The sequence below is a fragment of the Pelodiscus sinensis genome, chromosome 13 (genome assembly GCF_052426305.1).
Source record: "Pelodiscus sinensis isolate ZL-2025 chromosome 13, ASM5242630v1, whole genome shotgun sequence".
NCBI lineage: Eukaryota > Metazoa > Chordata > Testudines > Trionychidae > Pelodiscus > Pelodiscus sinensis.
In genome coordinates, this window is record NC_143064.1 from 15296291 (window position 1) to 15349681 (window position 53391).

Here is a 53391-nt window from a genome sequence, read left to right on the forward strand (position 1 = left end):
GGTTAGGGAAATGGCAGCAAAGAAAGAGGAAGAAGCATAGGGACCAGATTTTTAAAAACATTTGGGTTCTTAAAGATATAGATAGACAACTAGTAGAATTTTCAAAAGAACCTTGGCACATAACTTCTGTTGCTTTCAGTGAGTTCGGCCTCTGGGCACACTTGAAACTCCCATGTGATGTCTTATCTCCATCTTTAGGTGCTTAAATGCCATTAAAAATCTGGGATGAAGTCTAAACTAGGAGATTGGGGGAAGGACAAGGCCACGGGTGGGAAAGGCTTCGATCCTGAGAGGCTGTGGATCTGGGACCTGGAACTACTTGTTCTGAAGATGTAATGTAATGTATGTATGCTTAGAATTACTATCATATTAAGCAGGGCTGCTCAACATGCAGCTGGTTTTTTTGCGGCCTGCAGTGCAGTTTGGGTTTATGCAGGGCTCAACACGCAGCCCGCGGGGGGAGCTAAAGCAAAAAAGTAGTCAATATAATAGTCTCCTGTTGATATGCATTTTAGTAATTAAATTCCTGGACTGTCATTGGTCATTAAAAGTGCTATCTTATGGGTGGAAATCGGGTAAATATTGCTTTTTATTAATATCAGCAGAACTGACTTAAATGAGGCCTGTGTGTTGTGTAGTTTTGCCTTAATCTTCGTATTCATGCCCGTCAATGTGAATTAAGCTATTTGCATATAGGTGCATGTATATGCAACCACACTCAAGTTGCGGCCCTCCGCATGTGCTGTGAGTATCACTGTGACTCCCTGGCTTCCAAAGTTGAGTAGCCCTGATTAAGTTAAAATGATAATTCAGAATTATGAGTCGATCCTCCCTGATATTGTGTATACTACACCGAGCACCCAAGTTCCATCTTCCTGATTGTTCATGTTGTCAGAATGCCTATTCTATATTTAAAAACAATTTTGTTTAATTTTGAAAGCACTGTGAAATTAGTACTACCTGACCATGCAGCAAAATATTAATGGCATAATTAATAATGGCCTATAAAGAATACCATTGGAAACCTGGAAAATTTGAGGTGATCCTTACTGTAAATTTGGCTCTAGCACTTTATATGTACTTGTGGATTGGCTTAGACTTCCTTGCCAAATATATGTTGATTTTGCTTCTTAGTGATTATGTGTTGAAAGCAGAACACCTGAAACAGTTTTATTTCTAGAAGCAATTGAATGTTGAAATTAATACTGCCACCCTCTGGTTAGAGGCACTGACAGATTTTCAGGCAATTTTCAGGCAATTCAGATTTTTAGTGCAATTAAAAATACTCAGTGTAGGACTCAGATACTTAATTTTAGTACATAAACTAACCACTTGGAAGGGTGAGGGCTTTCTATGCAGAGTGTCCCATAAAGGGTTAGGGTTGCATCTATACAAGATCGCCTCATATCTTGATATAAGGGTAGATGAGATTTGCTAAGGGAAAAGCTTTCTCTCTTGATCCAACTCTTTATTAAGCGTTGAAAGTAGAAAGATAGTTGTTGTAGAAAGATAGACAGATTAGCTTTGTAAAGGTCAAACACAGACAAACATGATTATTTGCATTTAAACTCCAGAATGGTACAAGCTATAACAACATAATTCCTGAGCTAAACTGAGAATTTGTATCAATAATGTAAATTCTAGCATTAGTTAGAGTTGTTAGAGACACTTGTCTAAGAACATTCTTATTTTTTTAAAGTCTGTTTTGCAATGACAGCACCAAAGAAGACACCCTGACTTTCTTCGCTTATTTTAAGGGGGATAAGGGATCTTTTGGAAAAGGCTTAATTTTCCAAAAGATCCGCGTTTAGACTGGCGCTTTTTTCCGGCAAAGCTCCGTGCCGAAAAAAAGCGGCAGCCATTTTTATGCTAATGAAGCGGGGGAGATTTAAATCCCCGCTTCATTAGCAATTGCGATACGTCTAATTTGCATCCCTTTTACGAAAAAGGGATGCAATCTAGACGTAGCCCATGATAAGTAAAGGTTGTTCTGATTTGAATCCTACAAGTAGGTGTGTACTGTTCTTTTGGGAACAGCAGGCCTGATTAATCTAGGAGAGTTCAGTGTGTTGGATAAGGAACTGAATACTACAGAAAATGCTTGGATTGTGCCACTGGTATGTGCCTATGTCTGTACAAAGGAAACAAGGCCTGCAGAGACCTCAGAGATAGTGGTTTTGGTACTAAAGGCTGGTGGTTTCAGGGACGTGACCCGCAGAAGGTACAGATAAGAATTCTGTGACCCTGGATGTTTGGGGCAGACATTAGTGGCAATGCCAAGGTCAGGGCAGGCTGCAAAAGGGAAAGCTGATATTCCCAATGTTGGTGGGTAACACTGAAATTAGACTCCCCAACCAGTCACAAACTGTGTGTCTGATCTTCCACCCTGGTTATCAAGAAGCCAAAAAGAGAGATCACACAGCCGTCTTTATTGCATTCCACTTCTGTGACTCAGTCAGCACCTAGGTCCATACAGTGAAAAGTTATTTTTAAAAACTCTGCTCATATATACAAAATGTTCTTCTGATCCCAAAGGATCAGCCATGTCACCAGGTGAGTACAGGTTTGGACCTTACCCAAAATACCATGCTCCCAGCCAATCCTTAAATGTCTAAAACTAAAGGTTTATTATAAAGAAAAAAAAAAGGTGAGATGTTGTGGTCAGTCACATACATACAATAACTTCAAAGTCCATCAGGTTCCTAGTAGTACAGGTGAGTTTGCTGGCTTTAAAGTCCCTATGGAACACATTCACTGCTTGGATAGCTCATTTAGTCCTTTGTAGAAAGGTAACTCCAGAGATGAGAAGCAAAAGCTGCCTTTTATATTCCTTTTGCCATGTGGCTTGTATGTCCTTTGTCCCAAACACAAGCTGTCCAACACATTCTAGAATAGTGGAGTGATATCCCTTTACTATAGGAGCCTCTGACTTTTACTGGGAGGATCCTTTGTGCTGCAATCTAGCCTAGAGACTACAACTCCCAAGAGGCCTTGGGGGGAAAAAGGAGGGAAACTGTTGCTCTCTTTCAGACAGTGCAGGGAGCAAGTTGGTGGGCTCGAATTTGGAAAGAGGAGCCATATTGTGCAGGAGCTGCTGCTGAAAGCTAGAGCCTGCTGGGGCTTTGATTTAGCAGGCTGCTTCAGAAGCTGTTGGTGTGATTGTCCCTGGAGAAGAGAGACTGGCTGTGCCTGTGACTAAGAAGAGCCTGCATAGAAATAATTGAGAGTAACTGTGGCTGTTTGAGACAGTGCTGCCTGGGATGAAGCACAGAAGACAGACTTACTCTGGGTCTCAAGAGAGGCAGAATGAACTGCCCAGTGAACCAGAGCTGCTGAACTGCTTTCCCTGGACTGGCTGCCTAGCTTGGACTCATATACACATACACACTTACAACCTGCACAGTACTGTCTCCATCCCAGCTACAGATCTTCAAGTACACCCACACAAGCAAGTGTCTGAGTCTAGGTCTAGACTACAGGATTTTATCGGAAAAAGCTACGCAAATTGCGCTCCACAATTTACATAGCTTTTTCCGATTGCTTTCCGAAAGAGGCTTTTCCGCCATTTGGCCCAGTCTAGATGGGGCCCAATGGCGGAAAAGCCTCCTTTTTTGGCGAGGCCCTTATCACTCGTGGAATGAAGTATACAGGGTTCTCCGAAAGAGCATGTTTGCTCTTCTACTTTTTTTCGCAGAAGAGCAAACGCGTGCTCCCTGGAAAAACAGGAGGTATCCTGGAAAAACCCCATAGTCTAGACATAGCCTGAGACTCTAAGATCCAGAGGCGTGCACACTCTGGAGTGGGATAAGTGGTGGCAGTGTAAATGCCAATTAGATAAGTTTCATTTATTTCTGTTTACTTTGTTAATTGATTTTATTCAATCTCCGTCTGTTAAACCCTGTTTCTTTAAGTGGTTAAGTACAGGTGTGTTAATTCTAATTTAATCAGTTAGGTGCATATTATTTAAAATTGTTGGAGTTAAATCCAGATTATTTCTGGAATAAGTTTATTCCTGGAAGCTCCTAAGGCGCACCATTAAGTGTGTACCGGGGCCAGCCAGGTAGAGGCACCACCATTTTATGTTCCTTTAGAAGCAAGGGACTACAGCAAAGCAGTGGATTGGGGATACTCAGGATTTCCTTTAATGTTAAAAACATCAGGTGCCCAGGCACACAGGTGAGCATTGCCTGCTCCCAAGTAACCCAGGGAGGAAAGAGAGGGTTACAGTTGATATTCATAACATTCTACAGTGTCCCCCAAATTCCATAGAGCATCATAACTTCCTCATGCTAAGAACAGGTAGTGGTTCTGTACTTCACAACCCTGCATACTCTTGGGAAGTTTCACAAGAGATACACTTAATGAGGGAGGCCAACAGACTTGCCAGCCCCCTGGGCAAAGCAGAAGGAGCAGGGCCTCAGGTAGAGGGGGCAGTGCTGCCTAAAGTGCACTGTGGCCCTGGCCCTCCAGCCCTCAGAGCCACCTGGAGCATGCCACACAGCACTCCAACAGTGATTTAAAGGGCCCAAGGGGCTTTTGAGGTAGCATCAGCAACTGTGAGCCCCAGAGCAACTGTCCACTTTGCCCCCAGCCCTGTCAGTGGACTGCATTTAATAAATAACGCACATGGTCCTATATAACGCAAAAAGTAAAGAGAAAAATGCAGGCTTCAGTGCTACAACATGGAAAACATACTGTCAATATAATATTTACTCAATGCTCAATTGATTATTTCTGTTAAAGATAAAATTATTACGGAGGTTAGGCTCCCACCATTATTTTCTTAGAGTTCTGATATGAATATTAGTATTTCATAATGTCATAAAATAGAAAGAATCCAGTCCCTTCTGGTTGTAAAGATCACTATAGTGTTGAAACTACAGCCATCACAGTACTAGTCTAACCTGTGAGACACAGAATGTCAAAATGGAATTAGACTGAACATGAAATAGCTTCATTGTTCAAGTTGAAACTAGATTCAATTTTTAAAACTCACTCAAGTTCAGTAACCTCAGATATTATTAGACACACCCAGGTGAGGCCATTTAAAATATTTTTATTCCTATGGTTCCTCTATATCGGGGTGGGCAATAATTTTTGAAGGGGGGGCCACTTCACACATTTCTGAAGTAGTTGTGGGGTGCCCCGAAAGAGGTGGGGCTTCAGGCAGAACGGGTGGGGCCAGTAGACTTCCTGTGCTCCCCTGCCCACAGACCCCAATTGGCCTGGAGGTGGGGGAACACATGAAATCTTTGCCCCCTGCCCTGCCAGGGGCAGGCACATGATGCCTAGAGAGAACCACCAGCTGTTTTGAACAGCTGGAGCTTCCCTCTGGTGTTGTACGCCCCTGGTTGGGGGAGGAGACTTTGTGCTCGTCCCCAGGTCTCGATTGGCCTGGGAGTGGCAGGGAGGCTGCAGGCTGCATCAACTGGCTTGGTGGGCCAGATCTGGCCTACAGAGGTTGTCTTGCCCATCTCTGCTCTCTATGCATACAAGAGAAAAAAGACCAGATGAATTCCCTTTTACCACATCCTCCTTACAGGGGTAGACAGATGTCTTAAAGTGTCTTATTTTTTCTCTTCAAGAGTGATCCCACTAGAATGAATATATAACTATTTACCCAGTAAAAAACAACAACAACAAATAGTCTAGTAGCACTTTAAAGACTAAGTCGGCTACCCTCTGAAGCTTTTTTACTTACCCACTGTTATCATACCAGGGGCCCTGCAAAGCTCTGACTAGTATTTCTATATGTCAGTGTGTATGTGATGATTATAATGATACTCCACTCTACATTTGCTTACATCTAATCCAAGTTTCATAGTTTCTCTAATTTCCCAAAGAATGATTCAGATTGAATTTTAGCTACTTGCTTTCAGGCAATTTAGACAAGATTGAATTATTGCTAGTTGGGTTGGGATTAAATTTGTATGGATGGTGTTGCATCTGCCCTTTCCAACTACTTTCCTTTCTGATGTGGTCTTTGACAATTTTTCATACCTTGACTGGATGATTGCAGGTCTCATGTAACAGGTTAAAAGGTGCTAACAAGCTTCATAAAAAGACAGAGTGATTTTTATCTTACCAGCACCAGTGATTATCAGGTATAAGCATGCTCCATAAGGTGTTTTTGCTTATGCAGAGTAATTGATTTTTTTAGTGTCAGTGAAGAGATATCACTTGGGCTAACAATGTAGCCAGTGGGCATCTGCCTACTGTATGTGGAAGATTTAATTGTAGAAACATTTGAAGAAAGTCAGATGTCCAGATGCAATGGAGATGAGTGCTAAATATAGCTATGTAAGTGAATAAACAAATTTAACAACTAACATGGAGATGTTTTGAGGCTTAATTAACAAATATTTGTAAAGTGTTTTATAAGTGCAAATACATTAACATTACATAACATTAAATACTAGTACTAACAGACTATGGACAGATTGAGTGGATAGGCTGATCCAGCCCAGCATTCCAGCTTCACTTCTGGAAGTACATGGGTAAATTTGGGACCATGTTTTTTAGAGCAATCCAGTCCTTAGCCTGAATCTGTTCCCTAACACAATTTTCCACCGCTTTTGCAAATTATTTTTATACAGTGGCAGATTTTTAGATTAAGAATAATCTGATTTATATAAGAAACTCCTGTGTCTGACTCATCAGATAAAGGATTAATCCAGGGATTAAATGGTGATGGAAACCCAGTTTCAGCTGTGCTCCTTATCACAGTCATAGCAATGACCATGCCTGCTTCTTTACTCCCTGCTATCTCATGCAAAATAAGCCTAAAGGGACAAAATGGAACAACAGCAGGAAATCTCTGTACTAAGGCACAAGCGAGATCCATCCAAAACAGCAATTTATTGCCCAGATAGAGGCAATCCTCATAAAGCTGCAGGATAGGCAAATCCCCAGAGCAGGGGAGCAGACATCTCAACAGGGATGAGAAATAATTGTATATTCCACAGCAAAAGAACTGGAAAGTTCATAAGAGTGGTTCCCCTGCCTGTGCCCTACTGGGAACTATAAGCTGAGGGAGGTATGCTTCTGCTGAAAATAAAGGCAGTGGGGCAGAGCAAGAATAGTTTTGAAGGACTGGAACCACCATTTTCCTTCAGTAGTCCAGTACCACTGCATGCCCACTTCCATCCTTCCCTGTCTGCAGAAGAAATCCTTATGGGAGGTGGTATTTGACAGACTGGATACAGCACAAAATAGAGGCATTACATAAAGTCCTATTAATAATGGAGGCAATACGCTGAATTTGAGGGGATGGTTGGGTGAGTTCAGATACCAGCTAACTCTCCCCTAGATTTAAGGTCTGGCCTTGAACTCTAAATCCCCATGTGCATAGGCAGTGAGTTATACGAGCCCGTGGTACCTGGGCACCAGGAATATTCCTGGCCCAAGGCCGGGCTCCACCAAAGTCTGGGGCTGGGTCTCTCCCTCAGCCCCACTTGCTGCTCTTTTGCGGCTCACCTGCCATGCATCCTCTGGCCCCTCCTGCTGCCCAGGCAATCTAAACAATTTGGGGGGGCTACCATCAGCAGCAGCAAAGAACAACTACACACATGCCCGTGGCAGTAGGGGCCTCGGGCCATTCTAAATTGCCTGGGGATGGCAGACAGGGCTGGGGGACGCACATGGGGACAGCAGGTGAACAGCAGCGCATAGAGACCTCTGCTTCCCCACAGAAGCCACTGCTAGAGGAGGGTTTCTTAGGTAAGTGCAGCACACGCCATCTCCTCCCTCCACGCCATTGAACAAACCCTTTTCCTCCCAGAGCCTACACCCTTTTTCATATCCTCCTGCTCCACACTGCACCACAGAGCCTGCATCCCTCACTCCCCTCCTGTATTCACATTCCCTCCCAGAGACTGACCTCTTCATCCCGGTCTGCACTTTGCATTTCCTCCCGTGCTCCAATCTCCATCCCAGCCCAGAACCTGCACCCAGCCTCCCTCCCAAAACCCACATCCTTCCCCCACCCAAACTCAGAGTAGGCAGGGAGAGAGGGCGAGCTCTGGACGTTTTGGACACCAACATTTCTGCAAACCTGCCACCCCTGGCCCACGCGATTGTCTCTTCCTATGTCTGCGTTCCAGGGCCCTTCCCTGGATCCGTTGCGGGTCCAGCCCAACGGAGAAGGTGGCTGGGGACTGCAGCTCGCCGCACCGGCCCCTGGCTAACCACACCGCTCAGCTGCGGGGCCGGGGCCAGACAGATGTCTCAGCAGCTGGCGCCTGACCCCGCCCACTCAGGGGGCTGGCCTGGCCTGCCCCGCAGCGAGGCGCCGCCTCGGGCCGGCCTAGCGCCGCTCTGGCTCCAGCTCCCAGTCGCTGCCCCTGCGGGAGGCGGTGGGAGCCCGCTGCCCGGCCTGAGCACCATGCAGCCGGGGAGGCGGTAGCGCAGCCCGGGCCATGGCCACCTGGAGGCGGGACGGCAGGGTGACCGGCTGCCAGCGGCTGGGCTGCGCCGGGCTGGCCGGGGCGCTGAGCCTCAGCCTGACCGCCCCGCTGGAGCTGCTCACCGTGCTGGCCCAGGTGGGCGCCTCCCACCCGCGGCGGGGGCTCTGGCAGACGGGCCGCAGCGTCTGCCAGGCCGAGGGCCTCGGGGCCCTGTGGAAGGGAAACTTCACCGCCTGCCTGCGCCTCTTCCCCTACAGCGTCCTGCAGCTCGCCTCCTACCGCAGGTAACCGCGGGGCGCTGCCAGGCTCGGCCCAGCTGCTGCACAGGCCTTTCGGGGCATTGGGGGATGGAGCCCTGGGCACGGCCGGGATGCGCCCAGTCGCTGCGAAGAGGTTTGGGGGCCACTGGGATGGGCAGTGCCGCAGGATCCGCTCTGCTCCTGCAAAGGGGTTTCCAGACTCCCATGGTGCAGGGCGTGGCAGATTTGCTCTTCTGTCTCCGATTAACCATGCTGTGGAGGCTGAGGACTGGAACCTCATGCCCTGTCTACGCTGCTGACCGCTTTGAGATTCAAATGCAAATCCTCTGGAGCTTAACCCACCCAGATTTTTCCCACCCTTTGCCGTGAAGTTTGATCACCAGTATTTGTCAAAAGAAACCTCACCTCTCCCAAATCAGCAAGGGGAATTTTTCCAAGTCGGACTTCATAGGAAACCTGTTTCCTTATGTTTTTCTACAATTTAGCAAGTGCAAACCTGTCAGATCTCATTTGGGAATGAGACTTACTCGTTTTAGGCTAGCGTCTGAGATGCATCATGTTATTAAAACTCCCACTTTTGCTTGAAAATATGTCATTTCTATTGGCTAAGTGCAGTGAGTAACATCTAAGGATCCTGTAATTGGAAGAGATTAGGGGAAAAAATTGCTCAATTTTTTTCCAGTTTATTTAGTTGGACAGTATTTTAGATGTGTGATGGTTCTATCACAATGTGTTGTCAATTTCTCTGTTTCCCCTGTATAGTCAGTATGTAGGCCTCAGCGTGGTAGTCATTTCCCCCTGTTTGTTAATGTCTCTAGTACAGCAGCATGGGAAAGAAAGAAATATTTTAAAAAGGGAAATTGTGACTATAAAACTCAAACCATTGGGTTTTAATTAATTTGTAATTGGCTAGATTTCAAAATGGCTGTGTCCCTTTAAGGAAGTTCAGTTTCTCCTTCTTGTGAAAATTAGGCTGTTACAATTATTATGTTTCAGTTATTTCAGTAGCTTTAGTGTTCCCATTGTACTCAATGCTATACAAACATGTACAGTCGTATCTTTCAAATAATCAGTTTGACAATCCTGCAGGTGTTCCATTCAGTATATGATTTATTTTCTGGGATTTTTTTTTAAATCAAGGTTGCAGTTACCTCTTCATTAAGTATTGTTTGCTGTATTTATGTTTATGTTTTCCACAAAATGAGCCTATATACAAAATGAATAAGAACATTATTTTTAATTTGACCAAACTCATAACTAAGAGCTTTCATTTTGTATATCTGTATGCTAACCTAGTGGTGGTCTCTAATCTTTATCCACATGTTAAAAACTTCCCTTTAAAAAAAAAAAAAAAGAAATGACCTCTAGAGGAAATAATGCTGCAGAGGGAGGGAAGAGTCTTTGTCAATATGTAGTAATTCTGTTAACATTACTCAGCAAAAATGCATCATTTTTTTTTAGGATTTCCTTTTCCATCAGGCAGTTTGCAGTCGTTGGTTGCAAAGCCTCCAGTGGACTCTGAAACAGTAGTCCTGTTTGTTTGAAGGTGGGAGGGGATGAGTTGCCAGTTGGTTTATTTAGGTCATCTGAGTGCATAATGTAATGCATGATATTTCTGTGTTATTGGGAGGATGGGGTTATTCCAGTTCAGTGATTTTCCAAATGAGATGGGAGGGGAAGGGGAAGGGAAAGGAGTGGGCTCACCCTCTGCTGTCCAATCAGGCATGCTACAGGGGACTCAACCCATGCTGATGCCATCCACTGCTTGTAATGAGCTTCCCCTTCACCTGGCAGAGAGTGAATCACCATAGCTCTGGGTGTGCCGTTCATGAGATGGGTTAGTGGGTCTTTATGCTTTGTAACAATTCTGTAAATCTTAGCTGGGCTGATTAAATGTTCCTTGAAACAATGCACCCGCTGTTCACTGGGTCAGCAAGCTGCTCAGAAGAGGGGATGGAGTTTTCTTTCTCTTTCGCTACAAATGGAAAGTAGCTGCTAGGCAAAACAAAGTACAGGTGGGACCTCCCCGGTAGGACACTCTCAGGACCTGACCGGTCCTGAACAAGGGAGTTGGCCAGACCAGGACAGTCAATTCTGGCCCCCTAGCCAGGATCCGCTCTTGGCCCAGCTGGGCTCCCTGCGAGCACCAACCAGGCTGGACTCCTGGCACCAGCAGGGCTACTGGTCCTGCTCCTGCCAGTCTGGCACAGCTCCCAACCAACAGCCCCCCTTGCCACTGGTCTTGTGCTGGGGCTCTGGACCAGAGAGTCCCAGTTTAGAGAAGTTCATCCTGTACAGTTATGCATGCACTCCCTCTCTTTAATGCATAAAGCAGCTTGTGGTTTATTTGTTGGGATTCCCATGAGGGAATACCATGCGCAGACAGGAAACAGCAGACAGAGGTAAATTGTAATATATTTAGTAAATGATAATGCAAACCTCCTAAAGGACATGTTTGGCTTAGACAGTTATTGAATGCCAGAGAACAGGGAGTTTAGAAGAAGCAAGGGGTGGCTTCATGGGAAAGGGTGGAATTGAATTACACAAACCCACACCTCACTCCCAAATCACAGTGTGCTAAATTCCTTGGTTGTGTGCCCTTTGGGCACCACAGCAATATACACAACCTTAAGAACTGCAAAGACCTCAGTCGGACTTGGGATGTCAAAAGTTGTTTTTAAAAGGTAACCGCTAAATATCCTAGCGGTTACACGTGCTGTGGGCTCTGCAGTATAAAGCTTAAATAAGCTGTAGAATCCATAGCAAAGGGCTGCTGGTCCTGCTCCTGAGGAGTCAGAGTGTTACCTGTGGCACACGATCCGGGCTGGGCCTGCCAAGGACAGGAGTTGCTCTGGTGGGTCCCGTGGGGCTGAAGCAGCCCCTTGCCCAGGATGGGCGGGCAGCTGCACCAGCCCTTACCAGTTAACCATTTATATCCCTGGTTGGAATCAGTGCCCCATTGCCTTATATGCTGTACAAACACATCATGCCCTTGCCCAAAGTCTTTATAGTCTGAACATTTCTATTTCTGTTGGGTTGGTCTTTCTGTCTTTGTCCACTTCTAGACTTTTTAAATAATCTGAATTGTAAGCAAGCTGTTTAGGTTGTGTAGGCTACACTGGGTTTTTTTTCCCTAAACACGAAGTCTATAATTCGCCTTCCTGATCTGCTCCCTAGACTCTGATTCCCCTTGGACTTCTCTTTTGCTCACTTCCTGCTGCTTGCGTCATGCCCATTGTGCTCATTCCTAATTGGACCTGAGCACTGTGTGCACTGAAGTAAGGAAGTGAAGAGTGGTTATTTAGCTAATCTTGTAGTCAGTGCAATTTGTATCGACTTCACAATTAGTCAGTATGGGTGCTGCTCTGCAGAGCGGCAGTGAGACTACCTCCTAGAGACAGCTCAAGCCAGGACTGAACAGTCCTAGCTAGTGCTGGCTCTGGACCTGTGGATCTGCATTTTAAATGTAGTAAGATCTGTTGAGCTCTTAATACATTTAAAATGCAGAGGCACAGCTAGTCCCGGCTCATACTGGTCCGGGACGCTTGGTCCCAGCTTGCGTTGGGTCCAGAAGCCCCTGTTCGCAGCGGCCAGGGCTGGCTGCAGACAGGGGCTGCTTGGTGGCAGCAGCCTCTCCTATTCCCCCCTCTCCTCCCGCTGCCTCTGATAGAAGCAGCAGCACCGGGGGGCAGGGGAAGACAGGGCAGAACTGTGGAGACAGTTCTGGGGGGGAAACCAGCATTTAAGCTGCTCCCCCCATCACTGGCTTCTGTTCTTCCCCCCCTTCCCCCCGCCCGCCTTCCCTCCCAGCTGCCTCTCATACAGTTCTCATACAGAGGCAGCGGGAGGGAGGGAGCGAGTAGTTGAGTATTCCACTGGACTACCCAATAAGCTTATGCTTAGTTGAGTAGTCAACTATTCACTTACATCCCTACACTGCAGGCTCTTATGCTGCCCTCTGAATCACAAGTGCCTGAATCAGAGACGACACTTGAAGATTCCAGGATGCTAGAAGTAAGTTAGGGAAAAATAGAAAACTCGCCAATGTTGCTGTTTTAATAGCAAACTCAAACCTAGACTTAATGCTTGACACAATATAGTGTCTGAGCTTGAGTCTTCCCCTGAAGCAACAATGAAACACAGAATGTTCTGCTGTTCTCAGAAGGACTGTGATGAAGATTGCTGAATATTTTCCAAACTCCTACTGGATTTTCGAGTCCAGGTTTTACCTCCCTTAACTGGGACTCCCTGGTCCGGCAACATGCATGGTCTGGTGTGGACCATGGATGTTCCTGGACTGTGGAGCCCAGGAAGAGGGAGGGCTGGTGGCAGGGGATGGAGTGCCATTAGGGGTATCGGCAACTCAGCTGGGAGGTCAGAGTGTGTCGGGGGGGAGGGAGGGGATGGCATGGTGGGGAGTTCTGTCCCCCACGGCTGGGGAGTTCTAGCCTGGCCATGGTTATGGACCGCTGTCCCCAGCCAGGGAATTCTGACCTGGGCCATGGATCCTCTGCTGCAGAGCCAGGCGGCTGTGGTGGATCTCTGGCAGTGGTGCTCTAGCCCCAGGAGTAATGAGACCAGGGAGAGGCAGCAGCGGGGACAGGCAGGCAGGAGCCCTAGCCCAGTGGCAGCATGGCCATGAGGGGAGGGACCTTCCCTGGTCTGGCAAATCCCCTTATTCAGGACCACTCAGGTCCCAAGAGTGCCAGACCAGCGATGTCCAACCTGCATGTTGGAGACGCTGTTAGGAAGAATTAGTCCTACCCTTGATCTCCTGGTGATAACCGAAACCATGAATCAACAGCTTGAGCTTATTATGTCTGTACAGTCATGTTTTGTGTTATGGTGACTCATCTTGGTAGATGTAAAGACAGTCATAGAGTTTAAGGCCAGAAGGAACCACCAGATCATTGTGTAGTTGGATGTCTTGTATATCACAAGCTGCTAAAACCACCCAGCACCTGCACACTAAACCCAACAACCAAAATTAGATCATAGTATTGCAGCCCACAGGAGACTACACTGTTATTGCTACAGGCAGAGAATAGATGGGACTGAAGTGCTGCCTCTCATTAGAGTTCCCATTTATTGAGCTGTGAAAACCAAACCAGTGGCCCTTTGAAATACCACAGTGACAAAAGCCTTAACATTGTTTTTCTTGCACTGGTGCGTCACATCCAAGAAAACTGAGCAAGTATTGCATAGTGGTTGTATCTGGCAGGCTGGGAGTCAGTCACTGAATTGATTTGAGGCTTTGGGTGAGTTATTCTGACTTCAGTCTGTGCCCGGGTTTACCCCTCCCCCCCCCCCCCCCCCCCCCCCCCCGGTTTACAATTATCACTTGCCTCATGGAGGTTTTGAGGCTTGCTCAGGATTTGTCATGTGTATCATTGAAATTCTAAGTATTATTTATGATCAGATAAGCAGATGGGATGAAGAACTATTACATCAAGGACTATCTTCATTTTTATACCAGATTTTTGAGTCATAATTAATAGTTCCTCTTTTATCTGTCTCTTCTAGGTTTGTCATGCTCTTCATGGATGACATGGGCCACATTTCCCACTGGAGTGCCATTATGGCCGGAAGCCTGGCTGGCATGGTTGCAACTGTAGTGACTTACCCTACCGATGTGGTAAAAACACGACTCATAGTGCAGAACCGGTTGGAACCATCTTACAAAGGGATTCTCCATGCGTTTTGCACAATTTCTCATCAAGAAGGATTCCTTGCACTTTATCGCGGTGTTTCGCTGACAGTACTAGGTAAACTAATAATAGGAAAGAATATCTCTGAGCTTTACTGTACATTATGTATTGAAACATCAGTACCTCGCTCATGTGTGTTTGCCCAGTTCATTTTAAATGTGCAAACAATAAAATGCCTCTCTTTAGAGGACATCTAGATGTACAAAGCAGGTCACAACGGGTTTCACGTATTTGTTATTTCTGTTGTAGCCGAGTTGTCTCTAAACTGGCAGCTCTTGCTCATAATTTAATCTCTACTAAGAGTGTGAACATGTACCCAGTAAGCATCATTTTTATTGGGTGATGCTTACTGGGGAACAGTTAACTGGTTCCCTGGGGGCAGCCCCTCTCAGCTGGGGCCGAGAGCAGGCCCTAGCAGCCAGCCCAGCCCCCGCATGACAGCCCCAGTCCCAGTACAGGGACAGAGAATGGGAGCCCCGCAGGCTGGGGAGCTGGAACCATGAGATCCCACTATTTAGTTAACCAGTTAAACATTACGTCAACTTGACTGATTAACTGGGATTTTACATCCCTAATCTTTACTGGTTGTGGCTAAAAGAATTTGAGACGATGCACTTGCTTGTCTTCTCTGGATTACCTGGCTACATTTAAAGGCAACATACTCCTCCTTCACTTAAGAAAAATCCTGTGTACACACAGTGCACTGTGAGTGGAGTAAAAATAAACACCAGGACTTACTGGGGTGCTCTGCACCTTGGGCGTGAGGAGATCGACTTGAGGCAGACCCTCCTCCCCACCATTCCTCCATGGCCTCCGCTGCTGCAGTGCTATTTGAAAGGCCCAGAGCTCACAGCTGCTGCCGTGATGGCCGGAAGTCCCAGGCCCTTTTAAATCACCGATCCCTGGAGCAGCTGCCCCTTTACCCTCCTCCCTCCCATCAGCAGCCCTGTTGGTATTGATCAGCAGCACTTGTTAGACCCTACAGCAGGGCCCCCAATGGGGGACAGCAAAAGAGGCAGCGACAGTGCTTTAACATTGTCCGTGTATGAGCTGGTTCTCACAGGAGTACTAAGGATGTTAAGTAGCAAGAAAATGACTAATTGTGTACTCGATATAATTTGTATCAAGTACATGATTAGCCTATAAGGGGCCGCTGCGGTTCTGCAGTTTAAATGTAGTAGGGGCTGGCTCCCCCCAACTCCAGATCCTGTTTCTGATATAGGAGTATCAAGGGGGTGGGAAATGTGAGTAGTGGACTCAACTACCTGATAAGCCTAGGCTTAGGGTAGTTGACTAATCAGCTACTCTTTTACATCCCAGTGGCGTTACCATACTGGCCTGTTGTGTCCCACTTTCCCCTGTGACTGTGGACGCTATGTAATAATAATATGGTGCTCCTGAAAAGTGAGCCAAAGCAGTGGTGTTTCTCCTTACTTGAGATAGATGAGGCATTTTTATTTATTTTATATTTATTTTTTATTCTTATAAAAAAGTTGACACTGTAGCTTTGCAGGATACCACATTTTAATATAAATGCTTGCAGAAATTGATTCTGATAACTTACAAGCAAAACTTAGAATTGGTGACAGCAGAAAACAAATGATATACAAGGCAAGAGAAAAGAATGTTGGACTAAAGGGCATCCCGGTTGTGTCAGGAATGGAGTGAAAGATTAATCTTTCAGAAGCCCAAAGCAATAAGAGGCACCAACACAATATACGGACCCTCTTGTAAATGTAAATGTAAATGCCTCATGCCATATTTGTAACCTGAAACCTGAGGCTTAAATAAGTAGGTCATTCCCTTGACAAATGAATATCTAACAAGTAAAGGTTTTTCCAAGTGGAAAAAAGCAAGATTTACACTAGCTGACAGTCCCCGACATTTAGACAAGGCTAGGAGGAAGCATGTAGCTCTCTTTATACTGTACTGTGCACTCACACGAATCTTTTCTGTCTGGTTTGCTTTACAGGTGCTATCCCATTTTCTGCTGGCTCGTTCTTTGTTTACATCAATCTGAATAAAATGTGGCAAGAGCCCAGCTTTCATTTCTCTCCCCTTCAGAACTTCATCAATGGCTGCCTTGTAGCTGGGGTAGCACAAACACTCTCCTTTCCCTTTGAGACCGTAAAGAGGAAAATGCAGGTATGGAGCATCATTGCTGTTAGCATTTTGGTGGCTTGCAGTATTGTATGTGCTGGAGGCAAGGTAGTAACTGACTGTGACTGCCACCTTCTTCCTTTTACCAAGAGTGAATCATTAGAATGGTTAATTATTCCCAGCAGTAATGGCTGAGATATTTTTTTTTTTGGCATAGGTTTTAAGACCAGTGTAATTGGTATCATGCAGTCAGCAATGTTTTGAAGTTGTTTTATTTTTATCACCATCAGAGTAGCAAATAGATATCATCATCTGGTGGCTGCTTGGTCTATATCAAATCAGCTGATCTCCTGCTCTTGGTGTGCAGGTATCCACACCATAAATGCTCCCATGAGCATTAGCAGTCTTGCTGACCATTTCAGCAAGGAAGTCAAACGAAAGGCCTGGGAGACTTATCTGGGGAGGTCCCTTTGAGTCAGGGTTCAGGTCTACTGAAGGGGAAGTGTTCACTGCTTCTGTATTCAACAAGCAAATGTGGGACTTCGTTTTAAGGCTCTTAGGGTATTTGTACACTGCAAAGAAGATCCACAGTGCTTAATGTGGGAGACCAGGTCAATTGACTCAGGCTCACGCTATGGGGCTAAGAATTCCTGGCTGGGCTGGGGCTCAGTCTCTGAGACCCTATCCCGTAGCACAAGCTCCATTAGCCAATTCAGTTAATCTCTGCTGGGACTTGCAGCTGCAGGATTTTTGACTATGTAGGTGCAGCCTGTGACTGATACCCTACATGAGCACAAACTTTGGGACTACTATGATGAACTTCGGGAGTGGAGATCATTCTCTCTTCAGATCTATTAAACACCTGCTTCTGCCAGAGAGTTTAATAAAGGAAACCAGTTCTCCTTCAGTTCAAACTGGGATTTAAATTCCCGTCTTGATTTTAGGGTAGCTGCACGGTCCCCCTGCGAAACAGTGTGAAATCTAATTTTCCTGGCAATCTGTCCTGAATTCAGAGCTTTGCCTTTCCCCATACTCACCTGAAAAAAATGGCTTGTGTCCCCCATTTGAGATGCTTTTATTGCTCCTTGTGTTGAAGCTCCTACATACAGTCTATATATGTTCATGCCATCTATAGAGAGAGAGCCAAGGACAGGTCATAGTCTCATGCTGTTCTTTTTAGCTTTAACTGCAGTTTTCATAGTTGGTAAGAAGGAAAATATACAGCATTCTGGTCTAGTGTTAAAAAGGCCTGTATATGGATGCTCCTCTGAAGCAGAAAACATCATTTCTTCCAGCCACTAGGTTGTGCTGTCTCACTACTTTTTTAGATACGTGCCAGCTGCTCTCTGTTGGGTATTTTGGAATCTCATGTTGAGAAATTGTGTTTATGGCCCTGTCTCTTTAGAGAACTGTCCTATGCTTCCAGAAAATGTCATTTTTTTTAAAAAAGAAAATAACGGTGAAGGAAAAACTGATAAAAAATATAAATATTTTCTCGGCTCTATGATGATTTGTTTTCATCTATGCTGCAGTTTATATACTTGTCAAGTGCCTCACAGTTTTAAGGTGGCACCCAACTCTCCATAACACTATGCTGACAAGCTATAGAGAAGACAGTAGGATACATATAAATTCAGTCGATCCTGATTTGGTAGGAGTGGTTGAACTTGCTCAAATTGCCAAGCAAAAAGCCATTGAAAATCATAGCCGGGCTGGCCCTGGGGGCTGGCTGAACCAGTCTAGGAAGTTGTTTCTAAAAGTTACCACAAGCATGTTGCTCAGCCTTGTTGGGGATCAATTGCGCATTGATCTCAGCTGCTGCGGGACTGAATCTTCTCCTGCTGAAATAAATGGAAAGGCTCCCGTTGCCTCAGTGGATGTTGATTGAGTCATGGGAGTGCTCAGAAGGAGGAATGCTCTGGCCCCAGTACAGAGGGGAGGCAGTGTGTGAGGCAGTCCAGGGGAGCCCTGATAGTGGGCACACTGGAAGGGTAGTGACAAGTTGGCACCTGGGAAGGGGAGTGAGAAAATGGAACATCCAGCCCTGGGGAAAACAATAGGAAAAAAAAGAGAAGGAACTAATATCTTTTGTCATCATGATTCCATCAAAACTGTCTCTTCTGAGCTGTTCTCATGGGCTGAGCCAACTCACTGGCAAATAAAAACATGTGATGTGCTGAAATGTTTCACTATCCCAGTTGGCTAGCACGAGTGCTCTGGCACATGGGAAAATCTGGTTCAGTTCACAGATTTGAACTTTTGCTTGCTGGGTGAGGGGGAGCTTATGGGGAAGACTAAGGCCAGGTCTGCACTAAGGATGTTAAATTCAGATTAATCAACTAATTGAATAGTCAATATAATTTGCATCGACTGTTCGATTAGTCAATGAGCGCACCTCCGCCTTAGAAATGTAGCAAGAGTCGGCAGGGCTCTTGCTACATTTCAAAGGTAGAAGCACTCCGGGGAGCATGGGACCAGTGAGGGACTCAAGCAGTCCCTGCGACTCTGCGCTCCCTGATTTTGAAATGTTCAAGAGTCCCCATGGAGTTCTAATCCCGGTTTGTAACTGACTTGCTAGAGAGTCTTAGACAAATCATTTTAACTCCATCTGTTTCTGTGTTTGAATAGTACTTACTTAGTTCACTTAGGAGTAGTATGCACAGTGCTTTGAAGATGCATACTTCTATGTAAGGACCAAGTACTACAGGTTGAATGTCTCTAATCCGGCACCCTCAGGACCTGACTGATGCTGAACCAGAGCATTTGCCAGACCACGGGAGGTCAATATTGTCTAGCAGAATTACCAACGTTTCTACTGCTTACTGGGCTCTTGGAAGACATTTGGGGTAAATCAGAGCTAAAGAACAGCACAGAACACTGAGAGCCGGGACTGGAAACAGACTTTATGGGACCACAGGAAACTTGGTCGCACCCATGATAAGAGGCTATCCAGCTAACTAAAATCGTGCCAGACCATGGAAGTTACTGGATCAGAGTGTACCAGGCTAGAGAAATTCAACCTTTATTAACATTTGTCACCATCACTTTGATCCACCCATTACAGGGTTGCATATCTACAACCAGGCCCTGCCCCCCAGATGTTGGCAGGAGTTTCGTCACTGACATCAGTGGAATAGGCTCCGAACCTCCATTATTTTATATTTTGGTGGCAGTTTACGCTGCCAGTTTGTTCCTGTAACATGGCTCTCCCCTACCCCTCTTTACCACCCTCAGTGTTATAATTACAATCTTTCACTTTTTTTTGTTTGCTGTTTGCTGCTAAATATAGTTGAATGCTTTTTTATTTTTTTAATTAAAAACTAATTCTGATCAGTCATTTTGAATATGTGAGCCCTATCTCGCTATTGTGACTATCCTAATTTTATCCCTTTGTTTTCCTTTTTCATTTGCTCCTGGTTGGCATGTTAGAGAATTGAGAGGTACAGTATGCATGTTTTGGCATGGAACATACGGCATATATTGTCAGTCTAGTGGATGGGGAGGGTTTGGTCAGAGGGTAATTTCTCAGTAACACTTTCTATGTTATCAACCTTTAGAAAGAATAAGTAAATTATTGCTTAGGTGAAAGAGAACCTAAGACTAGCTACATCCTTCCCTCCAAGTACGAGATGGCCTTTATCAAAGCCCATCATTCCTAACAATCCTTTTTTGAAGCAATCAGGCTACAATTCTTCACTTTCTGTCCTAAACGGTTGTGCAGGGTTGTTGTGAGCTGTTGTCACTCTCCTTCCTTCCCTCCCCCCCCACCCCAAAGTGGCTGCTTTTCAGTGCGGAAATGCATTACTATTGACTATAATTTATATAATCATTCATAGGCACTGGAACAAGGGATGCAGGGTGTGGCAGCACCCCTGACTTGAAGTGGTTTCCATCATATACAGAGTTTACAGTTTGATTCAATGACTCGCAGCATCCACACTATAAAAATAGCTCCAGAACCCCCATATCAGTTTGTAAAGTGTTTAAGATCCTTTGGGATAAAAAGGTGCTATGCAAACATAACTTATAATTAATAAAGAGGGATTAATTATTGTGAATTTGCAGTAGCAGATTTTGAAACCTTTAGTAAGGGCTAGGGATGTTAGTGATTAATTGAATAGTTGTGAGCCCTCTGCCACTCTGTGCTGCTACCGCTGTATCAGAGACAGCAGCATGGGGACACAGGCAGGAGCCAGTCTGTGCGGGGAGCTGGTTTTTAAACTGGCTCCCCTCACAGATCGGTTCCTGCATGCTGCCCCACCCTGCTGCCTCTGATACAGAGGCAGCAATGCAGGTCGGCAGCAGCCCCTGTCTGCAGGGGGGTCCGAGCTCCCCGCAGACAAAGGCTGTAACGGCATCCCATGGAGCAGCCTCCCTTGTCCATACAATATGCACAGGGAACTGGCTTACTGCGTGTACTGGCTCCCGCGTTCTTCCCCCACCCCCGCTTTGTTGCCCCTGATTCAGAGTTAGCAAGGTAGGGTGAATGCTTAAGCCCAGGTTTATCAGTTAGTCAGGTATTCTGCTACACTATGACATCTCTAATAAGGGCCATATTGCATTACAGGATTGGCTGACCGGTCATTAAACTCAGTTTAGAACCCATGGAGCACATAGTCAATCTAAAGTCAATAAAGAGCTAATATATAATTTTTTAAAAATAGCTCCCTCATTAGGGCTTTGTGTGTTAAATATCAGTCTAACACAACTCTTATAGGCAAACCCTGGAAAAGGAAATAAGATCCAATAGTCTTTTATTTTAAAAAGCATTTTCCACATGAGTCATGGAAACCAGGGTTTTGCAGATAGGCAGCACTGGAATGTAACTAGGTATGAGTAATCACTGTACAGAGAGAGCTTAGGTGGTGGAATGTTTCCCTGTGCTTTAAGGTCAGTCTTTGAGTGCACTTATACTACAGCATCCCTGCTCTTTACAAGATTTTATTATCTTGACAGCTGGAAATATGAAAGTAGTGAGTGAATTTAGTTAAAAAAAAAAAAAAAAAAACCCTTCTCAGTCATGTGGTTCATATGATATCTGAGAAGCATATACAGTTTAGGACCTTTTTCACAGAAGCTGTTTATTTAACTCCTTATGTGCCTAGCTAGATCTTGGAACCTTTTAAAGACCCTATTTGAATGAGTAGAGAAATACATTACACACTATAGATAATAATGAGCAATACTGTTTTTAAAAATTGTAGATACTTTGTATAATAGGCATGTATTATTAATTTTAAATACTTTGGGTTTTCTTGCAGGCAGGATAATGTGTCCATTTGTCCTGTTAACCCCAGTTCTATTTATTTGCATAATCCACCTGATTTGGCATAGTTTATTCTGTCTACGTAATTTCTAATTGGCATCATCAAAGTGTGTAGCTCTGCTTCTGCATGTCTCTTTTCCTTACACTTGTATGTTTGCAAAGCAATGGAACCAATCACTAATTTGTATTTTCCATCTCTAACTTCTGATTCATCCCAAATTCCCTCTCTCTTCATAGTACAGTAGTGTGGGCATTGGGCATGAGCCCAAGTCCTGGAGTAGAACCTGAACTTGTGACTAGCCTGATGAAGAGCTAAGTGTTGCCAAATGGGTTGCATCAGAGTTGGTTTGCTTTCTAGCGGGCTTTTTTCTTTTGCATCACTTCCAGCTACTGACCATGTCAATTTTTTTTATTTGTTTGGCTATTAACATACTTAATAAAGCTCAGTCTTTGAGGTTATTACAGAGCAAGATATGCGAGCCCTATTGCTTTAGAAACTACAGTCCTGACCCACCCTGGGAACACAGTTGGACAGCTGGAGCACAATTCTTGGCAAAAGCTGCTTTTGTGAAATGGGACTTTCCTTCTGCCAAAGTGCTAGTTGGCTTTTCTCTGGCCCAGTCACTTAGAAGCATTTCTCTCAGACACCCAACGCTGGAGAGAAGCATGGATACTGACTACCCATATAGTTGTCATCATAAAACGATGGTGTTAAAATGTTGTAGTAGAATTGATTTTGCTGTTGATTTAAGGTTCTTTTCCTTACATGAAAAGGCAATACAAATAATTAGCAGTAGAATTGGTCAGAGTTGACCCTTCCTCAGTCCTGTAAAGCCTCCAATGGAACTGAACAGATTTCATAGTCCTGTTACCGCAGCAGGTTCTTTGCACATGTCTGAATGCCTGGTGTGGGCTGACTTGGGGTTCTGGTCCATGCTTAATCTGTCAGTGATACTGTAGATAGTTATTTGGTCAGAGCTATGTAAAATTGCTCACATGATCCTAATACTGGATCTTTATTTTTATTTTGAAATTTGCCATCTACAGGTAACAAAATATTCTTTCAGGCCCTAACCCTTCAGTCCTCATTCAATGATAATTTCCATTGACTTCACCCTTAAATTCTGTAGTCCCCTGGTTTTAGACTATCAAATTTAGAGTAGTCTAGTTATGTGTATGTGCTTCAGTGACTGATTCAAAGCCCACTAAAACTAAAAGATAGTGAGTAGCCAGTCTTGTACTTAATAAACTTAATCACTGAAAGTACCTACTGCATCCATCACAAACCTAAGGAATGCAGATTAGTAGCCTGAATTTCTTTCTCTGTCAGCACAGCCCCTTCCATATAACACCCCTTTCACCTTTGTACAGAAATTGCACAATAGAATGTTACCTGGTAGGAAAGTCTTGGCCCTTTGGTCTGTAATGAATGGGTATCGACCCAAAAGAAAGGAGTAAATCTGTGTAATAGTATCCCTGCCACTTTGGAAAGCAGAAGCACACATCAAATCCATCACAGGTTTTTATTGACTAGGGTAGGATTTTTCAAAAGTGCCGAAATGATTTGTGCTCCTAATTCTCTTGGGTGCTTTCAAAAGTCCCACTCATTTCCCATGCACTGATTGCACTTTGACCTAAGGAATCTGGACCCAAATCCACAAAGGGGATTAGTCATTGCAATGATGACTGTCAAAGCACCTAACTTTTTAAGTGCCCAGAAAATCACAGGATCATCACTGCAATTCCCCAAAGGCAGGTTAGACACTTAGGCCACATCTACACTGCAGAGCTATTTCGGGATACCAGAAGTACCCAAAATAGCTATTCCGCATCTTTTGAGCAAGCCTGTTATTTTGAAATATAACAGGCTTCCTATTCCGACGTCCCTGTAAACATCATTCCATGAGGATTCAGGGACTTTCGGAATAGCAGTCTATTTTGAAATGTGGTCCTATCTCGAAATAAGCTTGAAATAAGGTATGTAATTTGCGTAGCTCAAATTGCATAGCTTATTTCGAGCTAGCGCCGCAGTGTAGATGCATCCTTAGGCCCCTGAACAATGAATGGGAAGAGACTGGAGCCTTAGAATTTGATCCACAAAAGCCAGTGCATCGAGCAGGGAGCCACCTAGACTAGCCAAAGAAGTTATCAACCATAAGTGAGGGAGGTGCTAAACTCTGCCCTGTCATGGAGATCAGTGTTTCCCTGCACCTATCTTGCTTAGCAAGTCACAGATGGGAATTGGCTTTCTAGAGTCACTGGTTTAGGCACCTGCCTCATTCTGCACCAAATGTCCAGAGAAAGAGCTGCTGCTGCCACCCCTGCCCTTTTTATAACTTTTGGACTAATGGTTATAACATTCACCTGAGGTCTAGGAGACCAGAGTTTAATCCCCCTGCCCTGCTGGGGTGACGGGGACACATTAAAGATAAACATATATTGATAAGTATTCTTGTGTGTCCTAAAATGTTAGGGTCAAATTCACCTATGGCATAAGGGGTCACAACTCTGTTAAAACCAGTTTAGCTGCACCCACTTATATCAGGAATGATTTCAAACTTTGGTGTGTTTCCATTTTTCACCAGCTAGACTGGAGCTGCCAAGTGATTAAAATTCTAGAGCAGATGCATCTAGAAAACATCATGAGTTGTCAGTTTGGTAGAGAAGTTTTGTTAGACTTATCAGTAGGGCCCTACCAAATTCACAGCCATTGCAAAGCATCATAGATGGTGAAATCTGGCCTTTTGTGTGCTTTTACCTTATACAGATTTTATGGGGGAGACCAGCATTTCTCAAATTAGGGGTACTGACCCAAAAGGGAGGTGCCGGGGAGTCACAAGGTTATTTTAGGAGGGTCACGGTATTACCACCCTTATTTCTTCACTGCCTTCAGATCTGGGCAGCTGGAGAGTGGTGGTTGTAATGTGGTAGGATGCCTAGCTCTGAAAGCAGCATCCTGCCAGCAGCAGCACAGATTAAGAGTGGCAATACCATATTCATGTTGCCCTTCTGCACTGCTGCGTTCAGAGTTTGGTGGACAGAGAGTGACAGCTGCTAACGGTCTAACTCTGCAGGCAGCAGGGCAGAAATAAGGGTGGCAATATCATAAAAAGCCATTCTTTCTTCTATTCAGCTGCTGGCAGTAGCTCTGCCTTCAGAGCTGGATTCCTGGCCAGCAGCCACCCGCTCTCCAGCAACCCAGCTCTGAAGGTAATGCTGCTGCCAGTAGCTGGACAGAAGTAAGGATAGAAATACTGCAATCCCCATAAATAAACTTGCAATCCCCCACATAAGTCCTTTTTGGGTCAGGACCCCTACAATCATAACATTGTAAAATTTCAGATTTAAATATCTGAAATTGTCAAATTTACCATTTTTAAAATCCAGTGATGTTGACCAAAATGAACTGTATATTTGGTAGGGCCCTTACATATTGTCTTGAGGAAGCTGTGGTTTTTCAGGCAAACTAAGAAGGAATATTATACCACTTGCTGTTCTAGATTACTGGAAAAATGAAAGAGAATTAGATCAATATTCACCAGTAAATTAACAGTTAAACTCCAGCTAATATAAGATCACTGCCACCAATATAAAATTACCAGTCTTCAGTGATCGGACCTGCATGTTCAATCACATGCCTAAATCACTTGTCTGGAAAGGAATGTGTCTTGTCATATGTATGAATAAAGCACTGATTTGCACATGCAAAGTAGACTGAAAACTCTGTGCATAGAGATGGATAAGGATCAGATTACTGGAGATCAGGCAACCTAACTGTTCTTGCACAGCGAGAGATTAATGGTGAACGGATTTTGCTGTCGAGAATGACCCATTGAACTTTTGTTCCATGTGAACTAAGTGGTAATTGCACACTGGTCTGATAGATTGACATAATACCATGTGTTAATGTGACTGCATTTTGGTGGTTTAAATCTTTACCGTGTTGGGGGAGGGGCTTGAATGTGTTGTTCAAGCGATGCCATGTGTAGTGCCGCATAGAATTAAGAGTAGACTTCTCCTATACTCTACATTTCAAATATTTCCCCCCCGAACTAGTTGTCTTTCAGTAAGACCTTGGGCAGAACTGTTGGTTCTTTGAAATATAATTGACTAAAGCATGGTAAATAGACAAAGACTTCTTGTTTCAGTATTTAAATGTTGTGCTAAGTGTTGAATGCTTATAGAAATGAAGGAATTAAACAAATTCATTTCATAATTAACACCTGGTGTGTTTTTGGTTTGAACAGGCTCAGAGTCCTTGCCTTCCTCACTGGGGAGGGGTTGATGTCCATTTTACTGGCATGGTGGACTGTTTTAGGCAAACGGTGAAGACTAAGGGCGTGCTTGGACTCTGGTGTGGACTCTCAGCCAATCTGCTCAAGGTAGAGATTCGCTCCATTCTGATCAGTCTGTACTTAATTACAATCTGAGACACGCCTCTAGCTAATTGGTAGTTGGGACTGTAATGTGCATGATATCCCTCTTCTCCTTGCCTTGTGAACAGCTTGTTGATTAGATCGCTGATGACCGCAAAGATAGAGATTCGCCTTTACTCAGGTTACAGTGTAGCTGTTTGAGAGTAGGATTGGTCTCACAGACCATCTGCAAGTTGCTGCCTTTCATGTGACACCATCCTCATCAAAAGCGTTCCAAGAAGTGACAGAGTCTTTTGGTGAAAGTTGATTCAAACACACTTGGGAAATAACAGAGAGGCACAGCAGGGAAAATGACTAAACATAAAGGCTATATCTAGACGACATGGCTCCATCGACGGAGCCATGTAAAATAGTTTATTCGGCATAGTCAAAGAAGCGGGGATTTAAATAATCCCCGCTTCATTAGAATAAAAATGGTCGCCGCACTGTGCCGACAATCAGCTGATCCCGCACAGCGCGGCAGTCTAGACATGGCGCGGTCGACAAGGGAAGCTTTTGTCAACTGCTCCGGTATGCCTCGTGAAACAAGGTTAACCGGAACGGTCAACAAAGGCTTCCCCTGTCGACTGCGCCACGTCTAGACTGCCGCGCTGTGCCGGATCAGCTGATTGTCGGCACAGTGCAGCGACCATTTTTATTTTAATGAAGCGGGGATTATTTAAATCCCCGCTTCTTTGACTATGCTGAATAAACTATTTTACATGGCTCCGTCGATGGAGTCATGTACTCTAGACATAGCCAAAGAGTGGGAATACATCAGCATAGCTTCATTGACTCTGCTTAGGACAGAAAAATATGCATTTCTGCCACATACCAAATGCATCCCAAATTTCCCGTTAAAACAAATCTTAACTTTTAAGCTTTGTCTTGTTTTCAAGTTCACCGCAACCCCATTTCTTCCCAATAATTTGATATAGTCTAATTATACAGATTGAACTTCTCTAGTCCAGCACCCTAAGGACCTAACTGTTGCTGAACCAGAGAAATTGCTGAACCTTGGGAAGTCAATATTGTCTAATACAGGGGTGGGGAATCTAAGGCCCAGGGGCCAGATGTGGCCCCTGGCTTACCTGGATCCAGTCCCCAAGTCTCAGGGATCCTCCCCCCAGGATTTTTTTTGCTTCTCACTTTGTGTGTGGCCCCCGACTGACTTATCTGTGAGTCAGCAGCCCCTGACACAAGAAAGGTTCCCACCCCCAGTCTAGTAGCATTACCAACACTTCCATTGCTTACTGGGCTCTTAGAACACATTTAAGGGTAAATTAGAGCTAAATAACAGCACAGAACATTGAGTGCCAGAACTGGTAGCTATAAACAAACTTTATGGGACAGCAGGAAACTTTGTTGCACTCATGATAAGTGGACATCAGGCTAACTGAAATCATGCCAGACCATAGATGTTGCCAGACTAGAGAGGTTCAGGTTCAACCTGTACATGTAATAAACCAAGTCTCAACGTAGTGGTACCTGTAGAATGATACAACTAGTATAGGGTCAGATTCCCAACTGTGCGAATCCACATTGCCAATGAGGTCAAATCTGTTCATGAAGTCTTATAAATCCTAGCTTTTAGAGAATGTGGATATTGATTCTAAATTAACTGATTTCAATTTTTTTTTTGTTAAGATTGTCCCATACTATGGTGTTATGTTTAGCACCTTTGAATTCTGCAAGCGGGTATGTCTCTACAGAAATGGTTATATCGAATCTCCCTTAAGCTACAAGCTAATTCCTGGAGTGGATCAGAGTTTACAACCACAAGAGCTGCGAGAATTAAAACTCCTCCGAAGAGGAAATTTTGAGCCGCCGAAGCCAACTCTTGAAAACTGACGTTGGAAAGCTCATTGAGTAAATGTATGTTGCAGTCATTCTTGGCCAAGTCCACAACCTGAAGAAAGCAAGGCAGAAAGGAAGATGCATTGCACTAGAGGTAGCAGCACCTGGTTTACTGTGACTTTCCCGGAGTTTGAAACTCTTGTGTCAAACATTAATAAACTTTGTAACCCATGTAGTGAATTGATACACTCAATTCAAGCTCATCAGAAGGACACAAACATTTTGAAACTATTATGATTCTGGAGCTTGAAATCAACTAATTTGGGGATATTTTCAATGATAAATAGCTTTTTAATACTAAAACCACTTGTAAAGAATAAGTGATGTGAGCCATGATCATAAATTGGGATTGATTCTAAAATAAATACGTTTGTAACATTTGAGGACACTGAACACGTGGCCTTCAGAACAGATACATGGTTTAAAATAGACTAAAATATATACTGTATATAAGTATTTTTACTGAAATCTGTCACTAGTGCAATATGGACATGGCATTCTAGGTATGCAGTATTTGTCCTCGGACAGTTAACACTTTTGTTAGCCTTAGTCATCGTACTTCTTGTTTTCAGCTTTTGTAAGATTTGAGAACTGAATAATTTTCTCAGTGCTCAGTTGCAAAAAAAAAAAATGAAAACATACTACAGAGGTATTTTTGCCAAGAAAGAATAGTAATATATGAAACCGCACTGAAATGTTCTAATAGTCCTAAATGCAAGCTGAGATTTCCCCCCCCCCCCACACACACACACACACATGTATATTTTTGCCATTATCTGAATTATTTCAGCTTTGGGGAAAAAACAAAACTGTGTATAGGTTATGTTCATTTTTGTTATGACTGACTATGCCTACTACAGTGTGAAAAATGCAGATGCCAAATGGGTTAGATAATTAAGTGTTAACACCCTTACATTGATATTTTTAAAGATGTATTTTATATTAAAATAATTTTCACAGATGAAAGTTTTATGGTTCGATTAGAACAGTACTATGCAATACCTAACCTTCCCATCTCCTTACAGTCACTGTGGTGGTCCCCTTTAACTGCTGTGACCTACAAGTCAATGTATTGTCATGCTTTTCCGAAGAGGGGATGTTAAACAGTAAGGAGAGCTACAGTGTGTGGACTAGTTTATCCCTAGCTTAGATAAATGTCATTCAGGGACTGGCCCTCAGATCAGTAAGAAATGGTTTCTGGGATCGTGATTCTTCCAGGTAAGTGTAAAGTTTCTCCAGGTGGCATTGTGACACTCAGTCACATCTGACACTGATTCCCTGTGCCGTCATAGCCCAAGTGCCACACACTGCACTAGAAGGCAAAGGCTAGTCAGAGGTAGGGGTGCTGGAACAATTTTTATAGCAAGGGGGCTGAGAGCTGTTGAACCAAACTGGAAACCCTACTGAAAACCACTTCAAGCCAAGGGTGCTGTAGCTCTCCCTCTCCCCCACCTTCCTGCCCCACTCCCCTAGTTCCAGCACCTATAGTCAGTGGCACTGAGTTATCCTCCCTGACAGAAAATTAACCTTGGTTCACCTGGGGAAATACGAAGAGGTAGAAAGTGGTGTTTGAATTCAATCTTAGATGTAAGGAGTAAAGCCATTGAGAGCCAGAATAACCGCAACCTTCTATTCTGGAACACTTGACAATGGTGAGCAAAGTCTTACGGCAGCCCTGTAACAGTGAAGTATTAAGGGTTCCATTTAACAAATGGTATGTGTGTCTGCCCCAGTTCAGCCCTGGTGTCAGCTGATGCTTTTAACTGCAGTTGCTTCTGCTTCCACTAGAGCTGAAATTTGATCCAGAAAGGTTCAGCCTGTACACCAAGGCAGGGGAAAGGCTGGGAACATAATTTGTCCTTTCTTGCTTCCCAATTCTTGAGTCCAGCACACTGTGCTCCTTCATCTTAGAACGGGAATAGTTTTGATACCTTTTAGGTGTGCAGTTTCTAACAGATGAATCAAGAAGCAGAGTAAATTATCAAACTTTAAGGGCTGCACCTAGAAAAGTGGCCTAAGTTAACCAAGATAGACTAGTCTCTCATACTTTTTATGAATGGTGTGTTGACCTACTTGGCAGACTTAGCTAGGTCCTAGGACTGTTCCATCCCAATTGTTTTTGATGGGTTCTGCTACCTTCAGGCCTGCTGATGGGGGAGAGGAGGAAATTGCCCTGGGACCTGGCAATACAAAAGGGCCTAGGCCTTGCTGCCACTACTGTTGGAGCCCAGGGCCCTTTAAATTGCTGCTAGGACATGGTGCAGTGCACTCTGGGTAGCATTGAGGGTGGAGGAGGGGCACACTGCCTTTCAGGTGGCACTGAGGGCCTGCTACCCAAGGCCCCACTGCCCCCCCCCCGCCCCCCCACACACATACACTCTCTCTTCTGCAGACTAACCTTGCTTTTTTTTTAGGAATTCTTAACCTTAAGAGATTGAATTCAATCACTATGTATAAGCCAGCCAAGCCTTGGAGCTAATGGGCAGGGTGGGAAGCTGCCATTTGTGGCTCGGTGAGCCTCACCTCTGCTCACTGCAGCCTGTGGCCTGTACTTAAGGGCCACTGAAAGGATACTGCTAGATGGATCTTTGGTTTGACCCACTATGGCTGCCTTATGGCTTGAATGTGATGTAACAAAAACAGACCTGTATGCAGGAATTTCTGTGTGTGCGCGGGGGGGGGGGGCTTTTTTTGTAAATGTGAACCACAAGGCTGTGAATGCTCCCCCAAGTGAGCGGGCAATTCAGCCCTAGCCTTCCCCCTGCCAGCCAGAGCATGGGAGGGAGGATCCAGCAGCATGCTGTTCCTGCTTTCTCTTGGCTAGCCAGAGCATGCTGACTTGAAAGACTATGGGGGGTGCTTTCTCACCCTTCACTCCCTGTGTACAGGTCTGAAAAAGAAAATGGGACAAAAGGCTGAAAAAAATAATCAGGAGGCAGACCATCACAGGATCTAAGATTTAAAGTTATATCTCTCTGGCCCTACCCTACCGCCTAGAAACTGAGGTGGGATTGAAGTAGGTAGGCTGGTGAAGAGGAAGGTTTATTGAAATATTTAACAAACAGAGATTTTTTCTGTCTGTTGAAGTAAGTGACAGTCCACTGCTGGGCAATGACAGACTTGGTCCAGGCACTGAGGGTACATCTCCACTGCAGAGGAAGATGGAAGTTGCTGTCGATCTTCCAGGATTTGAATTAGCAGTTAAGACAGCTCATTTGCACTGAGAGGGGCACTCCTGTGGACGCTGGTCACCCTCATTACAGGAGGAGCAAGGGAAGCTGAAGGCAGAGTGCTCTTCCTTTGACTTTCTGCTGTGTGGACAGCACCAAAAGCCCAGTTAAGCTCCTTGGACCTCAGCTATGCAGTGAATGTAGCTGACGTTACGGCGCTTAATTGGACTTTGTCCAGTAGAGTAGCTGTGCCCTGACAGACTCTTTCAGAAGCCGCCTTTGAGTTCAGCACTGGGTTAGCCCACAGCTCTGTTGCAGCCAGGGCTCTGAGCAGCCTTCCCCACCACAGGTGCGCCTCGGGCTCCGCGACTCCCACCTCCACCTCCTCTGCCCCCGGGCGCCTGTGATGAGTGACTCAGGCCTGATGCTGAGTTCGGGCGGGGGCGCCCAACCCTGTTTCCATGGCAATGGTGTCGGGGCAGGCAGAGGCTTTGGAGATGCGCTGCGCTCTGTATTTCCCGGGGGTTGCCTAGGAACACTCCCGCTTGGCGTCACGCGCTGAAACCCAAAGCAGCCCCCTTCCCTGCAAACCCTGCCCGCTCCCTGCTCCTCCTCCTGCGCCCAGCCAAGGGCACGGAGCCCAGCCTCGCCCTGGGATGATGGAGACCCCACCTGGTCACTGGCGCTCCCAACAGCGTCAGGTGTGGGGGGGCGCCCAAGCTCCCCCCCCCCCCCCCTCCCAGCCGGTCCCTCCCCGGCCCAGCCCTCCTGCTCGCAGCCAATGGGCGGGGTGGGAAGCTGCCGTGCGTGGCTCCGTGAGCCTCACCCCCGCTCGCTGCAGCCTGCGGGCGGTATATAAACCCGCCATTTGCAGCCGCCCGGCCTCAGAGCCCGCGGGTCCCCATCAGCAGCGGCCTCCGCAGCAGCCTCTCGCTCCCCGGTTCTAACTTATTGACCTTCCTGCCGCCCCTCGCCATGGCTGACGCCGCCGTGTCCTTCGCCAAGGATTTCTTAGCCGGGGGGGTGGCCGCAGCCATCTCCAAAACAGCCGTCGCGCCCATCGAGCGGGTGAAGCTGCTGCTGCAGGTGGGTTGGGGGGCGTCCGGCTGGGGGGTGCCCCGCTCCCTGGAAGGCATCCCCGGTAGGAGGGCAGCGCTGATGGGTCGGGGAGGGCTAATGCCCCGGGGCTGGCCGGGGAGTGCAGCGACTCCCACCCGGGGATCGCCCCGACGGGGGTTCCGAGCGCCCTGGGCGCGGGGAGAGGCCGGCCCCGCCGCTGGCTGCAGCTTTGTCTGGCGCTGGGCCGCGGCCGCGTGGTGCATCCGCGGGCCAAGGCGATGCCGCGGCGCTGATCCCTCCCCAAGGTCGCTGCAAGGAGAGGCCAGGCCCGAGCATCCCGGGGCAGCAGCCGCCCGGCCTGGGGAGGGGAGACGGGTCTCCGCGGCCGGCGCTGCCCCCGGCAGCAGGGCTGTGCCTGGGGCGAGGCTCCGCTGGTCCCGTCCGGTCCCGGCCTGGCCCTGCCCGAGGAGACGGTCTCCTGGGCCCGCTCCTGTGCAGGCGGCTGGGGCCCCGGGCGCGTTTCCCGGCCTCAAGCTGGAGTCCCGGCTCCTGCCCCGCGGGGGGCCCTGGCCAGAGCCGGAAACCACCCGCCGGCAGCGATCGGCTCCAGCTAGTTCCGCTTACGCAAAGCGGTGCCGGGCCCGGCTCGGCGTGGAGCGAGGTTTGCAGCAGCCTCCTCCCCGGCGCTTCCCTGCAGGCTGGAGCCACTTCCCCCAGCGCTGCGGGATCTCGCGGGGCGCTCGGACCCGCAGCTAGGCACCGCTTCCACGCGTCGTGCGCGAAAACCAGCAGGCAGAGGCAGGCCGACGCAATATCTAGCCCGAGGAAAGCCATAGAGCGGCCCGGTGACCTTCCAGGCCCAACTCCTCCCAAAAGATAAAGACACGCTGCTACCTTGGCTTTGCTCTCTACAGGGCGCAGTTCTGATCAGGCAGACTGCTGCCTCTTGGAGAATAGGGAACAACACGATGTGGCAACGCATATTTTGCTTTTGAAAAAAGATGGGATGTAATTCTACTCTAAAGACGTTCTTTTGGCTGTCGCCCAGTAGGTGCGCCTTCTTGCTGCCAAGCAATTATTTAAAAAAAAAAAAAGTTCGTCACCCGCTGACTTTCACCTCTGGGAGTGTTCTGAGGAGGGTTGCTCCGGAAAATCCTTGCAGAACTAAATGGAACCAGAAAGGGCTTTATTAACACTCCACCCTAAGATAAGAGCACTTCCTGTTTCTGGGTCAAAGGACTAGTAGGTGATCACCTTGGAATTCAGCACTCAGCCTTTCTATCCATTCCAAGAATCTATTGCACTGACATCTGCTAGAGGACAGTGACAGTTCTCACTGAGGCAGCCTAGGATGCTTAATGACACTTTTATGATGAGGCTTGGCAAACGTTGATTTTTTTTTTTTGAGGGACAATATTGATCATAAGCATTTTTATTTTATCAATTTAAGTTTGCACCATTGCAAGGAAATTATAGGTCACACACTTACTTAATGACAGTAGTCAGATTCAGAAAGTAAAAGCCTTATCATGAACACTGATGCTTCCTTGAAGATACTTTGCAATTTGTATCTCAAAATGAGATTTCAAATGGCATTTTTCTTACATTGCCAATCTTTGCAAATGTAATCCTTCCGCACCTAGTCATAACAATCAGTTTAAAAAAACCTCTATCTTGAGTCTTAACCAAATTTAAGTGACCCGCACTTAATCTTATATTCATTCTTGTTTACTAGTAATTTATCTTCATAAAACCATGCTCATTTTATTTCATAACAGGCTTTCAGTGTGTCTATCCAGACCCTGGAATCAGAGGCTTAATTGTCAAATGCAGTTTGAATTATGCATTTCTAACTAATAAAAATCATGAAAACTTCATAAATCCAGATCTTCAGGCTTGTAATTTTATCAGCATGGTGAGATGTTAATCTAGCTTGTTTCTCTGTTCTACAGGTGCAGCATGCAAGCAAACAGATTACAGTAGACAAGCAATACAAAGGCATCATGGACTGTGTTGTCCGTATCCCCAAAGAGCAGGGTTTCCTGTCCTTCTGGCGTGGCAACCTGGCTAATGTGATCAGATACTTCCCTACTCAGGCCCTCAACTTTGCTTTCAAAGACAAATACAAGCAGGTCTTCCTGGGTGGCGTCGATAAAAGAACCCAGTTCTGGCGTTACTTTGCCGGCAACCTGGCCTCTGGTGGTGCTGCTGGTGCTACATCTCTCTGTTTTGTCTACCCTCTTGACTTTGCCCGTACTCGTCTGGCAGCTGATGTGGGTAAAGCTGGAGCAGACAGAGAATTCAACGGTCTTGGTGACTGCCTAGTCAAGATTTTCAGGTCTGATGGTCTTAAGGGCCTGTACCAAGGCTTCAATGTGTCTGTGCAGGGCATCATTATCTACAGAGCAGCCTATTTTGGCATCTATGACACTGCTAAGGGTAGGTCTTTTGAGTTAACTTCTTAAAATGCAACACAGACTTTTAGGCCAAACACTGGATTGTAATGCAGAAAAATTATTTACTTTGGTGTTACCATACAATGATTTGGTGTTCTTAATCTGCTCTCTTCCCTCCCATAGGAATGCTTCCTGACCCAAAGAACACCCACATCATCATCAGCTGGATGATTGCTCAGACGGTTACCGCTGTTGCGGGTTTGACTTCCTATCCATTTGATACTGTTCGCCGTCGGATGATGATGCAGTCAGGGCGTAAAGGAAGTAGGTTTCTAATTCCCAACTAGAATATAATGGGGTGGGCATTCTCAAAGAAACACCTCTATATCCAGAGATGCAAGATGGGTGCAGGAACCTCTACATCTGTGTTCCAAAGCCTGGCGTTTGGTCAGGCAGGACTTCAGGGTTCAGAAGTGGGTCTTGTAAATGGATGTTGGCATCAAAGGAAATCCTGGCTAGCCAGGTCATCTTAGTTCTTCAGCAGCTATACTGCTCCAGGGACTAGACCTCCCCATGGTCTGGTGAGAGATGATCTCCATTTACAGGAGGAACAGCATCTTGCCCAAGACCATGCTACAAGTAACTGGCTGGACTAGGATTAGAGCTTTGAGTTTATGGATCCATGAGACCATGAAGCCCTCTTGCTAGAATATATCCAGATGCTTTTTGTCAATATAAACAAGCTAAAGAAGAAATCCCAGTAGATGATGGTGCTTCTAGTATAAGCTATGAGGATGCTGGTAGAGCAGCATATCTCCTGGGATGACTTGCAGTAAAGACTTGCCTTTAAAACATGCTGGTAAACCCCAGCACTTGAGGGCTTAGTGTGGTTGCTGTTGACAGGCAAGAATTTGTTGTACATTCTAGCTCCATATAGATGTGAGATGTTTTAGTGGTGCAAGTGTAGTAAAAGATCATTCGTTCTGGTCTCTGATGTGCTCTGTTATTAGGCACTTAACTGGTTCAAGTTAAATATAATTAATTCAAGGATGTTAGCCTTGCTGAGCCACTGCTAACCTGGATTTAGATTGTGACCCTGAGATGCCTCTTACTGACTGTGTCTTTACTTTCCACAGCTGACATCATGTACTCTGGTACAATTGACTGCTGGCGAAAGATTGCCCGTGATGAAGGGTCCAAAGCTTTCTTCAAGGGTGCATGGTCCAATGTACTCAGAGGAATGGGTGGTGCTTTTGTCTTAGTATTGTATGATGAAATCAAGAAGTATACTTAATTCATTCCTCATGTGAACTGGCATGTTGTATTATGTAACTTACTCTGACCATTCATGGACTGTGTATTAAAAAAAAAAAAATTGATCACAACTGGTATCTACTGGTTGGCAAAGGGCAGCTGCCGTGCTCACCTGTCTGTCAAGTCATTCCCCTGTTGATGGGACTCAAATGTTTTTATTTCAGACACTCCATTTAAATAAATCTGATGAAATAAAAAAACATTAAGAACCAACTCTACTAGTGTTGTGCTTGCTTTACCCCCTTTCAACAAACAGTGCTGCTCTCTTCTGATAGTGGGGGAAATGCTGGAAGGAGCATAGTAACTACATGCAGTAGCCCTTGGAGAGAGTTTAAGGAGATGCCATAGTCAGATGAATCTAAATTTCTAATACTTGTACTAGTAGGAAATAACTGGCTAATTCACAATCAGGGCACACCTCTTGAGCAGGAGGGGATGGTGAGTAGACTTCAGCCTGGTGCCCTGTTTACTGGTGGCTCTGGCACTTGCGCATGTGCAGAGCTGGCAAGTGGCTTTTGCTGCAGTTTGTCAAGCCCTGGGGATAGAGATGCTACCCAACTATGACTGTTTCCTTTAAACCCACACCTTTTGAAACCCAACTTTATTAACAATCCCCAGTTTATATAGGCCTTGTCTGCACTGGCATCTTAATTTGAATTGGCATGGTGCTCCAGGACCTATATTAATGAGGTGGCTGCTGCCGAGTGATGAGAGCAGCACATCTACTTGTGCTTCCTGACCACTAGTGCTAGTGAAATCTTGATCACTTTAGATAGATAGGAGCCAGACCTGGTTAAACTCATGTCTAAAGTAGCGGACTGGACTCCTAGAGAAAGGTATGAAGTGGGGGTGAGGGAATAATGGTCACTTGAAAAACTAGTCTGTGTAAGAATGTCCAGGTGGTAGCTGAAATTACTGGCCCCACACTTAAGAACAAAAAAGTCAGGAATGGGCATATCCTTATATCAGTGATTCACACTTGATTGTGAGCACCTAAGGTGGTCTTGGCCACACAGTAAGGCCTTATCCAAGTGTCCATTGATGTGTATCCATATTAGGGCAAAAATCACTCAGATGAGGCACAAGGACTCCTGGGACTGACCTCTGCTTACTGGTGCAGTAAATGAAGTCACTTGTATTGCTAGTGAAAGGGGGAAGAACTTGGGAAGGCAATGCAGGATGCTCACAGAAGTGGAGGAGCGGAGTATCAAGTAGTTCAAATGTGACTCTCATGCTTGGGTAAAAAGTACCATCCCATGTGTGGCGTGAGCTGGGGTATGGATCGGAGTTGGCTATTAAATGTGAGCTTGCTTTCTGTGGGGTACAAAACCTTCCTAAAAACCAAGGGTGCATCTAGACTGGCAAGATTTTGTGCAAAAGCAGCTGCTTTTGTGCAAAAACTTGCCAGCTGTCTACACTGGTGGCTTGAATTTGCGCAAGAACACTGACTTCGTAATGTACAAAATCAGTGCTTCTTGTGCAAATACTTTCACGCTCCCGCTTGGAAAGAAGCCCTCTTGTGCAAGAATACTTGCGCAAGAGGGCCAGTGTAGACAGAGAAGAACCGTTTTGTGCAAAAAAGCCCTGATGGCTAAAATGGCGATTGGGGCTTTCTTGTGCAAAATTGCATCTAGACTGGCCACAGATGCTTTTGCACAAAAGCACTTTTTGTGCAAAAGCATCCATGCCAATCCAGACACGCTATTGCAGAAATACTTTTAATGGAAAAACTTTTCTGTTAAAAGTATTTCCGCAAAATCATGTCAGTCTAGATGCAGCTTTCTAGTCCAGCAAGACCAGTCGGCTGTCAAAGAATGTGGTGGAGCATGAACTTACATAATTGATTTTAGAATAGCTCCAGGGAACTAAATGAGCTACTACGGAGCTGGCACCTCTGCTTGCCTCACATTACCTATCCAAGTGCATTTGCTGGATTTTTTCCATGGCCTTTTCATTCTTTCACTGTGACCCTCTCTCTGCCAAACCTCTGTGTAACAGATGGAGGTCACTCACAAATCAGTTCACATGCAGGGGCTGAGTAACTCAGCAAATTGTGCATATCATAGCCTGGTCTTTAGCAGCCTAACTGCTGCTAAGGGGGTATGAATTACATGGGGGCTATGTCTACACTGGCAGGTTCTTGTGCCAGAAATATGCGAATGAGGCTAAGCATAGAATATTGCTGAGCCTCATTTGCATATCTAATGAGCCACCATTTTGTGGAAGAGGCTCTTGTGCCAGCAGGAGCTGTCTACACTGCCCCTTCTTGCGCAAGAAACATCCTCTATGCTGATTATTTTCAGGAATAACGGCATTGTGCAAGAGGGTTTTTCTTGTGCAAAAAGGGGCAGTGTAGACAGCTCCTTCTGGCACAAGAGCCTCTTCTGCAAAAATTGTGGTTCATTAGATATGCAAATGAGGCTCAGTGATATTCCATGCTTAGCCTCATTTGCATATTTCTGGTGTGAGAACCTGCCAGTGTAGACATAGCCTGAGGGTATGTCTACACTACACAGCTTTTAGCAACAAGGCTGCATTGATACAGCCCTATTGCTAAGTCAGTGTGTGACTCCCCAACAAGAGAGTGTTGCTTTATAAACAGCAGAGGAGGACTCCTTCCCTCAGCACATGTTAATACTTCACTCTAATCAGACAACCCTAGGTCAGCTATTTGGGTGGGGAACCCTTGTGTGCCACATATGTGGATTCAATAATTAGGTGCTGGTTGTTAGACTCTCCAAAATTGCAAGGGGTTTCCTGAAATGCTGCTCTGGGGGGCTTCCTATTGGCATGTGGACTACATGGACTGTGTCACTGGAGCTTCCTGCATTCTTCTTGTCTGAGCGGTGGAAGCAGGAGGCTGTCAAAGCACAGCTCCGAAGACTGTGTAGCCTCAGGGTGAGGGGGAGTACTGAATCTGGGTTTTGCCCTCAAAAGCACATGATACTATATAGATATGTTTTTTAGTCTAAGGTGCTACTGGACTACGCGTTTACAGTTACAGACTAACACAGCTACCCTTGACACTTTTGCTAAGGTGTTAGAACTGGTGAGCCTGGTTCTAACAGTGCCTAGACTCTGACTTATGCAGTGTTAGGCTCCATCATGCAGGCTAGGCTGAAGAGAATCTGAGGCCTAAGAACTGCTATGTATAACATCAGAATGTTGGTACATTTCCCATGCAGTCCTCACCTAGCAACCGGGCCGTCTAGTGGGGCTGAACCAATGTAATGGAGAATTTTTTTCTCTGTCACATTCCACTTCCACAAACCATGCCAGTGTGCGGCAATCTATTCCATACAATGGGCTTGGCCTGCATGGAGTGGGATCACATGATCACCAGTTTGGTACTTGATAGACATCTTTGTGCATACTTCATAGCAATTCTGTAACAGGCCTTTTTTAAAGTGCTGGTGTCCACTGGAATGTAGGGATGTGAAGGATTAGTCAACTAATTGACTATCCAATAAGCAAATGCTTATCAGAGGGTCAACAGGATAGTCGATTAGTCGCTTCCGCCTCCCCCTTGCTGCCTCTATCAAATAGAGTCTCTATCAAATAACCGCCTCTATCAAATAGAGGCAGCAAGCAAGGGGGAAGAAGAGAGGGTATTTAAGAGGCAGTGCTGCTTGAAGCCTGGGGCCAGACTCCGGGCTCCATGTGGCACTGCTGCTTTGAAAAGCCCCGTGCAGTCCAGGGCCAGCTGGGAACCCCCTACCTGATCCTAGGCTCAGTGCAGGTGCTGCCGCTTTGAAACACCCCAGCAGCATTTCAAGTGGCAGCAGCACAGGGAGCTGAGGATCAGCAAGGGAGTCCCCAGCTGACCTTAGGCTCCATGCGGCACTTTCACCTTTGAAGTATAGCAACAGCCTTAGGCTCCTGCTACACTTCAAAGGCAGAGGTGCCCTATCGACTAATCGCACAGTCGATGCAAAAGGTATCAACTATTTCATTAGTCAATTACTCACAATTTAACATCTGTGGAATGTGGTGGCTCAGACATACAATGTAAACCGTCTCTTTATTCACCACCAGAAAGCAGAGCCAATAGTATCGCAAGTTGCCTTTTACATCACTCTCCCCACATATCTCAACCTAAGCAGGAACAATCTCGAGCGAGAGAATTCAGCCTCCAGTCAATGGCCTCTTTGCTGACAAAGGAGGTCAGCGCCATTATGAGGAAAACTGAGCAGGGAAAATGACTTGCTCAAAGTGACTCAGCAACCCAGTGTCTCCAATGGTGGAGACAGGATTTTGATCCAGGTTTCCTGGGTCCCAGGCCAGAGTGAGTGTCCTAAGACACAGGGCCCGTCTGTTGTAAGGGTGGTTTCACATAAAACTTCCTCTTCCAGCATACAGACAATCCCTTAAATCCGGGGGAGAGGGGAGGGCTCTGTCTGGCCCAGGCTCAGGAGTTGATTGATGTTAAGGACTCTCAGTGCACATTGCCACTCACCCAGTTACTCTACAACTGAGATCTTAGGCAGTGTGAAGGCTCCCAACTTCCTCTTCACTGGTTTGGCACCGAGACACCACCTGGCAGCCCAGCCACTATAAATCCTTTGCTAAAAAGCTGCTGACGCAGAAAGGCTACGCAAAGGATCCTATTAAATATTTGCCTGTGGCTCAGGAAGGCTGATAGTGGTGCTAAATGCTTGGAATAGTTGTGAGCAAAAGGAGAGCCAGCCCTTCCTAAGATGTCAGTCAGCTCTCGCTTGCCTCCTGGAAGAGCACAGCTGGCAGAGGCATGGTTAGCTCCTGTGCTAGGTCAGTGCGGTTGGACTTTACTGTCTCATTCAACCAAGTGTTGCCAGTGCCCCAGCTGTATCACGTCAGACAGGATGGTCTGAAGTCCAACTAGAAGAGGAGTGTAGGGATCCAAGAAGTGGCACGTTGCCAGCACAATCACTGGAGATGGGCCTTAGTCACAAAGTTCAGGCAGGGGCAAAGTCCCCCAGACACCGGGAGATGGGCTGGATCTAGCGCTCTGCTTGGGGACCAGAGCCAGGGAGAGGCATAAGCAGGGCTCAGATTAACACAGGAGCTGTAGGGGCTGCAGCAGTGGGCTACAGGGGCTCCCCAAATAAATCCATAATCATATACAATTTAGTGATCACCAGCTTGTCTGCCATGATTGACTGATCCTGGAGCCTCTGGCAGTCGATTACAATCTCCAGGCCACTAAAAGTCCAGCAGGGCTCATGCAGGCTGCTTGCATGCCATGGCCCCAGGATGCCCCTGGCAGCAACCAGCTGCTGGCATATCTGTGAGAGCTGAGCACTTCCCCCACTCCCAGGAACTAGCCAGTGGAAGCTCCAGGGACAGTGCTTCTGGTCATGGGTCCTGGGCATAAGCAGACTAAGGCCTGGTAGACACTGGGACTTTTGGTTGAACTTAAGCACATTAGGTTGAATTTTTAAACCAAGAGTCCACACCACCAAGCCTGCTCTGTTGACTCTAAGGGCTGTTAAAGTTGATTTTGATATACCAGCTTGTCACAAGAAATAATGCTAAATTTGACTTTGCATGGTCGACTTCATGGTAGTGCAGATGCAGCGTTGTGAAAGTTGACGTTCTTGGCCTCTGGGAGATGTCCCACAATGCTCTGTGGTGACCGCTCTGGCCAGCACTTGCAACTCTATTGCTCTCCAGGTTAACAGGAAAAGCCCTAGGAAAATCTGAATTTCTTTTCCTGTGTGGCCAGCGTGGTGAGCAGACCTCAGAGCAGGCGGCACACCTGAGCAGCACACCTGACCTTGAGTTCCCAGGGTCACAGACGACCACCAGAATGGAGTGTACAGGAGATCCTGGACCTTCTTGCTGTGCGGGGAGAGGATTCTGTTCTCACAGACCTATGTGCCAGCCAAAGGAACACAGATCTCTATGCCAAGATGGAGGAGAAAGGACACACCAGGGATGCCCAGCAGCGCTGTGTGAAAATAAAGGATCTGAGACAGTCATACCAGAACACCAAGGAGGCAAATAGACAGTCTGGAACATCACCGCAAGCATGAGCCAGTCCATGAATTCCTCCCAAGATACTGCTGTGGTAGCCTTGGGCAGCAGCATGGAGGACAGCATGTTTGAGGAAGAGGAAAAGAAGGAGAGTGGTCAGCAGGCAAGTCTGGCAACCGATGTCACTGACAGCTAGGACCTTTTTATAATTTTGGAGACAATCCTCTCCTCCCGGGACGTCTCGTTGCTAGGCACTGATCCCGGGGAGGGCACGTCTTGTGAGTTCACATTTTTTAATCACGCAAAAAGTGGGTTCAGGCACTTGGATGTGATCTGTGGTGGCCACTATGCCTAGACAGCAGGGAGTCCTCGGAACAGCTTGTTGATGTGTCTGGAGATGGAGGGGGAATCCTTCCTGCACAGCTCCGTAATGTTCTTTCATCCTTCTGACAAGGTTTCATAGTAGGACACCTTTTCACGCCATACCAGCAATAAGTGGTCTGGCGTAATTGCAGCACAAAGCATTGAAGCATAAGGTTCAGATTTCTGGTCCCGGCCATCAGTCAACATCTGATCCCTATAAATCTGCAGGATTCAGAAAAGACTGATTGATATCTTGCATGGCAAACCTGGATGAAGCAAGGAAAGCTATTACCTGATGCCTCTGCAGTAAACCCTCAGTTTGCTCTAAGGATGTAAAGGGGTAACCGGTTAACCAGTTACCTGGTAAGCGTCACCCTTACCCTTGCTGGGCAGGTGGGGGGCTGCCATGTCGTAGGCAAAGGGCACACCTGACCTCCCCTAAGCTCTGCAACTGGCCCCTCTTTCTCTATCAGCCCGAACCATGACTCTGGGTCTAAACATTCCCCCAAGTGTGGGAATGGACTGATCCAAACTTTGCACTTGGCCTTAACTTTAGAACACAGGATGTGAATATGGGGGAAGTGTGAGAAAGATTCCAACTTGACAGCTCCATGCAGCACGACTCAGTGGTAGGCACCCAGCTCTGTGCACTAGGTTGCGGGTGTTCTTTCCCTTCTAGGGGAACTGAGTTGCCCAAAGTGTATTTTCTAGCACCAGGCATGAATTTTGCTGATGAGCCCAGGTGCCACACTAACTACAGATGGGCTCTTTTTAGAGTCAGCACCTGGAATGAAATGGCTATAGTGGTCCTAGTCTGGATCTCTGTGGATACTCCGTGGAACTTAGAATGATCAAAAGCAGGGATTATGTGGGGGGGGGGGGGCATGAAGGGGCATATGCCCCCTCCCAACCACCGTGGCAGGAAGGGGACAAGAGCTGGCCAGCAGCCAGTGGTGCAGAGTCTCTTGAGGGGCATCTGGGGGGACAAAATCAGGGGTTTGATGTCTTCAGCATGGGTTTGCCTCCCGCCCCGTACTCACTGGGAGGGGGAATGGAGTAACGTGGTCCCAGCTTGCTCTGCTCTCCCAGCGCACTGACTGCCCCTACACTCACCAGCAGGAAGCAGAGTGACATGGCAGGGGAAGCAGAGTGAGCTGGGGCTGGCCCCTTAGCCCTGCTAGTCCCCTGGGCTGCATCACTCAGAGGAGGCGGTTGGGGAAAGGACGGGAAGGGGCAAAACAGGGGGAGGAAGATGTGGGGCCTGAAGCAGAAGAGGACAGTCCTAGCCCTTCCCTGGGCTGGGGAAGGCAGTCACGTGGCTAGTGTCCCCCACGTCTCACCTCATGATCCACTCTATCAAAAGTGTCCACTTAGGGGCTCGGAATACAAGGCTGCTTACGTGGTACAATACACTGTTCTTGCTATCCCCAATCCTTATACTGCTACGCTCTGTCAGCTCCTCAGTTTCCTGAGGGCTAGAACATGCCCTCTTCATGAAAGCCAGTTCTTTGTGAAGGCTGAATGAACGATATGTAATTGGGCATGAGGCATGAGGCTACTAATTAAAGACACTAATTGGAAAAGGGAATCCAGTGCCCTGCAACGGGACTGGCAATGCACTGTAGTAACCTGGAATGCCTTGGGTGATAGTAGGCCCCTCATCTCAGCACCCTCACCTCTCTCTGCATTTGGGGTGAGCTGCAACATTTCATAAGCGACTAGCCCTCAGATTGCTGTCAGAGTCGCTGGCGGGCGCGACCACCTACATGTTCTGTGAGTTCTCTGCCTTAGTCTGACAGCTTTGGAGTATCCAGCATGTGTGTGTGCGTAAGAGGCTGCTCTTTAATGGTGTGGTCCCTTACAAGGCTGGATCTTTACCTTTGCAGGTGGCAGGAAGGCTGTTTATAGTGGGAGATAATCCCATTGGCAGAGAAGATAAAGCAGCCTCATTGCAGGAATGAAGCCCAAGTATAAGTTTCAATGGGTGATCCTTTTTGGAAGGATGCAGACCATTTCTACAGGTTGCTAAAGCTAGAGTGCATAAAATAAATAACTAGTAGTATTATAGTTGTGCCTCAAAGTAACAGTCAAGTTTATGGCCTCATAGCACTAGAGGCTGGATAAAAACAGACACCTTAAACTGGAGAGTTTCCTGCCTGAATAAACAAGTCAGAAAAAGATGGGAGAAAGGAATGGGGGGAGGAACTGTGGCATGCAGATTAAGTGTCTTGACCAAGGTTACACAGGGAGTCTGTGGCAGAGCTAGGAATTAAATCCCAATCCACCAGACCATTTGACCTCTCTCAAAATAATCTACTGATCTGATGTTAGCTAAAATTTCTTGATTGTTACACTACCCCTAGGATCCCAAACTATTTCACTTTTATATTAGCAATATGCTGGAATTGTGAAATTTAAATCCAAGCTTTTTCAAAATCCAGGGTGTTTGGTTCCCAGGTTTTTGTTTGGCCCATTGTAAAGATTTGAGTAAGTTGCAAAGTGCTGATCTGGTTCTGGACTTTCCACTACTCAAGAGTGTTCAGTTCAGGTCTAAATGTTGGATCATATCTACTTTATACAGTGCGCATCTTCATCACTAAAACGCAAGCCCCTGGAAGAGGCACTGGTAGGAAATGCATTGCACAACAGTGTTAAAGAAATTCCTCTTTCTGTGAAAAAGACACTGAGGGTATGTTAACATCACGCAGCATGGCTGTGGCTGGCTCACATCATCTGACTGGGGCTGGGCTTGGGCTGCAGGGATATAAAATTACAGTGTAAAGATCAGGGCTCGGGTTCTCTGAGACCTGCCTGAGGAGTGGTGATTATTGCAGTGTAACATACCCTGGGCAGTGGGACTGATAGCACTGTGGGCACCGGGGCAAGTTTGGGAGGGCGGGGCCTCGGGTGAAAGGGGCGGGGACAGGGCAGCCCTCAGCACCTAATGGATCACAGCACGCCTCTCTCTCCAGCTCTCAGCGCCACACAAAGCAGTACTCCAACGGAGATTCAAAGGGGCCTGGATCTCCAGTTGGTGCCATTGCTACTGCAGCAGGAATGGCAGCTGGAGCTGTGGACCCTTTGAATCATTGGGCTCCAGGGCAATTCCCCAACCTATCGGCAGGCCTGACCCTGGGAAAGCCTTAGAGTCTAAAGTCTTTAAAGCCCATGCAGACAGGATCTTGGATTTAAAAGGCATTTCAAAAAGAGCCCTTCCGCACAGCATACGTCATGGCACTCAGAGGGAGAAAGAAGTGCTGATTCAGCCTTCTTAGGCTTTGAACCAGGGAGCTTATCTATGCTACACCTGCAGCATAGCCCACCGAGGGCCTGATCCATTGAACTCAATGGAAGGACTCCCATTGATTCTGTTGGGCTTTGGATCAGGCCTCAAATCATCTGCCTCTCCAGAGTTAAAGGTAAAAATAATAAGGAGTCCACTGGCACTTTAAAGACGAACACATTTATTAGGGCATACGGGCTACGTCTACACTGCAAGCTTCTTGCACAAGAACTGTTTTGTGCAAGAGTTCTTGCACAAAAGGTCTTGCACAAGAGAGCATCCACACTGCCATGTGCTTTTGCGCAAGAGTGTCCATGACAGTATGGATGCCCTCTTGCGCAAGAAATCCCTGTTGCCCATCCACACTGCCTTCTTGCGCAAAAGGGCTTATTCATCGTGGGGAGAGGAATAACCCTTGCGCAAGAAGCCCTCTGTTCCGATGTTTTACTGTAAATTTACTTGCTCAAGAACACACATGCAGTGTAGACACTCTGCATGTTTTTGCACAAGAACAGCCATTCTTGTGCAAAAAGCCTGCAGTGTAGACGTAGCTTTAGAGTATAAGCTTTCATGAGATGCTGAAAAGAAAAGAAAACAGAAAAGGAAGAGATACAGAGATGGGTGTGTGACATCAGAGCTAATAAATCAGAGTGGATGTGGCTCATCTCCAACAGTGGTGAGGTGTGAGTACCTGAATGGGAAATTATCAATTGTAATGGGAGAACCATTCCATGCATCTATTTAAACCTCGTTTCAGGGTGTCAAATTTGCATGTGAATTCCAGCTCAGCAGTTTCTCATTGCAGTCTGTTATTTATTTATTTATTTATTTATTTATTTTGCCTGAAAATGGCAACTTGCAAGTCAGAAACTGCGTGTCCATGGAGGTTAAAGTGCTCCCACACTGGTTTTTGTATGTTGCCATTCTTAATGTCTGATTTGTGTGCCTTTATTCTTTTGTGTAGAGACAGTCCAGTTGGTCCACATCCATTCTGATTTATTAGCACCAGGAACGGCCCGAGGCTGGCTGCAGCAGCTGGCGCCCTAGGCAGAGGTGCGATCGGCGCCCCCGCCTGCAATTGCCTAGTTTGCCTAGGCTCACGGACTGCCCCTGATTAGCACTGACATCACACTCCCATCTCTGTATCCCTTATCCCTTCCTTTTCTGTTTTCTTTTCTCTTCCGCATCTGAGGAAGTGATTTGTATCTCATGAGAGCTTATCCCCTAATACATTTGTTAGTCTTTAAAGTGCACTGGACTCTGCAAAGTTTTGCTGAAACAGACTAACATTGTTACCCCTCTGAAACCTGAGTTAAAGGTATTGCCAGTCAATGTATTAGGAATTCTTGAAATTTGTATAATCTCATTTCAGTACCTGAGCCCCCATCTACTGCCCTTATGTGTAAAGTACTCACACAACTGTATTAATGCAGAAAATTTGCATTTGAAACAGTCAGCATGTAGGTAAACTAGATTTCAAACTATCTTGTTTAAAAAAATGTGCTTTGAAGAAAATGGCTCTAGATTTCATAACAGATTTTCACACTTCCCCCCCGCCCAGTCTTTCTGCTTTGTTCTTGCTGTTGGACTAGGAATCAGAAATGACCCAGAGCAAACATAATTGAGCAAATGAAGGAAAAAAAAGTTACAAATCATAAATAGTCAAAACCTGTATTGCTCTGGGGCCTGGTCTACACTAGGGCTTTAGTCCGAAATTAGTTGCCCAAGGTTGAATTTGTAAGTGATGCATCCACACTACCAAGCCCATTATTCTGGAATAAGTGGCCGTGGAATTCGAATTCTGTAGTCCTGCTTTTCATGAGGCATAACAGTCTTCCCAAACTGGTAAGTCTGACATAACATTAGTGTGGCTGCTCTGATGCAGCTAATTCATCTGTGAAGCCTCCCACAGTTTTCTAGGGCTTCCTGTGGCTCTGAGTCCAAGGTAGCGTGTTCACATTAACGGACCCTGCCTCAGACTACATTCTATTCTTCCCCGTAGTGAGACACGGAACTTCGGATTTGTAAAATCAGGTGCCCAGAAGTTGACTTTAGTAAATTTGAAATAATCTCCTAGTGTAGACATGGCCTGGATGTTTTAAACTGTTCTTTCACCTTTGCTATTCTATATAATTGTGACAGTCAAAGCAAGACAAGGCACGACTGGGAAGTAAGACCCAACCGGACATAGTAGAAGAGTCAAAGGACCTTCTAGAAGTGGTTAAAGAGGAGCCTAAACCCTCAGCTTTGGGAATGTTTGGCTGTTGGATCACACTTTGCTGTTTGCACCCATTTCAGTGATTTAGGCTAAGAGAGGGGTCACTCACTTCCTGACTGGGAATTGCAGGCAGGGCAAAGGAATGACTTGTCTGGGTTCAGGCCCACCCCCAGGGCGGTAGGAAGGGAGCAGGTGCCCTGGGGCTCAGCAATTCAGAGACCTGGGGCTCCCAGCTGCCAACGTTGTTACTACGGCAACAGCGGTGGCTGGAGTCCCCGGTCCCTTTAAATTGCCACCAGAGAGCTGTGCTGCACTCTCCATGCAGCTATGAGGGCTGGGGAGGGAGGTCCAGGGCCTTGGGTCAGCCAGCGCTGAGGGCCGTGTGCCCTAACTCCACCCCTTTCGTCTGTGGCCCCGCCTCTTCCGAGGACACAGAGCTGGGCCCCCCTCTGACTCAGAGCCAGCCCACAACATTTTGGCACCTGAGGCGGGGAGCTCAAATGACGCCCCCATGCCTCCTCGCTGACCTTCCCTCCCCGCCAGTCCTGGTTCCCGTCCCCCCTCCTCCCTCTTACTGGCCAGCCCCACTCCCCCACGATCAAGTGTGTCCGGTATTTTTTCTGCAGCTACCTGGTAACCCTATCAGCAGTAGAACTGTTGTTCTTTGTGTTTGGCACCACTTTACTTCTCAGCTGTACTTGCTTGCACTGATGCATGGAACAGAAACAACAGGCACGCACTATATTCATAAACTCACCCGGCAAACCAGGTCTGTCAAAACCACCTGCACATTGCTGTTATATTTGCACTCTCATTCCACAACTGCCAGGTCTCATTATGCAACATTTTTGTGCATGTCACACAGATACAGTCTGACGGCGGAACGCTCAAAGCGCTCAGATCTGTCTCCTGCGAGTAATCTCATGGACATCACCAGGGCTGCACTCTGCCACCTTTACGCTGGCTGAGTACGACGAGTCGTCCCATTGAAACGCCCTGAGATCAGCCCTGCACAGGGAGAGGGGAGCCCACTTTCAAATGTCCTGGAGCTATTTCAGACAGAGTACAGATCTGATCACTCCTTCTCAACAAAGATATATTAGAACTGGAAAGGGTACAATAAGACCAACAAAAAAATATCAGGCTTCTATCTGAGATGGACTTTTCACCTTGGAGAAGAAATGACTATCAGGGGATAGAGGTCTATAAAGTCTTGACTGGTATGCAGAAAGTGAATAAAGTGTTATTTACTCCTTCCCGTAGCACATAAACTAGGTGTCACCCAATGAAATGAATAGGCAGCAGGTGTAAAACAAACACAGGGAAGTATTTTTTCACACAGCACACAGTCAACCTGTGGAACTCCTTTGACATGAAGGCCAAAACAAGGTTAAAAAAAAGAACCAAAAAGCTCCCTGTTTCTGGCAAACAGAGGCTAGGGCCACCATCCCTGCCCGTCCTGGCTAATAGCCATTGATAGAGTTAGGTCCATCAATGGCTATTAGCCAGGATGGGTAGGAATGGTGTCCCAAGCCTCTGTTTGCTAGCAGCAGGGAGCTGACAACAGGAGATGGATCAGTTACTACCTGCTCTGTTCATTCCCTGAAGCACCTAGCATTAGCCCCAGGCAGAAGACAGGATACTGGACTACACAGAACACTGGTCTGACCCAGTGTGACTGTTCTTATAGCACACCCGGGGGCTATCCTCACCTGTGCTCCAGCTGCCATGGCCCCTTTGGACCTTGCAGCAGTTGATAAATAGTTGGTTATAAGAATACTCAAACCATGGGTCTTCCTGCCCCTTGCTTAATATGCCCTTGAGGCAGGGCAAGTTTTCTATGCCAGAGTTATTCCTTGTCATTGTCAGTCAGGTCAGGCCCTTGAAACTAGTCATGGAATAAGGTACAATGTGACAGGCATAAAGGTGGCAAAGTTGAGTCCTGAGCTAGCTCTGGAGTTCTGGGTAGAAAATAAGCCCCTGTTGAACTGGGCTGCAGTGACATGAGTTTTGTACACCATCTTGGGGAAAACTGGTCAATCAGGCCTCAGAAAGGAAGCCATGTCAGTCTGTTAGATGCATCTGACAAAGCGGGTTTTAACCCCTGAAAGCTTACGCCCAAATAAATCTGTTAGTCTTTAAGGTGCCGCAGGACTCCCCATTGGTTTTGTCAATTAGATGTGGCTCAAAATTTAGATTTTTGTAAACACTCTGTTTTCTCAAGGCCTAAATCCAGTACAAATGTTTGCACCTCAAACATAGCTACTTCGAGAGCCTGAAAGTGCCATTTATGCTCATTAACTAAAACTCTCTTGAACTGATTTCTGTGTCCAAGCTGGCTGAGATTTGTTTACCTGGGCCTGATCCAAAGCCTGCTGGAATTGATGAAAAATCTCCTTCTGAGTTCACTGGTCTCTGACTCAGGCCACACCTGTGTGAGGAAGGACAGAATGGCTCTGCGATGGAGCTTCAGTCTCTAAGGCCTTGTCTACACAAGCAAGTTGTACTGCTTTAACTCCAAGGAGTACTGTTCCCACCTCCACTCCCTGTGTGGATGCAGTTATATGGGTATAAAGGCACTTGATACCAGAATAGCTGCTGCAGGGAAAGAAAATGATCTTGGCTGTTGGCTAGCAGAGCCTTGAAAGCATCATGTTTTCCTTTATTATATTCACATTATATCTAGAGCCCTGCAAATCTGCAGATATCCACTTTATATCCATAGGTACCCACACACGCAGATGTAAATGCAGAGACTTGTGGCTCATTTTTGCAGCTACGAATGCAGATACAAATTTTGTGCCTAGAACCCTGCAAATTTGCGGATATCCGCTTTATATCCATGGGTATCCGCATGCACGGATATCAATGCAGATATCTATGGCTCATTTTTGCAAATACAGACACAGATACAAATGTTGTATTCACACAGGTCTCTCATGATACCCATATAAAGGGCTGAAAATGAGAAGGTATTTTGAAACAACAGAGCTGAATATTCATTTCTCTTTTAATGCACTTGTCAAGGCTAGTCTATGCTTCACCTGCTACCCAGAGAGGCCTCATTAAGGGCGCTACATGATGCTAAATGCTCTCAGCACCTCATTACAGCAGACTTAGGATAGGTCTCCGTTAAGCATCTTTTAGCAATGAGGCTTGTTGCTAAAAGTCAGCATGTGTGAACACTGTTTGCCGGCACTTTTGCTTTGTTGGCAGAAGAGGCCACACAGCAGTGTTCACACTTTCACTTGCTATGGCAAAACTTTGTTGTTCTTGGGGAATAGGGATTATTTAAGCAGCTGTGAATGACAAAAGTTTTGTGGATCAAGTGTGAGTACAGACATACCCTTAGTTCTGCAATTGTTTGGTGTAGGAAATTCCTATTCATCAAGCAATGCAAATGCTGCAGCTCCCATCCTTGCTCTGCTTTACGCGTGGATGACGTCAGCTGTTACTGGAAATACGCTAACCTTGAACTTACTTGTTGCTGGTAACTAGACACACAGAACAGTATTTGCTAGTTTGCAGCAAGTCACCACACTCCTAGGGAAGGGAAGACAGGAACCTGATAAGAGACAAACTGGAAAAATAAGTTTTAAAAATCTGGCTCAAGCTGTGCCAGATCTTCTGCTGACAGAGAGATTGAGTCCCTTTGCAAAACAAACCAAAACTATCAGAGCTCATTAACGTGAAATGCTTAGTACATGAATTGTCACAAGAGAATGAACAACCAAATCAAACAACCCACAATCAAAGGTTACACTTCATTGCACACTACAAGCCTGTTTGAACGGAAGAGTTGAGAGAGATACTAGCAGGGTCCCTTTCCTCTATTAAATCAAAGCCATTCTGTTTTGGCCTGCAAGGGAATGAGAGAAATAAGTGAGATGCGTATATCCAACTTCAGCAAGGCCTGTTGCTGCTAATTATTGTGTAGCAACATCAAAACCCTCACTGAGATCCAGGATCCTTTGTGCTAGATGCCAGACAATGAGAAATAGCCCTCGTCCAGAAAAGCTTATAGTGTAAAAATCACACACAAATGATGGAAGAAAATAACTATTGTCATCAGCCCTGTTTCAGCACTGGGGTACAGGGAGAATAAGGTCCAGAGCTCCACCAATGGAAGTTTGGAGTCTAAATATCACTGAGGGGCAGGGCTTAAATGTATGTCTACACACAGGTGAGCCAACAACCTGAGCAGGCCCTTGGGCAAGATGTGTGTGTGGGGGGTGCCAGATCCTTGCTCCTGGAAGAGGTGGGGCTTGGATGGAAATGGCAGGGCCCAGGGCAGCAGCCCTCCACCCCACATGAAGCACAGCATGCGCCCCCCCAACCCACAGGGCCTCATGGAGCACGGCCTGTTCTCTCCCTTCCCCCAGCAGTCCTCAGAGTCATGCAGAGTGCGTAGCACGGTGTTCTGGCAGCAATTTAAAGGGTTCGGAGCTCCAGCGGCTGCCACAGTAGCAGCAGCATTGGCTGGGAGCTCCAGGCCCCTTTGAATCACTGGGTCCCAGGGCAACTGCCCTCTTTGTGTCCCCTCCCCCCCGGCCGGCAGGTCTATCTACACAGCAGCTGTGCATGAGCCTCCTAGCCCACAGACTCATGCTAGTGCGGCTCATATTACTCCACTAAAAAGAATATGGTGTGGACCTTGAGGCACTGGTTGACCCATTGTGCCTGAGCTAGGGAGCTGGCCCAATCCTCTGTCTATACCATGACATCCACACAGCTGTTTCGAGCCTGCTAACAGGAGAACTGCTACCCACAATCTATCTACCCAGGCAAGCAGCAATGTTGGGATTTAACCAGGTTCACACAGGAAGGGAGTGGCAGTGCCAAGACCTAACGTGAGATGTCCAGTGTCTCAGGCCAGTGCCACAACAGCAAGACACCCCTCATTGTGGACCACGTATAGGAACAGCTGCCAGCCACGGAACGCACCGTCTAAGCATCAGAGCAGGATTGGTCCGGTGAATAACCTACCCCTTGATCAATAGATAATTGTATTCTTAAAGTTCTAAGTAAAAACATAACTATTTAAATCCGAGCTTCATTAATGCTCAACAGGCTATTCCACAAACCCACTCACCCCAAGCCCCTCCGCAGCCTATTTCTCAGTAAAGATGAATACCCAAGAGCAGAACTGAGGCCTTCTATGACTAAGGCTCCCTTGTAGAGAACAAAATAGTCCCAGCTGATAGTTCCCAAAACTGAAAGGAAAGGACACTTTCCCCAGATAAATAAATGAGCCACAGCTTGTGGGGCTGGGTCACTGAATTCCTGATGAGGATTCTCTCCTTCAGAAATCCACAGTGTGCCTCCTTGACTTTAGTGTGAGTGGGTGAGTGAATGAATGGGGCCTTATGCAGAAAGAATTTTTAAAAAACTCAACCAAAGTCTGTCCTGAACTGTAGTATTAAACCAAATACACCTTGTTAGTTATATTTAGTGTGCCTGAATGACACAGCTGGCCTCATTCAGTTTAGACCAACCCAGGCACTGTACTTGCTAGAACAATCTGCCTTGAAAAGCACCTCGCTTACAGGTTGCACAGCAGGTTTAGACCAGAAAAAACAGGTGTGTCACGACCTTGAGCAGCGGCGAGCCCTGTCCCTGCTG

At 46.3% G+C, this 53391-nt stretch overlaps 2 protein-coding genes across 2 annotated transcripts; both read left to right on the plus strand.

Annotated features, from left to right (window-relative positions):
• Positions 1–8269: 8269 nt before the first annotated feature.
• On the plus strand, positions 8270–28391 carry SLC25A43 (solute carrier family 25 member 43). Its single transcript, XM_014569719.4, has 5 exons — positions 8270–8689; positions 14189–14430; positions 16346–16518; positions 25987–26121; positions 27802–28391. Exons 1-5 carry the CDS (start codon positions 8418–8420, stop codon positions 28003–28005), a joined length of 1026 nt encoding a protein of 341 aa, XP_014425205.2. The 5' UTR covers positions 8270–8417; the 3' UTR covers positions 28006–28391.
• Positions 28392–32047: 3656 nt separating this feature from the next.
• On the plus strand, positions 32048–36163 carry SLC25A5 (solute carrier family 25 member 5). Its single transcript, XM_075941010.2, has 4 exons — positions 32048–32267; positions 34193–34679; positions 34820–34960; positions 35773–36163. Exons 1-4 carry the CDS (start codon positions 32157–32159, stop codon positions 35928–35930), a joined length of 897 nt encoding a protein of 298 aa, XP_075797125.1. The 5' UTR covers positions 32048–32156; the 3' UTR covers positions 35931–36163.
• Positions 36164–53391: the final 17228 nt, after the last annotated feature.

Coding starts and splice junctions, on each gene's coding strand:
- SLC25A43 (XM_014569719.4), top strand. CDS start 8,418: ATGGCCACCTGGAGGCGGGACGGCAGGGTGACCGGCTGCCAGCGGCTG. Junction 8,690..14,188: donor CAGCTCGCCTCCTACCGCAG/GTAACCGCGGGG, acceptor TGTCTCTTCTAG/GTTTGTCATGCTCTTCATGG. Junction 14,431..16,345: donor TGTTTCGCTGACAGTACTAG/GTAAACTAATAA, acceptor TTTGCTTTACAG/GTGCTATCCCATTTTCTGCT.
- SLC25A5 (XM_075941010.2), top strand. CDS start 32,157: ATGGCTGACGCCGCCGTGTCCTTCGCCAAGGATTTCTTAGCCGGGGGG. Junction 34,680..34,819: donor CATCTATGACACTGCTAAGG/GTAGGTCTTTTG, acceptor TCCCTCCCATAG/GAATGCTTCCTGACCCAAAG. Junction 34,961..35,772: donor GCAGTCAGGGCGTAAAGGAA/GTAGGTTTCTAA, acceptor TACTTTCCACAG/CTGACATCATGTACTCTGGT.